The sequence below is a fragment of the Tiliqua scincoides genome, chromosome 5, assembly GCF_035046505.1.
Source record: "Tiliqua scincoides isolate rTilSci1 chromosome 5, rTilSci1.hap2, whole genome shotgun sequence".
NCBI classification, from domain to species: domain Eukaryota; kingdom Metazoa; phylum Chordata; class Lepidosauria; order Squamata; family Scincidae; genus Tiliqua; species Tiliqua scincoides.
In genome coordinates, this window is record NC_089825.1 from 57159427 (window position 1) to 57231515 (window position 72089).

General features: G+C 45.0%; 1 long non-coding RNA gene and 1 pseudogene across 4 annotated transcripts; both read right to left on the reverse strand.

Moving 5' to 3' along the window:
- Positions 1–4323: 4323 nt before the first annotated feature.
- LOC136651704 (uncharacterized) lies at positions 4324–41230 on the reverse strand. Of its 4 annotated transcripts, none has more exons than XR_010794537.1 (4): positions 41062–41230; positions 38717–38786; positions 15614–15758; positions 4324–5627 (listed from the first exon to the last, which is right to left on the reverse strand). It is a non-coding gene; the product is annotated as an uncharacterized lncRNA (long non-coding RNA). The 4 variants fall into 4 exon arrangements; XR_010794539.1 differs by lacking the exon at positions 4324–5627 and adding an exon at positions 12164–12606; XR_010794538.1 differs by lacking the exon at positions 4324–5627 and adding an exon at positions 13945–14201.
- Positions 41231–48377: 7147 nt separating this feature from the next.
- Positions 48378–48497, reverse strand: LOC136654622 (5S ribosomal RNA; annotated as a pseudogene).
- Positions 48498–72089: the final 23592 nt, after the last annotated feature.

The window sequence follows — 72089 nt, forward strand, 5'->3', positions numbered from 1 at the left end:
AAGAGGATTTGATTTTGGTCTCTGTTCCTCACCAAGAAGCACACCAGTTTTACAAGCCTCCCCTGAAGCCACCAGGACAGAATCAAGGATGTGTGTGGCTGAATCACTCTGATCCCTGATGAAAATACAGCTGCTATCGATTCCCTGATTATACTGATTGCCCTGCTCAGGTCAAGATAGAGTCCCCTCCCATTGTTTAGCAAATACAGTATTCTGTTCACTACATCAATTACCCTGACCCCAGGGGCTCTGAGAGCCTCCCCACTCACCCATTTACAGTGACAGCTGTCATGCTAATGAATCCATGTTGACATTATAATTAAACCATTATACAAAGTGAGGCCTCGCCCTTCCCTTTGAGCTAACAGGCCAGTCCAGAGGGGCTCCTTGCTGGTGAGCAGCAGCTTGACAGGAGATGATGTCAGGCTGTTTTCTGAAGGTGCAAAATGCATTGGTGAGTGGAAAGAAGAGAAGTCAGGAGAAAGTGATGACTAGTTCTTGCTTCCTGTTTTCTTTAGATGTTAAGTTAAAAAACAAAACAGAGATTGATTTGGGAGATGGGGGGAGACATGCTACTCCCAAAGGCTCTCCTATCACCTCTCAAGGCACATCTAATTGTGAGGAAGGCACCTGTTGTTCTTTTTGTAATGATGCAAATAAAATGCACCAGAGAAGTCTTGTGACGGGAGACAGTGTGGAGTAGATAGGTTGCTGAATAAGAGCACACAAACCAGGGTTCAAATCTTCACCCAGACATGAAGCCCAGGGTGACCTTGGCTCAGTCACTCTCTCTCAGCCTGACCTGCCTCACATGATTATTGTAAGGATAAAATTGGAGAGAGAACCTTGTATGCCACCTTGAGCTTCTCAGAGGAAGGGAGGAATAGCAAAGTAATACAGTTTGGTCCTTTTCACCTACCATGGGGTAAGACGGACCTGGCCCCCCATATTTCAGAAGGCCTGTCTGAGGCTTCTGAGAGGCACTTTTGGTTTTTTAAAAACCGGAAATGGATTTTAAAGTCCTCTGGCAGGACCTTCAAAACACAAGGAGGCCTCCTCAAAGCCTTAGATGCCTCAAAGCCAAAGGCCTCTAAGACACACTTCCAGTTTTTTAAAAAACCAGAAGTGTCTCTCAGCGGCCTCAGACAGGCCTACTGAGATGTGAGGAGACTGCTCACAGCCTTCCCATGCCTCAGAACACCTCTGGACATGACTGGAGGATACCAGCCCTCCAGAAATGATGGAGGTAGCTGACTTGACACATGATAAAGGAGAAGCAGTCATACTTTGCAGAGAAGCATTGGTGGGTGCATTAGGAAGAATTGTACCTTGGCTCCAAATGTGTGAATATGAGCATTTAAAGGGGGAAAAAGTTAATCAATTGACCTGACTGTAAACAGAGCCCTCTCAAAGCCTGGGAATGAGTAACAGACTTCCAAAATATTCAAATCTAACCCTCATACTGGTCTGGCACTGCCATCGAAAGCCATCCGAGATTTTTAGAGGTCAGCATGACTTCTTGAAGATGCTCAGATTCCAGCTTTGGTGTATTGCAAATCCATACTGAGACCAATTTGGTAATGGATAGTTGTTGGACATGGAAGTTGGGGGTCCAGAAGTGCTAATCTGTTTCCCCTCAGTCATGAAGGTCACAGGATGGCCTTGAGAAAATCACTGTGCCTCACCATAGCTGTTGTGAGGATAAAATTGGATAAATTCATCAACACTCGCACTTGTAGAAAAAGTAGGACAATATTGTTGGTTGTATTTGTATCCCATCCTTGTACTTAGAGCACAGCAACCTTGTAAAGTAGAATCACCTGATAGTTGAAGATCACCCAGTGAGCTCTAGGAGTGAGCAAGAGTTGACTGTGGTTCCTCACACCCTAATTCAACATGCTCAGAGCCCAATCCTATCCATAAGAACATAAGAACATAAGAACAGCCCCACTGGATCAGGCCATAGGCCCATCTAGTCCAGCTTCCTGTATCTCACAGTGGCCCACCAAATGCCCCAGGGAGCACACCAGGTAACAAGAGACCTCATCCTGGTGCTCTCCCCTACATCTGGCATTCTGACTTAACCCATTCCTAAAATCAGGAGGTTGCGCATACACATCATCGCTTGTACCCCATAATGGATTTTTCCTCCAGAAACTCGTCCAATCCCCTTTTAAAGGCGTCTAGGCTAGACGCCAGCACCACATCCTGTGGCAAGGAGTTCCACAGACCGACCACACGCTATCCAACTTTCTAGCACTTATGCAGCCATGCCAATATGGTGTGTACTGCATCATCTGGTGGGGGTGCAGTCATGGAGGCCTCCTCAAGATAAGGGAACATTTGTTCCCTTACCTTGGGGTGGTATTGCAACTGCACTGGGTCTGGAAAGTTGGAGGTGATTGGGCCCTTAGGCTCTATGATACATTGGGTGTTTTCTTTTACAAACATGCAATTCGGCAGCCGCATTCAAAGCAGTGTGAGCAACAGGCTTGGTGAGAGGAGGATGGGTAGGGTTGACTCCAGGAGGTGGGGTCTGCAGAGAAGGGAAGAGGGATATATGAGGCTGAAGGGAGGAACCAGAGGAAGCCAGGTTGCAGGGGAAAGGGTGGTGGAAGTGAAGGACTTCAGCGCATCACTGATGGCAGATGGGGTGGGACCATCAGGGCAGTGTGAATGAGAAATCCAACATGCACCCTGCTCCCAGCAGCACCTCTGTTTTTTCCGTGGAGCTGTGGCTGCCTTGCAGCTTGATTCGCTTTTTGAAAAGACCCCAATTCAAGTCATAGCAACTCTAAAAAGGCACCAGATGAGCTGTGAAGGCTCTGATTTGTTTGCAGTTCAAGTTGGGGGGGACAGTGGAAACTTGGGTCTTGACTTGAGTCCAGGGGGTATAGTTCCAGCACATCCCTGGCACTTGCCAGGGTGACGTGGGATGCCTGCCACCTGGCAGGGAGACCATGCCACTCCAAACAGTGGATGGAGGCTTGGTGCAGTGGGAAAGTTTCACTGTATGGCTTTTGTGCACTGGGAAAGACCTTCCAACCAACCTGGCCCCCTCACCGCTGTTTGAAGCAGCATTTGGGGCCTCCAAACCCAAAAGCAACTGGTGAGAATATCACCAGTCACTTCAGAGAGCTGCGTGCTGCTCTCACAGTGCAGGGGGGAGGGCATCACGGATCCCAACAGTTTGGGAAAAGCTGCAGTACTTAAATGAGAAGCTATGTGTTTCAGAAGTTGATGGTTTTAAAAATCCACTTGCTAGAGTCAAAGGTCCTTGCTTAGTGCCATATGAGAGACCCCCTCTCCAGAGACAGGAGGGGGAAGAACACTGTTTCTTTCTGCTCCAAAGTTAGGATAGTGGTGGCCAGAGATGCCCACAAATTAGGTCATAAAAAGAACCAATGTTTGTGTACCCTGGAATTACTCCATTGTGTACATTCATTTATATGAGCATTCTTCACCCGATGTATTTTTTTTAAAAAACAAGGCAGTTTTTACACATTATTGAACTATTCTAGGAACTGAGCATGAATGACGTACTGGGTGCTAACCAATTGCTCTCCCCCACAGCAGGTTTCTTCCAAATTCAGCCTGAACCATGCTGCAAACTTGCAGAACTGCTGTTATAGCCCTTCCTCCCAGGGTGGGAAAGATACATTTATATCAGCTGGGGGGAGGCCAGGTGCTTCCAAACTAGCTCAGCTGTTTCAGAAGTGTTACATCTGTCCTCACCCTTAAATGAGCGGCAGTGGCCTCTGGGAACGCTTGAGGGATGTTATCATTTTCCTTCTCTCAGTTCCTTCAGAATGGGAAACAGAAAAGTGACAATGTGTGGAAGTGACACCTTCACCTGGCACATGAGTGCAACTGAGTTTTCCTTTTGTTTGCTGTGCTAACAGAGCATGCTCCTGAATTTTTTCTTCTTCTATCAAATAGCAGACAGGGAGAATCCCTTCCATACATGGGGATCTGAACAGACAGTGAAAGAGACATGAGTGCCTTCAAGACATTACACACAATATATATGCTTCTTAGTAGATAGTGTGAAAGCTAGACAAACAGTATCATGATAGCTTCGCTTCCAGCTCCAACCTAGGCATGTCTACTCAGAAATAAGCCCCATTGAGTTCAGTGGTACTTATATTTCCAGGTAAGTGTGTATAGGACTGCAGTCTTGGATACACAGCTCTGTGTGCACGCACACACACACACACACACACACACACACACACACACACACACACACACACACACACACACACACACACCAGAAAGTGGCACCTATAATGAGAACAAAAGAAATGAAATAATTTTAACCCACTGTAAATTTAACAACCTCTAACCACTGAGGTAAAATGCAGAGTTATAACATTGTATTAAAAGACCTACCACAGTTCTACCTCTCTCTTTCTCGCTTTGGTTACACAATTTTCTAACACAAAAATGACAGCAGATGATCTGGTGATTTGACATTAGCCTGAGAAGAAGACTTCCACCAGGATTCAAAATATATTGACCTGGAAATCAGTTTCATCCATTTCTGTGATACATTCACATATACTGAAAATATAAATAGAAGCAAAAGTTCTAACCAGACATTTGGTTCTGGCTGATAAGCCGATTGTATGTTTTTTATTTCCCCTAATTTGACATCTCTCTTTCGAATCTCTTTATTAATGAGAATTAAGAGAAGAAGAGGCCCAGACGGTGGCTTTTTTACTGCACCCCCACCTCTGCTACAGATGGGTCTCCCAGATCCCCTGTGTAATCCCCACAGCCTGAAATGTTACACGATCCCCACAGCTCTTCAATTACCTTCCTTGGCCTGTCAAGACTCCAGCATCTCAAATTCAGTTAGGTGGTGTTTGGAGCTATGCCAAAGGCCAGCCGATGCTCCTAATGACAGCCAGCTGAGGGGACACTGAGAGGGGCCAGATTTGATTTGCCGTCCCTCTAATTTGATTAGGGGAGCAGGGTTTTTATTTTCTTCGAAGTTGGCAGTAGCTGGGATGAATGATGGCCAAAGGATGAGCTGTCAATGTCAACAAAGACTAAGAAACAAAAAATAATAATACTAATAATAGGATGGTTTAAAAAAAAGATTTTTAAAAAAACCAATGGGGAAAGAAACCCTGTCAGCTCCACAGCAGCAAACGTGAGTGGCCAAGTCAATTGTTTTGATGACAACATTCTGTTTGCACTCTCTGCCCGCTGTAAAAATTACCTCCAATTTGGAGGCCAGGAAATATCAACCACAGCAATTCCCCAGTTGTGGTCCTTTCTTAAATTTTAAATGTGTGGTTTGCAAGTCTTGTTCAGTCAAAGGAACACCAGCAATGAATACAGCACTCTGGATTTTTGCAGCAGTGACGACAACAGCATGGATTCCCCTTGTGTCATGCGCTGTTATTACAAAACAGTTGTCTTGTTTTGCTAAAATAAATCCGTATGTATCAGAATCCTGCACCACAGATAAAATGACCTCAGGACTGGACAAATGCTGGAGCCCTCTTCAGACATTCATCACCACATAGAGACAAAAGTGTGAGGATTTTTTATAGAGCGGTGGCCTTCAACTTTTTTGTGTGCCAGACTCCAAAATAAAAAAGTTTGAAACTGGTGTCCTGAAACCAAAAGTAAAAGTAAACACATCTGAACCAGAAGTAAAAAAAAAATTCAGAAAGAAACTGACAGAGAAACATTTCAGAAATAAAACTAACACAATTTTCAAAACTTGAAAATCAAATACAGTGGACCCACCATATCTGCAGGACCGGTATCTGCGGATTCAACCAACCATGGATAAAAAAAATCCACCTAGCTTGCAAAAAATTCCACTGTAGACTCCAGCCATGTCACAGATTCTCCTGCCATTTCAGTGTTGACAATAGTGTAGCATCACTTTACAATGGCTTCACTCTACAATCAAATCACTTTACAATGGACTCACTACAGTAAAACAAGTTTCACGATACAACAATTCAATACAATGTTACTCACTTTACAATGGGTTCACAACTGCTGTCAACAGAACTTCGTGGATAAACCAATCAGTGATGCAAATCAAATGTTTGGTAGCATCTTAGTCAAGACCAGTGTTATTAACATCATGGCTGGGTGTATGGAGGAAAAGCTAGAGACTTGTAATTTGTGTTTTATAATTACAATATTATGCTAACTGATAACCACGGCCCCTAAAGAGCACAATAGGCACCTTTTAAATCACCTTTCAGAGAAGGAAATAACCTACTTCTGTGGCAGAAACATCAAGGTCTTGGAACAAGGTCTTGGAGACTTCCGGGGACGATCAGGCTTCGTCCCAACCTCAGGCGTGCAGCTCCTCGGCTGCCCGGGTGGGAAGTCTCGGGACTGGAGGACGTCATCCTGGAGAGGAGGGAAACAATCCCCTAGGGGGAACCCCTTCTCCAGGGGATGGGCCCGTATCCAAGCGCACTCGGGATACTCCTCGGTGGGAGGGGGGTCGGGGGCTTCTTGTAGTGGGGGATTCGATTATTAGAAACATAGAGAGGGGGGTTTGCGACGGATGTGAGGACCGCATGGTGACTTGCCTGCCTGGTGCGAAGGTTGCGGACATCACTTCTCGTCTAGACAGGCTAGTAGACAGTGCTGGGGGAGAGGTAGCGGCTGTGGTGCATGTCGGCACCAACGACGTGGGCAAGTGTAGCTGGGAGGTCCTGGAGGCCAAATTTAGGCTTTTAGGCAGGAAGCTGAAAGCCAGGACCTCAAAGGTAGCGTTCTCTGAAGTGCTACCTGTTCCACGCGCAGGGCCAGCTAGGCAGGCGGAGATCAGGGGTCTCAATGCGTGGATGAGACGGTGGTGTAGGGAGGAGGAGTTTAGATTCATTAGGCACTGGGGAACTTTTTGGGAAAAGCGGGGCCTGTACAAGAGGGACGGGCTCCATTTGAACCAGAATGGAACCAGACTGCTGGCGCATAACATTAAAAAGGTGACAGAGCAGCTTTTAAACTGATCCCTGGGGGAAGGCCGACAGGAGCCGAGGGGCATCCGGTTCAGGACTCCTCATCCCTATGGGATGAGGATGGGGAGGTTAGAGAACAACAAGACAAAGGCAGGGTAGGAGAAGAAATTGGGAAAGGTAGGGTGATGGGATGTGATAGACGGTTTGGCACAATGAGAGGATGCGGGGACAAAGGAGCGAATAAGCAGCGCATCCTGGGGCATTCCATGTATAAATGCTTTTATGCGAATGCCCGAAGTCTCCGAGCAAAGGTGGGAGAACTGGAATGTCTGGTGACAAGGGAAAATATTGACATAGTGGGCATAACGGAAACCTGGTGGAATGCGGAGAATCAGTGGGATACCGCAATCCTGGGCTATAAACTCTACAGGAGGGACAGGCAGGGGCGTGTTGGAGGTGGGGTGGCCGTTTATGTTAAGGAAGGGATAGAATCCAGCAAAGTAGAGATTGAAGGTGGGTCCGACTCCACCGTAGAATCTCTGTGGGTTAAATTACCAGGCTTGTGCAGCGATGTAATACTGGGGGCGTGCTATCGTCCTCCAGACCAGAAATCGGATGGGGACCTTGAAATGAGGAAACAGATCAGGGAGGTGACAAGGAGGGACAGGGTTGTAATCATGGGGGACTTCAATTATCCTCATATTGACTGGGTCAATTTGTCTTCTGATCACGATAAGGAAACCGGATTTCTTGACGTGCTAAATGACTGTGGCTTAGAGCAGCTAGTCACGGAGCCCACCAGAGGACAGGTGACTCTGGATTTAATATTGTGCGGTACGCAGGACCTGGTTAGAGATGTAAACGTTACTGAGCCATTGGGGAACAGTGATCATGCTGCGATCCATTTTGACGTGCACGTTGGGGGAAGAATACCAGACAAATCTCTAACAAAAACCCTTGACTTCCGACGGGCGGACTTCCCTCAAATGAGGAGGCTGGTTAGAAGGAGGTTGAAAGGGAGGGTAAAAAGAGTCCAATCTCTCCAGAGTGCATGGAGGCTGCTTAAAACAACAGTAATAGAGGCCCAGCAGAGGTGTATACCACAAAGAAAGAAGGGTTCCACTAAATCCAGGAGGGTGCCCGCATGGCTAACCAGCCAAGTTAGAGAGGCTGTGAAGGGCAAGGAAGCTTCCTTCCATAAATGGAAGTCTTGCCCTAATGAGGAGAATAAAAAGGAACATAAACTGTGGCAAAAGAAATGTAAGAAGGTGATACTGGAGGCCAAGCGAGACTATGAGGAACGCATGGCCAGCAACATTAAGGGGAATAATAAAAGCTTCTTCAAATATGTTAGAAGCAGGAAACCCGCCAGAGAAGCGGTTGGCCCTCTGGATGGTGAGGGAGGGAAAGGGGAGATAAAAGGAGACTTAGAGATGGCAGAGAAATTAAATGAGTTCTTTGCATCTGTCTTCACGGCAGAAGACCTCGGGCAGATACCGCTGCCCGAACGGCCCCTCCTGACCGAGGAGTTAAGTCAGATAGAGGTTAAAAGAGAAGATGTTTCAGACCTCATTGATAAATTAAAGATCAATAAGTCACCGGGCCCTGATGGCATCCACCCAAGGGTTATTAAGGAATTGAAGAATGAAGTTGCAGATCTCTTGACTAAGGTATGCAACTTGTCCCTCAAAACGGCCACAGTGCCAGAAGATTGGAGGATAGCAAATGTCACGCCTATTTTTAAAAAGGGAAAGAGGGGGGACCCGGGAAACTATAGGCCGGTCAGCCTAACATCCATACCGGGTAAGATGGTGGAATGCCTCACCAAAGATAGGATCTCAAAACACATAGACGAACAGGCCTTGCTGAGGGAGAGTCAGCATGGCTTCTGTAAGGGTAAGTCTTGCCTCACCAACTTTATAGAATTCTTTGAAAAGGTCAACAGGCATGTGGATGCGGGAGAACCCATGGACATTATATATCTGGACTTTCAGAAGGCGTTTGACACGGTCCCTCACCAAAGGCTACTGAAAAAACTCCACAGTCAGGGAATTAGAGGACAGGTCGTCTCATGGATTGAGAACTGGTTGGAGGCCAGGAAGCAGAGAGTGGGTGTCAATGGGCAATTTTCACAATGGAGAGAGGTGAAAAGTGGTGTGCCCCAAGGATCTGTCCTGGGACCGGTGCTTTTCAACCTCTTCATAAATGACCTGGAGACAGGGTTGAGCAGTGAAGTGGCTAAGTTTGCAGACAACACCAAACTTTTCCGAGTGGTAAAGACCAGAAGTGATTGTGAGGAGGTCCAGAAGGATCTCTCCAGACTGGCAGAATGGGCAGCAAAATGGCAGATGCGCTTCAATGTCAGTAAGTGTAAAGTCATGCACATTGGGGCAAAAAATCAAAACTTTAGATATAGGCTGATGGGTTCTGAGCTGTCTGTGACAGATCAGGAGAGAGATCTTGGGGTGGTGGTGGACAGGTCGATGAAAGTGTCGACCCAATGTGCGGCGGCGGTGAAGAAGGCCAATTCTATGCTTGGGATCATTAGGAAGGGTATTGAGAACAAAACGGCTAATATTATAATGCCGTTGTACAAATCTATGGTAAGGCCACACCTGGAGTATTGTGTCCAGTTCTGGTCACCGCATCTCAAAAAAGACATAGTGGAAATGGAAAAGGTGCAAAAGAGAGCGACTAAGATGATTACAGGGCTGGGGCACCTTCCTTATGAGGAAAGGCTACGGCGTTTGGGCCTCTTCAGCCTAGAAAAGAGACGCTTGAGGGGGGACAGGATTGAGACATACAAAATTATGCAGGGAATGGACAGAGTGGATAGGGAGATGCTCTTTACACTCTCACATAATACCAGAACCAGGGGACATCCACTAAAATTGAGTGTTGGGCGGGTTAGGACAGACAAAAGAAAATATTTCTTTACTCAGCGTGTGGTCGGTCTGTGGAACTCCTTGCCACATGATGTGGTGCTGGCGTCTAACCTAGACGCCTTTAAAAGGGGATTGGACAAGTTTCTGGAGGAAAAATCCATTATGGGGTACAAGCCATGATGTGTATGCGCAACCTCCTGATTTTAGAAATGGGTTATGCCAGATGCAGGGGAGGGCACCAGGATGAGGTCTCTTGTTATCTGGTGTGCTCCCTGGGGCATTTGGTGGGCCGCCGTGAGATACAGGAAGCTGGACTAGATGGGCCTATGGCCTGATCCAGTGGGGCAGTTCTTATGTTCTTAACAAATTATCAAAAATCAATACATTATCAGGCATACTTTACAATATTTTCACAATACAATAGTGTCTCCAAAACAGATTATCATAGTAAAGTGGGGGTCCAGTATTGAGCTGGATCAGAGATTCAGTAAAGGGTAGCTTCACACATTTGCACTGATGCTTTTTATGTATATAGATTGACAAAGAAAGAAAAGCACTGTGAGAATATGAAAAGATGCCTTTCCTTCAAGTTATCCCAGAGGTCCTGGAATGGGGGAGGTGGCAAAAGCTATTTCTCTGGAAGGGTGCATGACTCTCTTGTGCCAATGGTGGGTCAAGAATCAGTTAAAACTGTACAGCAAAATGTGATCACAGTCACAAGGCTTTTAATTGCCTGTCTGTGATCCACAGTGCCAACAATATGGTTGTTTTAGTTCCTTCCAAGAAAATCATCCTCGACTGACTCTGTACCTGGGTGAACAATCAGCTTGACCATACTCATCTACTACCAGTCAGTTTCTATAAACACTTACAGCTCTGTCTAGAAACATATCCCTTGCCTCCCTTCCAGTGCTGTCGGGAACCTTGGTGTCTATGCAGTGTCTATCAAAGACCCCCGGCTCTTACCACACTGTGGAGAGAGGAACCCTGGCTTTTTTCACTTGCGCCACATTATCACAGAAAGGTGGATTAGAAGTTATCTCAGCTCTGCTTTCTTTCAAGGCCCCTTGGCAACACAATGACCAAGATATAAATATGTGCTCAAAATTTAAAACACTAAAAACAGAGTGCCGACTTGTAAGCAACTTCGGCAGTAGATCCATGGAAGAGAAAGAAAAAAATCTGGAGGTAGAAGAAATCTATTGCAAACCTCAACATTTTCAAGGTCAATAGAGAACAGTGTGAAACTAACATATTCAAGGTTCTCTCACATTTTATGATCACTGATGGAACAACTCAATGACAGGAGTGTAAATGCCCTCTTATTTACAAAGGTGCATTGCTTGAGATTGAATTCAAATGAACAAAAATGTATTTTGATTTTTTTTAAAGGAGTTGAACCACTTGGTATGATCAGGTGATCCAGAAACACAATTCATAAAGGGAACATTCCCCCAAGGAATTTCTCCTGACCAGACCCATTGAAAGTAATGAAAGTTGCACAAAGAGTACTTCATTGTAGGTGAAGGATCTCTGTTAGGAAAAATGGTGATGATATTTATACAACTCTGCAGAACTGTCATGACCAACAAATCCTGGGCAAATCCTAAACTAATCCTAAGCCAAACTTTTTGTTTTCCCTCCCAGGTCATTTTTTTTCAAGCAAACCTTTCAAGTCTGCTAATGGATACTGACTCTCAGGAGATTCACTGGCAGCCCAATACCAAGCTGCCAGTGCCCAGAGGAGCCCCTGCATCCTCTGAAGGAGCTGCATTCTATGGGCGAAGCGAAGGTCTCCTTGGGGGAAGGTCTCCTTACTCGTTCCCTTCGCTGAGTAAGGACGCAAGCCCCGCAATGGGTCTCTTCCAGTCTGTGCCAGCTATTTTGCCAGTGCAGACTAGAGGAGCTCCTTGTCAACATGGAGCATAGGATCGAGTGGAGGCCTCCACTGCTGGTCTCACCCCCTCCTGGGCTCGATCCTCCCCTCCCCCCACCCAGTGCCGCCCTCCCCACCTTCCCCATGCCCTCTCCATGCCCCTAGAAACAATACCGCTGCCCAGCGGTGTAACTTTCACCTGGAGGTGGTGTGTTGTCCTCTTCCCAGTGCTGGGCCCAGTGCCAACACTCCCTTCTCACAGGGTGCCATAAACATGCTCTATGGTACATTTATGACACCTGGTGCTGGTGCTGGAGACCCATAGGAACAGGCCATGAATCATTAAGTATTGTCCTATGTCCCACATCAGGACATTCTTGCCTAAGCAGTCATCCCATGGATGACTGAAGAATCACATTGGTTCTGCCCTCCCTCAAACTCCCCCAATGACCCTACTAATAAATGACCCTCCCCCAGATTCCTGCGGACCATTTGCGGTGCATCAATATGCCACGGCACAGCGGTTATCTGCTCCCAGACAGTGTTCTCAGTCCAAAGTAGTGTTAAGCTGGGCTTGAGCCAACTGAAATCAATAAGCTCAATCATGCCTAACTCTGTGCCAAATTGTAGCCATCATGTCTTATCTTCCTTCTTGTAATTTGTCCAGCACCGCAGGCGTTTATCTCACTTTATCATATTATATATCCCCAATTTCCAAACAGCCTGGTAGCATTCCACAGAAAAGAACAGGAAGCACCACAGTGCCCTAGGGTTGCACGCATATTGGCCCATCTTCTGTTTTTGGTTTGACATCATGAAGAAGTTCCACAGCTTGTCACCAATGATGGTCTTCTGGGTGTTTACTTGGCTTTGTTTTTTATTGTGATTGTTATCTTTGCTTCTGTATATTTGTCAGGTAAAGGGAAACAAAGGGGGGAAAAAGCCCATTACTCTAAGTATTGGCAGGTTCGGTCAGGCAAACAGTAATATAGAGTTTCTCAAAAGGCTCTTGGAAGAAAGCTCTTTAGTGATGAAATTTTTTACTTAAGAAAAGCTCCTCAATCAATTTTGGTCTCAGTCGCATTTTCTCCACTCAGCAGTTCCATCTTATAGTCTCTCTCCCCACTCCACCCCCCTCCCTGTCCTGCTCAGTGGGTTGTAGTGTCTACAGACTTTAGATCAGGCTAGTCTGAAAGTGAAGCTTGCCCAGATTCCTGACAGTGCCTTCAATGCTCCTTTATGACCCAGTTGAGGTTTCACAATTCTTGACTGAGCTCTCAGATTGAGAGCAGAACTGGAAAAAGTGGGCCGTAGAAGGCAAGGTCTTAAAATCCTGGATAACAAATGCATGCCGTTTTCCTTCAGCTGTACAGTTTTTGTCTTTCTAGTGCTGCAACATTTGAGCTCCAATATCAGTTTAACATACCAGGGACTTAAAGGGGCTTTGCAGAGCTGCTCTGTTTTTAAGGGGTAAAAAATGGGCCTTCAGCAGGAATGAACGCAGCACTTGTGTTCTGTCATTTGAAGTCTCACTAGGCCAGATGTTTCTTGGTGTTTTGGCATTCATATCAATGCATTGATTGCAAGGAACTAATCCTGGTTTACAGCAGTGTTAAGAGCCAGGAGGATCAGGCATTCTAGAGGATCAGGTCTTCTAAAATCACTGGTATCAACCAGAGTTGACAGCACTGAGCTTGGCAACTTGGAAGTTCAGCAATGACATGTGATGTCATTGCCGAGCGTCCAAAAATGGCACAATGACAAAGTCGTGACACTCCGCAGCTACAGAATACTTTTCTACATGTTCCCTATGTTTGTATGTATGCACTATCAAAATGCAAGCATGGCTTCATTATTATACTGGTAGTGCTCAATTTACGCTGTCTTAATTTGCACTTTTTTGAAACAGTGCAATTTAAAAATTAATACTGGAAGTCTAATTTACACTGGCAATTTTTGAAATAATGCAGTCAGTTAGCTGCTAATGAGCAACCCCATAAGATGCTGGCAGCTTCGTATACGGAGGTGTGTCCCCTAAAGCCAGGAAATAAAAAGAGACAAAGAAAATGCATTCACAGAACTGTCGCTTACAACTTTCTCAGTTTCCTTAAGAGCATCTTTGTTTTCACTGCTTTCTCAGCCAGCAACATCAATAGCTACTCCCACTCCCAGTAACCTCCCTCTTCCACCCTCCCCCTATGCCATCTTGGGCAAGCTGAAGTCACCAGTCATCAGCATGAGTGTTAAATGACTTTTTCCCTGACAACAAATTATCTCTGCTTTTTCCCTTGAATGAATTATCTGAGCCATCGACAGCCTCGCTGTTCCACTTCCAGTAGCCTCCCTCTGTAATCACCAGTTGTCAACATGAGTGCTCCATCACTTTTCCCCTAACCCATTCAAATCCCACTGTTTCCTATGGGAAAGTCAGTTTTTATTTACGTGTTTTTGAGATACACATAATTTTCCAAGAATGTAACATAAGTTGAGAGCTGCCTGTAACAAAGAAGAAGAAAAAAATCACTATAGATTGAAGCCATAGAGTTGCCACCTGGTAAGAAGGTGATCAGCTCTTTGTAGATGTCATCCTCTAGACTGGGGGCCAGTCTCAAAGGGTAAAAAATTGTTAAAACATCTAGCCCTCTGTGATCCTCTTCCACAACTCTGAGCCCTCTGTGAACCTGTGAACCCTCTGTGAGACGTCTGTGATCCTCTTGCACAACTGCTGTCAGGAGAGCCACTTCAACTCTTTTTAGAATTAAACACAGTACAGAGCTGGTGTAGTGCAGTAGCTAAAAGACTGAATGGCAAATCAAAACATTTCCACTTCAAAATCTCACATATACTAAGAACTGTCCAGGGAGCCTTAGGCAAACCATTCCCCAGCACCCCTCTCAGTTGCAATATGAGGATGATAATCCTCTCTTACCTTGCAGACTTCTAAGCATTACACCCAAGTAAGACATGCAAAGCACTCTGACAATGTGAGAGCGCAATTCAAATGCTAAGTGTTATTGTAGCACCACTCTGGGATGCTTTGCCACCAGCTCAGTATAACCCTGGAGGTACAGTACATATTGTTCCCGAAGCCAGTTTTTCAGCCAAACAGTCCCATGTTCTTCCTTCCACTCAAGACAAAATCTGCTTGCCAGGAACCATTTACTTCTAGCAGAGAGCAGCTTCTTTAGCACTGCTGGTGTTTTTAAAAGTGCAATCAAATATAGCAGATGCTGTGTTGCACGGCAATGGCCCAAAACATGATCCTGAGACCGGAAGAGTGTCTTCTGAGGCATTCTTGTCTTTCAGTCCAGTTCTTTAACCCATTTTTGCCTGGCCCACAGGTGTACACATTTGATCCCTGTTGCATATATGCAACAGTGGCCAGAAACAACTTAAAGCAGATGTTGATTCCCTTCAGAAGACAAAGCCATACTGCATATGCTCATGTGTGAGGGCCCCTCCCCGGCGAACAAATTTTAATAAAGGAATGGTGGACGGATCCTCCACTTTCCACAAAATGTCCAGATTAAACACCATCAAGGCAACCCTCTTGGAGGATTCTTGGGAGCTCCCTAAACTGGATTCAGGACAGACACAAGAAAGTACTTTTGCACACAATATTCCTGCCACAAGACAGGTGTATCAGCAGCTAGGAGCCATGATAGCAAAATGCAATTTCTGGGGCAAAGGACAAAGTGCCTCTTGGATACTAGTTGCTGCTGAAACAATACCCTACTTGGGGGCTTCCCAAGACCACCTGGTTGGCCACTGTTGGGAACAGAAGACTGGGCTCAATTTGTGTCTTTGTGACCACTGGTAGTCCAAAGTAAAAGACCCTAAGGCCTTTTGAAGTTTATTTGGTAACATATCAATACAGTGAACTTCCACCCGCCTGGGTCAGACATTACCTAATTGATAACGTAGCTGCTATGGATCTTTGGAGTGAAATTTCCAGTATGTGCAGCAAACAATCAGGTTCTGTTCCCTTTCACGGTGACATCATTCTGACAGATCCCTTCCATGCACCACGCTGGCTACAAGCTTCCTTTCCAGCTGCGATAAACCAGAGTGAAAGAAAAATACATTTTCATTAATAAAGATGGACCTTTCTGCAACTTTTCTCCCCTGCCCCCTTCCTGGAGTATGATTCCTCTCCAGGCATCAGCCTTTGCAATGGGCCATCAAGAGCAGCTGCAGCTTTTCCATAGCTGCTGCGTGTTGGTGCGTCTTCAGAGCTCAGACTTGTGGCACCAGAGCTTCAGCATCACCAAACTGATGACGGAGCCATTTGTGTCTTGAGCCATCAGGCTGAATTTCCACATTCTCCTGCTTGCTGTATGTGTAAATCTAAAAACAAGGAAAATGATCCCTGCCCTTTGTCGTAAAGAGGCCCCTTTCTCACATTGTCTTCCATAAGCCATTCCTGTGTCTGAAAAAAGACATGCAAATGCCACATCAGAAGAAATGCAAGCAACGAACTTGGAGACTAGGGCTGAAACCTGAAAAATACCCATGTTTCATTACTAGCAGTGCAGGAAGTTGCAGCAGTGGATTCTCTGCCAAGCCTTCCATCCTATCTTCTACTCTAGAGAGGGCAAAAGTTCTACAAAATGTGGTTCCTAGAAGTCGGTGGGTGAGATGACTAGTGAGTAGCAGAGCAAGAATAGCTGGAACTGCCGCTGCATTGTCTTTTGTTGCTACAAAGTTGTTACTCATATGTTCCATCTTGCAATCTGGCAGTCCTAGTCAAGGTAGATTCCAGCAGAACTGGGAGCCAGAGTAGCCACATATCACTTTCTCACTTCAGTATTTATTGACTACGTTTTGATCTGGATCCTCATTCACTTGTATGTGGCTGGCTTCTAAAAACCTTTTGGATTTAATGGGCCATAAGTAGTTTCAGAATGAGACAGGCTGTACATACTTTCACCATGACCAGACACCACCTATGGCATGAATGGCGGGAGTGCACGAGAGGATTTTCTCCTTGACTTCACCCTACATCATCCCTATTGATGTTCCACCACAAACGGCTGGTTTGGACAATACATCGTCAAGCCAATTGCATGAAAAAAGTATGCCTGCACATGTCTCCACCCAGTATGCCTTTTCATCCCTGCATGGTATCATGGGGAAGCCAAAATCTCTGAGTCACCCTTAAAGGTTGAACATGGAGCCTGCTTCAATTTGTAGAGCCTCTTAGAACCCCAAGAGCAGAACTTCAGCAAGAAAGAAGTTCCCATCAGAAAGTCTCTCTGAAGACCCCTAAACTGGAAAGGGAATTTTTGTGCGCTTACACTTTAAATCAATCAAAGTTTATTTCGTCCACACCAGGAACATGGGGAAGAAGAAACACAAACAGGATTTTATTTTGATATCTCACTGACTTGACGGGAACATGGCTATAATTCCACAGAGAATAAACATACACATGGGCTAATCTTCCCACTCCAGAGGACAGTTTGTTGAAATTAGTGAAGGGATGCAGACATTGCAGAGACTGCCTGATAAGAGTTATAAGCATTGCGTTTGTTAGTATTAAAGAGAGCGAGCATAACTTCGCTGTCTCCAATGACTTTTAAAACACAGCATTCCCTCTTATAGCTATCTCCCTACCTACTATATTTATGCTGGCGGGGTGGGGTGGGGGACAGGAGAAGGAACTCAAGTTTGCTATAGGGCAGCTTTGCTGGATGTCTGCATTGTTGTGATGAGAATACACACTGTAAAGTTAAATGTTAACCCACCATGGAAGCTTTCATTTAATGCCAATACTCTGCAGGAAGAAAAGTGAAATGATTGTCAAGTCAACAGACTCTGTCCCAAGCTAGCACAAATTCTGTGCGGAGAAAAGCCAAATTGTGCAAATGAGTTAACATCTGCAAATATATGGTTATTTTGCAAAACACACACACGCATGCAGACAAACTGCAAGGCAAGAAGGGCAAGGAACCTATTCAAGAAATCAAAGCCTCACCCACCCAGACCACTTAACCTCTCAGCCTTCCTCTGGCTTTTTTAAAGATTTTGCCAAGCACTGTCCATTTATTTAGCAGGGGAGAGTGACTTAATTTATTCACACCAGCATAACAAGCCCCCCCCCCATAGTTATTGCTGGTATCTTCCTTCTTTAGAATGTGAGGTCAGAGATCACATGACAGACTCCATTTAAAGAATGAGAGTCTATTTATCGTACGGCACATTCACATCACACTTCAATAAAAAGATACAGATTAAAATGTAAAGTACAAAATGTAAAATCTAAATATTAATAAGAATCTTACAAACTTATATCTAAATTACAAATATAATTTTTGACTTCATTTGTCACAGCCAGAAAGTCAGCGAATCTCCATTATAAGCTCTATTTTGGCCCTCTGTCGCTGTATGTTGGATGGCTTGTTTTTCAGCCCTACAGCTTGGCCCAGTAATTAGGATTTGTCAAATAAATATAGAATGAGAGTCTATTTTAACTTCAGGAACAAGAATAAAATCTCTCGCATTTAAATCACTGCTAGAAATGTGATTGCCCCACCTAGCAAGGAAGGATAGTTATGACCCTGTGTAAGGTCCTTGGAACATGGAACCAGTGGTATAGGAAGGTCATTTCACATCTGACCCATAAATTCTTGGCACCCCCATGACAAAATTAGTTTCAGTAACACAAGTGTGCTCCACTTAGCGATGGGGATACTTCTCTGATACCCATTGTTATGCAATTAGGTTGTTAAGCGAACATTCAGCCTAATCTAGTGACTTTGTTGTGTAAACAGGCACTCCCTGCCACTCACTGGCTGCGCAGGCTATTAGAGACTGATTGCCTCTTCTTTGCATGAAGAGCCTCTGTGGGCAAAATCCTAACCCCTTATGTTAATGCTTTCCAGCACCCACATAAGGGCAGTGCAGCACAAAGTTAAGGGAACAAACATTCCCTTACTTTGAGGAGGCCTCCGTGAGTGACACCTAACTGCAGGATGCAGCACATGTCCCACTGGCACCGCTATGCCAGTGCTGGAAAGCAATGACATAAGGGCTTAGGATTGCACCCTTTGTTGTGTAAACAGACACTCTGCTGCAGGTTATGGGAAACCTGACTGCCTCATTAAGTATATATATATACTTTGTAACGTCATATATATAATTATACCAATAAACCACTGAAAAATAAAAAATTGGAGCAGATACAGATACCCATCATGGGTTGGCATGGTCTCTTGGGTGAGCACCCCCTCACCCCTCCTCTTCACCTCAGTAGCTGGCTCAGACTGGTGGATTGACTCTCCTCTCACTTCTCTTGCAGCAGCAGCTAGTTCTAGTCAAATTGCGGCTACAGCCAGGGTCATGCCCACCTCCGCCACCATCTTGGTGTCATCTCTCTGACACCCTTAGAGGCCTGGCACCCATGCCCTCTCTGGCCACCTTCTTTGTATGCCACGGCAAGTCACTCATTCCTTGTGATGTGAGCTGCATCAAGACCTTGTGTTGTAAATGGTTATATAAATTGTCTTCATCAGAATTTCTGTAGCCATGAGGGACAGAAACTTGCTTGAAAATTGAGGTTCTTACAGTGGAGTACTTATGGTAGGAATCAACTTCTGCTGCTTGTAAAATTTGGGCGGCTAACAGAGTGTACAGCTGGACAAGCTGAGACTGCCTGAGGCACTGCACCCATGTTACATCTTAGCTGGAAAAGAAAGAGGGAAGGGCAGGGTCAGGCCTGCCACTTTGTAGAAATGACCTCATTCCTCAGCTGGTCAGGCAGCAAAGGGTAATGCCATGCCATGCCACTCAAGCCACTTTGGGGCTGCAGCTGGTCTCTATCCTTTACCCCTGGGCTCCACACCAGTACCAGATGTTTTCCCATGCGGTAATCTTGTGACATCACCAAGCCCTGCCTCAGATATCTCAGAGTTTTGGATGCATCCAACCCCAAAACCCTAGGCAGGACAAAAATTGTGGAAGAATCTAATCAACTCTGTATGCATTCAATCAGTTTTGGATAAGAACTCTCATGGAGTTGACTTTAGACATTTTGGTGCCTGGGTGGCGGAGGAATCTAAATGGAACCCACACTCAAAATATTTAATTCATCACATAAATGACCATTAAAAGCATTAATTGTAAAATGCCATCTTTTCACAGCACTCCGAATCTGCCACCTGAGATGGCCATGTCAATCTGCTAGTGCAGGGGTGCTCACACTTTTTTTGGCTTGAGAGCTACTTTGAAACCCAGCAAGGCCCGGAGATCTACCAGAGTTTTTTTTTACAATGTTCGCGCCATCATAACATATAACATTTATGTGTACAATGTATGTTGGTGTACCTTGAGCCCCACTGAGTATAACAGGACTTACTCCTGAGTAGACATGCCTAGGATTAGGCTGTGAGGCTGCAATCCTAGCCACACTTACCTGGGAGTAAGCCCCATTGAGTACAATGGGCCTTACTCCCGGTGTTTCCTCCCAGAGGCACCTGAAGGGGGGGGGGGTCGGCACTCCGTGATCTACTCATTTTGCCTTGTGATCTACCGGTAGATCGTGATCCATCTATTGAGCACCCCTGTGCTAGTGCCACAATGAGCAGAGAGTGCTGAGGGCATATCTACCCCACAGGCTGTGTTTGTTTTTCAGCTTCTAGTACTAGAAGCACTAGAGCAGTGTTTCTCAAACTATGGGTCGGGACCCACTAGGTGAGTCGCGAGCCAATTTCAGGTGGGTCCCCATTCATTTCAATATATATTTTTTTTAATATATGAGACTTAATGCTACCATGGTATATGACTGCACTTGGGGAAGTACAGGCCTGTTAAAAGGGCTGTACTTTTAAAAAGCTACTATGCATATTCTTTTAACAATAATAGTCAATGGGACTTACTCCTGGGTAAGTATGGGTAGGATTGCAGCCTGGGATTGTAAAAAATTTTCCTGCTTGATGATGTCACTTCTGTTCATGACATCGAGTCCGGTGGGCCTTGACAGATTCTCATTCTAAAAAGTGGGTCCCGGTGCTAAATGTATGAGAACCACTGCACTAGAGAGCTGTTCTTTTTTTTTCTCCTTCCAACTTGGAACGGGTCTTGATTGTTTTTCACATTCTAGCACGCTCGCCACACTAGCAATTTGAAATGGGAGCTTGCAGCTGTTAAAGATGTCCGCCTCCATGCATTTGATTTCTACTGGCAGCAACATGACTGCCTTCATACATTATAGTAACAACATGGTGGTCTTCATGCATTTAATTTCAGTGACTCTTCTATTATTGGACACCATTTTATCATTTTTTAAAATGAGCTGCACTAGACGAACACTAGAAGTATTCTAGAAACGTAACTTCCTCCTATTTATTATTAGAAAAATGAACACAGCCATATAGTGGTTTAATGGTCCTACCTTTCACCAAAGAAACCTGGGAATTGTTGTTTATCAAGGCACTAAATATTCCCTAATGGAGACCCCTGCCACTCTTTGGACCATCTGCTACCTAAACAGAGAAGTGAGTGACAGCAGCTATAAGAAGGCACAGCGGGCTGAACTTTCTGAATTAGCCAAAAGCAAGTCACTTGCTTCCAACTTCCCTTCTCTTTCATTTTAAGTGCCTTCTTGTTTTTCAATACTGAGAGGCCAACACCATTCACTGGGGATGTTGCCATGTTAATGGGGATTAGAAGGATGAATCCCCTTGTGCCACACTTTTGAAATGTACTCCGAGCACTGCTCATTGGAAGAATACCATCCCTACAGATAAGAAGTGAACTTCTGACTCTTCTCCCATGCCACCATCCAGGCCCTTTTACAGTTCTCATTAGGTTAAAAGCCATTTTTCAGTGGCAAAATTATTTTTTAAAAATCAAAACAGATCACAAAATGCAACTAGGAAGTACTTTTTGATCGTAATTTAACCTTTAATAAACCTCTGGAAGGCTCCATTAAACTATAACCCAGCACCATTGTGTGCTATTAAGCTCCAATAAATGGAATTTCACTAAATGGAATTCTAGATCAGGGCTCATTTACCTGGGACTGGAGCCTGAACTCTGTAAAACTACAGCAGTCTGTCTGGACAGTGAATCAGGTGTGGTTTTTGATTCCCAAATTGAGGCCCAAATTAACAGAACAAAGGAAGAATCTGAGAGTTTCTCAGCCTACGGGCAAATATGGTGTGGTGTAGGGGGTCCAGAGAGGTCACTGTCCGGAGGGGTCACTGTGTTAGTCAAGTGCAACAAAAGCAACAAAGGATCTTGCAGCACCTGAAAGACCAACAGATTTCAGCATCAACTTTTGTGGCCTATAGTCTGCTTCATCAGATACACTGGCTAGGAATGTAATGCGGCTATTGAGAAGTCCCTGGTTCAACTCTTGTCTCACCCTACGAACTCACAGATTTAGATAAGCCACAATCTCTCAGCCTCAGCACCCCCCCCCCCGCGCCCCGCAATAGGAGGCTAATAATATCACCCTATTGTGCAGGCTCATTGTAAGGTTGGCTGAGATCATACATAGCAAACACAGAGCTTTCCCTAACTGCAGTTCATATTGATCAGTGCCAAGAGAAACAACTAAGAGATATTTAATGAAACACACATACATACCCCCATCATGATTGCCATACACAATGAGAGATTTTTGCATGCATTCATTTACATTTTCTTGTAGGAGCTTATTAACACTGTGTGGCCGGATTCATTTTTTCCCCCTTTTCTTTTTGCTCTTCAAGCCTCTTTAGAAGTGACAGGGCAGTTGATACAGGTGGATCAAATGTAAGTACTTGAGGATTACTCTGCTCCTTCCAGTCAACAGAAAATGGATGGTGACTCTGTAGAAGCAAATGGAGCTGGATAAATTAGCAAAGAATTTGGGGAGTAGCACAATAGGATTACCTCCCCATTTGTGCCCTCAAATCAGACTTTGTCTCGTAGTCAAGTCAAATCAGATAACAGCATTCAATTTGAAAAATGGATTGAAAGAGCAAGAAAAAAAGGTCCCTAGAATAAACAAGTTTGTCTACAGACTGTGATTTTCAACCTTTTTCCTCTCACAGCACACTCACATGGTAAGTTGACAAGGCACACTATAGTGCCAGTAGGGGGCTCACATCCCCCAATTGCCCTGCTAATATATGACCCTCCCCCCAAATTCTGCGCACACCTGCAGACCATTGGTGGCACACCAGTGTGCCATGGCACAGTGGTTGAAAATGGCTGCCTACAGGAAAGCACTAATCATTGGATAATCTGCAAAAATAAACTCTCAGGGGACAGCAAGCTGAGAAATTAATATTAAAAATAACTATTATTAACATTTAAAGAACACTTTCCCTAAGTCAGTTGTTCTCAAACTTTGAGGGAGCATTACTCCCTCAGTAAGTTCTTGCAGAGGAGGGGCGTAGGCAGCGACGCGATCCCCAGGATCGTGTTGCTAAGGGGGGCGAGGGGGGTACTTTGCACTTACTTTTTACAATGTAGGGCTGCAGCAAGCTGCAGGAAGTGCGGGGAGCCCTGCACAGCCCTCCCCGAAGCTTGGAACCTGCTATCAAAGTGGGTGCAAAGCACCTCCTACCAAACAGAAGTGCTTTGCGCCTGCTTTGATTGCAGGTTCCGAGCATCGGGGAGTGCTGCGGAGGGCTGCGCAGGGCTCCCCGCACCTCCTGCAGCCTGCTGCAGCCCTACATTGTAAAAAGTAAGTGCAAAGCACCCCCCCTCGCCCCCCTTAAAGGGACGGGGGAAGTGTTACACGAACTGGTAGGTCGCGACCCACCAGTTTGAGAACCACTGCCCTAAGTGATTAAAGTGTTTCACATACTACAGCATCTCACAACAGCCCTGTAAGGTAGGCTAAGGTGATTTTCAGAGTGTGAATGCTGTGGTTTGAAGATACAATGGCTTGCCTCAGGCTCTTTAGTGAGATCAGGGATTGTTTTATTTACTTACTTGAATACAATTTTACTCCGCTTTCCTTGCCAGTACAGGGTGGTTGACAACAACAACAACAAAAATAACAAATCACCTGAGTACTCTGTAGCACACCCTCCAAAATATGCATGGGAATTTCCTTACAAGGGTGTTGCCCTGTGCGCTGGGGAATGGGCTTTCAGCAGGGTTTAGATGCCTTTTTCTTAGAGGCCAGAAGGATACAAATATATGTGTAACGTGCTATTAAAAGGTCATTCTGACTCCTACCCAGATTTGGCTTCAACTTGATGGGAGGCCCTCAACTGGAGGTCTGTGATGGCTTCCCTTATAACTGATGATGCACAGGGCCCCTGCCCCTCCATGGTTGGGTGCTAAAAGCAGCAGTGATGCAGAGCACATTGTGGTGACTGTACTGGTACCACTATGTTGTTGGACCACACAATTCACCCACCTTGTCATTGCACCACAGTCATGCAGTAATGAAATGAACAGATGACGTTGTTTTTTGTTTTTAAAGATGGACCAGTAGCACCACCACAAAGTAGTGCTGTCCCTGCCCAGGTTCTCAACCAAGTCAAGCATTTAGGACTATGCTTTGGGTCTCCTGATTGTCCTGGGCCCCCAACCAGTGCCCAACCTGGCTGACCCAACCTCAGAGTTCTCATCCATGACAGATTATCAAGACTGCCTACTTGTGATGCTAGCTCCACCTCTACATCAAGAAGTGGGAGACCAACCTACCTCTAGGGTGATATGGCTGTAATGGCATGGCATGCATGTATGTGAGAGGAAGAATGGCTGCATTATGCAGAGCCCTGATTTCCACCATGGACATGGCCAGCCAAAGAGGCAATGGACCACCAAACCATCCTCTTCTCACCACACTCCTTCTGTTTACTCCTGTCATTCCTTCACAGCAGGCCTATCCAAATGACCAGATAATTGTAAAGGGGAAAAAAAGCTGCCTTCTGGACTTCTTATCATATAAGTGGGCCTTCCATAAAGATCTGGGCATCATCACTTCATCTGTTAGTCAAAAAAAAAAAGTCTGCACCCAAGTTACTCCAGATTAATCTTGTTGCATTTTCATATGGATCCTGACCTCCTTGGTTTTCACCTCTTGTGATGTCGCTTCCGGCAGCTGGCAGAGGAAGAAGGACAGACAATTAGTTACTGCAGACAATTTCCCTAAAAACTAAGCTGCAGAACCCAGAAGAGTTTTTTCAGAGATTTTCAACTGCTGTGCTCCTGCAGATCTTTCATGGCAAGTGCCATGACACGTCAGTTGAAAATCACTGATATATAGGGATCTAAGGGCAGAATCACACAGGGTTTAAGGTTATATCAGGAATCACCAGAGCTTGGTCTGTTGTGAATGCTAAGGCTGAACCCAGGACTATCCCTGATCAGGTGGAGAGAGCATTTCCATCACTACTGCATTACTGCACAATGTCAGAGGAGACGGTGCTGTTTCCATAATAGGCTACCACCTAAATCAGTGGTTCTCAAATTTTTTAGTGCTGGGACTCACTTTTTAGAATGTTAATCTGTCTGAAACCACCAGAACTGATGTCATTAAACTGGAAGTGATGTCATGGCTGCAAGTGACATCATCGAGCAGGAAAAATTTTAACACCCTAATACAACAAAATCAAATCAAGTAAGTAAAAAGTAAATTTAAAGTTTACAATAAGTATAAGTTTAAAAAAATTAAAATAAAGAACCCTCCTAACCATCCCAAGCAGTTGCTGATCTGTTTAAAAAAAATTCCCCAAACATCCCAAAGGCTGCAATCCTAGCCACACTTACCCAGGAGTAAGTCTCATTGACTATCATTGTTAAAAGTATATACCGAGTAGCATGTTCAAAGTACAGGTCTGTAACATTTCCCCAAATGCAATCACATACCATGGTAGCATCAAGTCTAATATATTCAAAATAAAATATTAATGAATAGGAATCCACCTGAAATTGGCTCACAACCCATCTTGTGGGTCCAGACCCACAGTTTGAGAAACACCGTCCTAAACTATGATCATTAGCAAAGACTGTATAAACTGAATTGCAGTCTTTTACGTGAGAATGAGGCTATGATTTCACTTTCCCAGACTGCACAGTTAATTGATAATTGGTCTAATAGTGTTTTTTTTTAAGTTAGACAACTTTTCTTAACTTAAGGGAAACACAAGAGGGACCAGCAAAACTAATTAGAGATAAGGAAGATAAGATGTCAAAACAGAAGACCACCAAAGAACTGAGGCTTCCTGAAGCAAGCTGGGCAGGAGCCAACAGGTAACAAAAGTGCCACTGATGATCACCACCTAATTCCCTTTGCTTGCACAAATTCTGTTGACACCTGTGGGAAACTTGCTCCAGGAAAAGCAAAGCAGCAAGTTTGGTCAGCTAATGTAAATGCTGCTGGTACACAAAGAAAATTATGTTGTCATCTTGCAATAGAGAAAAATGCGGTTGCAGCAGAAAATTCATTGGGAAGCATTGCTTGCTTAGTGCACTGGGGGCTCTCCAGCACATTAGAGACTGCATGTTGGGCAAGTTCAGCTTTAGTGCTCTGGTAAGGGATATTGAGAGAGGTACTTGCATTAAACTGATGGTCTTCAGTTACAGATGTGAATGCAGCCGGGTTCACCCACAATTGCCAGTTTTAAAAGTCTGCAGGGAAGCCACTCTGGCTTGTACCAAACATCCAGTGCTTCCAAATCCAAAGGAAACCTGTTCTTATAAAAGTTACCCTGACTTGGCCATGATTCTCAGGAAACTGAAGACCCAGACTTAACAGCAAGAGCAATATCATCTTCTTGTTGCAACGGTAATGAAATAGCATAGTGAGGGATGTGACAGAGTTCTCCAGATGTCCTCAGTCTGCTGGCACAAATGCCCATAAGAACCAGGCAGGGTAAAATGGAAGCAAACCATTATCAGATGATTTCAGCCCATAAATGAAATTAAGAACTACTCATACAGTTGGGTCACATGCAGCAAGCAATTGTAGGCCCATTAGTGCCCTTTCTCACTGTTCCCAAGCATGGTAGGGTTTGTTGTCTTCAAATCCCTGCTTATAAACATGTAACTTGATTAAAGTCAATAGTTAAGAAAAGCCAGGAATGCGAAGCCAGTGTGAGACATTCCGCATTCTGATGGCTCCATGTCTCGGGTTCTTATCTGTGCTCTTGAAGTTTTACCACAGCAGCCGGCAAGGCCAGTCTCCACAGTGCTGATGTCTCAGTGCTGTTGCGGTCAGGGAAATCACATCACATCTGTTTTCTTGGGGAAAGTGTTTGCAAAGCACTGACTGATGCAGCCAGTTTTCCGGTCACTTTACACCCAGCAATGATCTCATCTCTGCCGACTTTCCAAATTTTTGGTCTCTCATTTGTAGGACAGGCAACGAGGGAAAAGATGGGAAGTGACGAGGAATGAATGAAAGAAGGAGACCATTGTTTAAATGTTCTGATTTGTGTGGACAGTAAGCCAAAGATCAGCTGGATGACATGGACCAGACAAGAAGACTATTTGGATGGAGTTGGCTCATCATCCTAAGGAGTAATCTCATGACGCTTGATTTTGATATAGTCTAGTTTTCACTGAGATTAGTTCACCATGTATGTTGATCACTCAATGATCAACTGCAAGTGATAACTATCATGTGTGAATATGCCATCACCGATCTTTAACATCAGAATTAGACCTTTTCACTCACCCAATGCAACCTCAAGTACAAGGCTTTTTCAGTTCAATAAGTTCACACATTTATTACTATCACTTCATCTATGTACTTGGTGTTTTGCATACAGGCCCCTGTCCCAAATGCTCACAATCTGAAATCATTTCGCATCCAGCCATGAAGTGCCCAACGTGATGGCGTCACCGGTTGTGTTAAGCTAGACCAGGGATGTCCAACTTGTTTCATGCAGAGGGCCGAAGCTAGCATTCATGGTGTCTGCTGAGGGCCAAAAGTGAAAACCTAAAGTAGGAAGTAATGTCATTAAAATGACATCATTATAAATGTCATTATAATGACATCTGTCATTAAACAGATGAGGGCCAGAAATAAGCATTTTGTTCTCACATAGAAACTCATTAGCTGCAAATGGCAGAAGAGAAAATGTGCAAATCTTGTTCCTATTTTCAAGATATGAGAGAGCCCAATAATCATACTGGGAGAGCCCAGTTATAACGGTGGCTCGATTAATTGCTTCTGGGGCCGCATCCAAACCAGCCTTATGTTTGACACCCCTGAGCTAGATATTACAAGGAAGACCAGGAAGTGATGCAACCAGGGCTGGCCCATGAAGCCTATGGAAACTGTTGCCTCGGGTAGCACATTGGAAGAGGGAAACAGAGAGGAAGAGGAAATGTTGAGGAGAGAAGAGTGCTGAGTTCTATTGACTATAATGGGACTTACTTCTGAGTAGACATGCATAGGATTGAGCTCTAAGGGCCCAATCCTATCCAATTTTCCAGTACCAGTGCAACCATGCCAATTGGGTGTGCACTGCATCCTTTGGTGGGGAAGCAGTCACAGAGGCCTTCTCAAGGTATGGGAACATTTGTTCCCTTATCTCGGGGCTGCATTATGGCTGCACCAGTACTGGAAAGTTGGATAGGATTGGACCTTAAGTCCTCAGCAAATTCATGGTGCCATAGCACACTGTGTAACCTACAGCATGAATGAGCCTGCTTGACAATTCACCTGCCTACCCATTCACCTGCCTACCCTACAACTGCTCCACTCAGATAATTTCTCTCCTATCCAGGTTGATATCCAGTCTCAGAGCTAACGAGAGGGGAAAAAGTGGGTGTGCCTGCACACAATGGACAGGGAGCAGGGACTGCATCAGAGAATTAGTGGGAGGAAGAGTTAAGCGCCCTCCCTTACTTGCTGCAAATGTTCCTCCTGGCCTTGCACTGGCATTGCAGAGCAAACACAGGTCTGGGGCTCCCATGTTTGCCACCTAACAAGTCATTTCAGCTTCAATGACCAGAAAGTGTGCTGGAGACACTCACTAATTTGTTGTGAGATTGGCAGCCCTGCAGTCAGTGTGTCTGTTTGCCAGTGTTTGTGGAGCCAAACTGAAGATTAAACTGAAGCCTTGGTCCGCCTCTCTCCCCTGGAACTTTTCAGAGTTTGTCTTTTGCTGAAACACCATCGACTCACCCCTCTTCCTCAACACACACACACACACAATCATCTACGGTTTTCTCCCCCTACTAAATCGACCAGGTCTTTGTTGTCCTAATTAGATTATCTCTGCCTCAGGGACCTAAACAGCAGACCCAAGACCCACAGCCTGGAAACCTAGGACACATAATCCCTGTTATCAAGGGGCTTGTCATTTGGCATGTAGATCAACTAATTCTTTTAATACCATGGTAGCAGTTGTACATCTTAATATTATTGATTTTTTTTTTGTAGATAACATCTCTTACATTCCTGATTCAAACTAGCTTAGCTGGACTAAATGTTTCCATTTGCCTGAAGGTGAAGTTCATGAAAGCTCTCTCTCTCTCTCTCTCTCTCTCTCTCTCTGTGTGTGTGTGTGTGTGTGTGTGTGTGTGTGTGTGTGTGTGTGTGTGTGTGTGTGTGTTTAACTTGCAAGGTGGACTAAAGACCATGCTGTTTGCTCACGCAAGGTTGTTTTGTGCAATATCCTCAAATGGACTGAGGGCTTAGCAAAACCTGTTGCATTTCAGGGCTTCAGTGCTGCAGAGAGAGCAATTAATTCAGTGGTGTCAGTTTGATCAATCTCATTATACTAGCAACAGAGGTCCCGTCATGTGACAGGGTGTAACCGATACATCATATGCTAGTATTACTTATGCTGCATGTCAACTCACATTTCTCACAGTCTGCAGCTAAAGTGAAATCCACTGTTCACTGCTGTTTGTGCACCATCCCAGTCAACCCAATGAGCTTGTGCTCAATAAAAAATGCACAAAAGTAGGGGAAAATTTAACATAATAGCATTAATTTTATTACAGTTACAACCCAGTCCTAACGAACTTTCCAGTGCCAATGCAGCCATGCCAATAGGGCATGCACTGCATTCTGCAGTGGAGGGAGGCAGTCACAGAGGCCTCCTCAAGGCAAGGGAACATTTGTTGCCCTTGGGGCTGCATTGTCTCATTAGCATCGGCTCTCCTGATGTTTGCTCAAGTTCACAGCCTTTCCCACAAGCACTAGTACATTGGCATATAGAACTGTGGCAGAGTTTCTCTTCTGATTGCAGCCCTTTGAATCCCAGCTGTTCAATCCAGGCTTCCATCCTGCACAGTGAAAAAGTCCAGTGTGGCATGAACCAGAAACCTATCCTGACAGCTTGTCCAAGGATAAAAGTGCCCCTTAGTCTGAATCATTACAGCCTGCAGACTGTCACTCATGCTTTATTAACACAGTTCTGATCCAGTTTGAAACAAAAGAGTAACAGTCCCTAAGGCAAGGGTAGTAGTTGTTTCCTTTTGGTCTGCTTCTACTATTTGCAAAAGAGAAATAGTCTGGATAGCATTCTATATTCATGGTGTAGTGGTTCTAGGACCCAGACTTGGAAGATCCCGGTTCAAATCCCCACTCAGCTATGAAGCTTCCTGGGTGACCCCAATTGGGCCAGTCACTTTCCAGCTCACTTCCTGGAAAGGGTTTGTCACACAAAATCTTGTGTTGCACTGAAGAAGTACAAGTTTTTGCAGGACTGGTCTGGAACAAAGTTGCAAGCTATTGTCCTTCCTGATGATTGTCCCACTTTTTGCCCACTATCAGAGCATTTTCCTCTATCTTTGATGCATCTTCATAACTGTACTTGTGTACCCATTCATCAAGACCCTTTGCTGACTTAAGCACAAACCCATATATGGTTAGCCAAAAAATAGATCACACTGTGTCCAATGGGGCCGATGCCCAGGTAAGTGTGTAAGACTGCAGCCTCACTGTCCCAGAAGAAGCTAAAAGTCTGACCACCCAAACAGCAGCTACTTCACAAACCTCTCTTAATGCCCTACCCACTTCAATTTGGCACACCACATTGATTTCTGGGACAGGAATGACAGATAGAACTGAACAAATTCAATGCCATTTGAGGGGGGGGGGGGTGAAAATTAAACCTTCTGGACCTGCAGCTCCAAGAAGAGAAAGCATGAAATGGAATGCAACAAGAGTGCTGATGTGGCTGCAACATCCACAAAGTTACTTTTGTTAGTTAATACTAAGAACATTATGGCCTAATCCTATGCCAGACTGGGGTGCCGGCCACAGTGCTTTGTGACAGCAGAACAGTTATGCTGTCACAAAATGGCTGCCCAGGGAGTCACTCTGTTCATGGCCACTTTGTGAGCACTGATGTTAGAGGCAGCAACACTTCCCAGATATTGCCGAACTTCATTGCACTTGCCGGAGAATGTAAGGCAGTGGCAGGGAGGGAATGAAACAGGGTGGGGACAACGGTTCCGTGTGACATATGAACTTGGCCGTTGTATAGAGCCTGGTCAAGTCACAGACAACACATGCTGCTTTCAAGTTGGGTAGCACTCAATCACGGCTGTGGTTTTGATAGCACCCTGAAAGACTGGCTAAGAGCTTGGCCATGGCTAACACTAGCACCAGCCATGCTCCTATGCAACTTGTCCATGCAGAATTCTGTATGGTTTCTGCCATATGCCAACTCATTTCTACCAAGAGAGTAAGAGAAAGGCAAACCCACAGACTAATGAGACATTAATCAATGGAGCAAGAGGAACAGAGTCATTTCTCCTTCTTCAGACCCCTCTGTGGATCTCCAGAACATGAGAGAGAGAGAGAGAGAGAGAGAGAGAGAGAGAGAGAGAGAGAGAGACTGCTGTCTTTAAGTCAGCATCATTTCTCAGAGTTTGAATGGAGGAGTCTTTTTGCATACACTTTGCAGGGTTGACTTAAGTAAGTCTTGACAACTGTCTTTCCCCAGGGACCAGACTAAAAGTATTGTTTAGAAATCTAATATATGGTTTATTTACTCAATTTGTGCTGAGCACTACAGTTCCTTCAGGCCGGCTTTGCCAGCCCATTACTCTATTAATGCTCCATTACTGAAATTAGTGTTGTAATTGGAGGGGTGGGGGAGGGAAAGGAGGAAGGGGACACACTTTTTTTAAAGGAGCAGTTCCACTTTAATCCTATCACAGATTAAACCATCAGGAAACTAACTGCCCTCCCACACACATGCGCTTGCGCTTAAAGGGGGGGAAGGCTCCTCCTTGAGCCAGTGCATTAGCATGGAATGAACAACTGGTTAATCACCGTGCCAAGCAAATCAGTGTACATTTAAATTAGAACTCCATGTTTGTGAGCCAAAGATGACAAAAGGAGTACAAAGCAGAATGTCATCTCAAAATGCAGGCAGAGAGTTGCGGGGACCTAAACTGATGTTGGCATTTGCCTTCTTTGCCTCAGACCCATGAGCAGTTCAACAGGCATTTTAGTTGACCAAATCACTAGTATTCTACATCAAAATGCTTGAGCTTTTTGGGGGGGAAACTTTGATTGCAACACGAGTTAGCCCATTACAGGCTAGCATTACAACGACAGTAAAAAGGCCACTTTCTTAACTATTTTTTTCCCCATTGAAAATATTGTGACAGTGACAGAGATGTCACAGTGACATGTTTAGAACATTTTTGATCCAGCTGCCCAAACTCCTGGCAACATCAGATGCAACATTCTTCAGAATTCTTTCATACCCTGCCTTTGATGCATACCTAAGTCAAATTTATTTTTGCCATTCCAATTCTAAGCGATATATATGAGACCACTTTGCTAACAGCCCAGTCCTAACCTGCCCTGAAGCAGGCAGGCTAGCGGACGTGCCCTGTATCCAAGGCAGGGTTGGGGCTGAAATTGCCACAGCCCAGGGCAAGGGGAATTGCTTCCCCTTGCCTCCTGTCACACTGCAGAAGCCCCAATGGGGCTACTTGGATCTCCGCCAACTAAAGAGGTGGCACAGATCTGAAGAGCCCAGAGCTGCCCCGGGTTGCCTGGGAATGGGGTTAGAATTCGGCATAAGTGCCAGATCCTGGCCCCGCCCCCTGCCCACCTCCCCCCTGCCCATGGACCCATCCACTGCCCACCCTCCCCCACCACAAAATCCTCCCACCCTCCCCACCCCAAAATCCGCATGCTGGACAAGCTCAGCCAGCGCAGGCTCACCCTTTAGGTCAACTGAGCAGGGCTCAGTTGGCCTCCCTCCTCCAGAGATGGTGCAAAAGTGCTTTACAGCACTTTCACAACTGTCTTGGGCCAGCGCAAGGGACTTACATTGGTCCAGGGCGCTTTCAGGATTGCGCCCTAAGTGAACTAAGTGATGCATTGGACCTGCAAAAGAAGGCACACAGACACAGGGCCAGCCCATCCATGAGGTCAACTGATGCTGTCGCCTCAGGCAGCAGATTGGCAGGCTGGTGCATCATGTGGTCAGGGCAGAGGCAGAATTTAGCACACGACCTCAGGCACCAGGAGGTCATGGGCTGGCCCTTTACAGACACAGCAAGTTTGTAGACAAGCACGCTGCAGTGTTCTGTTGAAGCCACTCAAGAAAAGTTCTTCTCATCCACTGCCTTGGTATCAAGGATACTTCCACTTGTACCATGTGAACTCATGGGACAATGCAAATATTAGCCCTTGCACAATGCAAATATTAAGTTTTAAGATGCTATCTTAAGATGCAAGTATAGAGGTGGATGATAGTATAGAGATATATCAACACAATTTCATATTACATTTTTATCCCACATAAAAGAGACCGCAAAGCAATTTACATGGTTCACCTGCCACATCCTTACAACAGCCTTACAAGGCAGACAGAGAGACCAGGGGAAACCAGGACTCTCTCCACTACACTACGCCAGTTCTCAGCTTGTTTGGAAGAACCTTGAGGATTATACCTTAAGCCAGCCTATCTGCTAACAGAGTGACCACCTGTTTACAATGGTTAGAGATTGCTCATATTTTGACACCTGAGCCCATCATAAGTTGCAAATGTTAGATGCGTCCTTCCCTTTATTGTTACAGCAGAATTGTGTGCCCAATTCAACTTCGGCTAGCCTTGTTCTTAACTGCAACAATGGATGGGGAGGATGACTGCTGGGAGCAGCAAATATGTCTTGTTAAAAAATTATCAAATATATCAGGGCATGCTGTTTCCCAGACTACAGATATCCAGCACAGCCAAAAGGATACGTGTCCAAAACAGATAGGAAGCAACAGACTAAGACAAAAAGACCCAGCACTGGAGCGCACTGCATGAAGGAGACAGATACACAGAGCCACTTTAACCTCCTTTGACAACTACCATTCTGAGCTGGCTCTAGTTCAATGACACCTCTCAGGTGCCCCTTTGCGCATTTAATTTTTGAAAACTTCCTTGGTATCACATTTGTATCCTTTTTTGTGACTTGGATGTGTGCAATCTGCAAGCATGGCTTATCTCTCGAATGTTATTAGACAAGTTTGCACTTATGGACATGTAAATCTGCATTTATTCCTTCCATATATAGACAAATAATTAAAATTCACACATTAACTCACACATTAATTAACATAATTAAAGCAATGCTTTTAGAAGCAGATATCAAGTGTCTTGATGGCCTACTTGTTTTGTTATACTGGCTCAGTGAAGGGCTCTCTGACAATCCTACACCTGCTGAAAAAATGCATGAGATTCATTGGAAAGTAGATGTTAATATGTTCCTTTCATCAACAGACTATAGATGGAAGGCTCATTACATATATATTAATATTCACAATAAATGTAAAGAGCATAGTAACAGAGCCTTCATTAATCAGTGAGCTCTGCAGCTTAAATCTAATATTACCACTTTTATTATATTTGTTGGAAAGTATATACGTTGCTACCTGCAGGACACTAGGGGGCAGTATTTGTCCAGGAGGCAGATGACTCAAAGTCTACCTAACATCGCCAGAGTCAGTCCCCCCAGCACCAACCAGCAAGCAAACACACACACACACACACACACACACACACAGAGTTACTGGCAATGCTTTTTCAAGTACATGTAACGTGTACACATGTGGGGGGGGGGCAGTCATGCACAGGGAACCTGTATAGTGGTTAATGGCACAGCAGTCTATTCTGGTGAAGAAAGGAAAATGGAGATGAAGGTAACAGGGTCATCAAACAATTTATTTTAGCGAGCTAAAATTGGGGGAGATGTTGGCTTGGGACTTGTGGATTTTATTAAGGCCCCCCACCACCATCCCCCCTATACTTCAAGCACTGATGAGACAGTACCATGAAGCAGAGCAATATGTGAATGCAGCCTTGCTTCCATTAAACTCAGCTGCATTAAACTCTGTGAGCTGAAGTGCATGGAACTGGGTACAGAACCTTAGCCTGAACAGCATCATACATGGAAGCAACCAGCTATACCAAGTGGAGTCGTGATTTAAACCAAACCAGAGCAAGTGGCAGTAATTTCACAGACACCAGCAATTCATTAGCAGGAAGAGGAAGCAGCTCTTCTAATAGAAAGTGACTTGAAGACTATTTGGTGCAAAGAGCCACTCACAGCTGCCACCCCCCGAGGAGGTCACTTCAAGGCAAGGCACCATCTGATGGAAAATCAAACTGCATATTAATCTGATAGTCACTGATAGTGCAGGAGCTTTGCTAGACCGTATTTCTTGCTGCGCCACGTGCACCGTGGTCTGCTGCAACTGCGTCCAACCGTACGTGATAACAAGAGGAGCACACGCATTCAATTAACTCAACTGTCAATGGTATTACAGCAGCAGCTGTTCAGGACCTGCGTCAAGACACCAGCGCGTCCTGTCTCTAAAAGGCGTAGGTGAGAAGGATGTCCCAAAACTCAGAAATGGATCAACAATAAACTGAGCAACAGGATTAAACATTGCAACACATCACTTTTCATAACCTGGTTGGCAACCTTCAGTCTTGAAAGACTATGATATAAGCCTACAGCACCCGGTATTCCCAGGCAGTCTCCCATCCAAGTACTAACCAGGCCTGACACTGCTTAGCTTCCACGATCAGACAAGATCAGGAAAGTGCAAGGTACAGTGTCTACCATGGCTCCTGCAGCATAATTGACTCATCAGATCCTCTGAATGCATTTTTATCCAGTGAAGACCAATTATCTGATTTGGGGCCCACTCCTATCCAACTTCTCAGTGTCAATGCAGAGACAGTGCAGCCCCAAAGTAAGGAAACAAACACTTTCTTGCTTGAGGGGGCCTCCTTGACTGCTCCCCCATGGCAGGAGGCAGTGCACATCCTATGGGCACAGCTGCATCACCACTGGAAATTTGGATAGGACTGAGTCCTTGGCTTAGCTAGTTCATGGATTGATTTTATATGTTCTTTTAGTTTTGGGGTAGGTAAGAAGGGAGAGAAAAAAAGACCATTAGTCCACGCATTTCAGTGTTTGTAATAACTCCTGTTATTTCATTCCACATGATTTATTTGTTTGTTTGTTTGTTTGTTTGTTTGTTTGTTTGTTTGTTTGTTTGTTTGTTTGTTTGTTTGTTTGCTAGATTTATATTCCACCTTTCTCCCCGGAGGGCACCCAGGATGGCTATAATTTTTCATTATATGTTGGAAGTGCAGCTTATTTGACTCTTCCTGAGATTTAACCTTCGTTTAATCCCACTTATTTTCCCAAAGGAAGGGTCCACCTTGCCTTGATTGGACCACAGGTCCTTTTAATTCAGCACTCTCTGTTTCCAAGGGTAGGCAGTCAGTTGTCCCCAGGAAGCTTCCAAAGAGATTGTGATGGAGTAGCAAGTTCTTCTTTGTTCCCAGCTTCTCGTAATCAGAAGCATGTGTGTCTACTGGGTGTCATTCTTGGCTGAGATCAGAAAAGTGGAAAGAATGAGGACCTAGGAGACTTGACTGCAAGATGGTGGGATGAGCAGGAGAGCATTGCAGTCATACCCTCTTTGAGGCATCTACTGGTAAACAGCATGCTGATCTGATCCAACTCAGTATGGCCATTTTTATGCCCAGATGGCTAGAACCAATAAGGCCAATGTGACACAGTGAAAAAGCAAGGGGTTTGGATCTGGATTTGGAAACCACTCTTTAGCTGCCATGATGTTCACCATGTGACCCTGGACAGATCTTTACCACTAACCCACTACACATCACAAGTCCAGAGAGCTGGCGACTGAACTACAAATCAGAATGTCCCTAGTTCAAATCTCACCTCTATCATGAGCTCACTGAGGGCCAAATCCTATCTAATTTTCCAGCACCGGTGTAGCCTCAATGCAATCCTAACGTAAGGGAACAAATGTTCCCATACCTTAAGGTGGCCTCTGTGACTGTGTTCCCACCGCAGGATGCAGTACATGCCCCAACAGCACGTCTGCACCAGCTTTGTAAAATTGGATAGGATTGGGCCCTAAGGGACAAATCCTATCCAATTTTCCAGTGCTGGTGTAGCTGTGCCAATGGGGTATGCACTGCATCTTGCGATGGTGGGGCAGACACTAAGACCTCGTCAAGATATGGGTGCATGTGTTCCCTTACCTTGGAGCTGCACTGTGGCTGCACCGGTGCTGGAAAGTTGGATATGTTTGGGCTCTAAGTCCCTCCCTTTCAACCTCAGCTCCCCTGTTGAAACATGGGGATCTCCGCTAAAGGAGGGTTTTTGTAAGGACAACATCAACATGATGCACAGGAAGTGCTTTGCATACTCCAGAGCGAGAATACAAATGGTACGTGTTATTGGATTATATGAAAGGACTTGTGAAATAAGTTGTACATTCAGCGCACCTGTCTCTTGAGAGGGGGAGAGAGGAGGTTCTGCTTGGCTCCTCCCATTGGAACTTGAGCCCTCCACATGCTCTTGAAGTATCTCGCTCATCCCGCATTTTGTGGGTCCCCAGTTTGAGAGCCCCGTCTGTCGCTTGTAAGCCAAGCCTGTCGTGCCATCAAATAGCGTTAAGAAACTTCCTAAAGGGAAGAGTAGGGCGAGTCCTTACAGAAAATGGTAAATCTTGATATTACATGACATTAATTACACTTTTACTGCTTGCTAACTCCGTTAGGGTTTTTGTTCAGCTACGGAATACAGTACTTACGAGGTGCCCTCTTCAATCAAGAAGCATCTTGCTGAAGGCCCAAGGTCCAACATTAGTTTTATTGCACTTTCTGTCACAGCTCATAAAGAATATTTAATAGAGCCACTCCTGAGTACATTTGTGATATCCGAACAGGACTGCAGCAAAGGCACTCTTGGGTGTTTTCAGTGGGCGCATTTAAAACAAACATTTTGAATGGATATTCATTTCTAACATCAGCATAAGAAACAAGCAGCTTTATTTTGAGCCTGTCAGGGCGCAATGCTAACCAACTTTCCAGCACCGAGGTAAGGACAATGCAACTCCAAGGTAACAAGCGTTGCCTTACCTTGAGGAGACCTCTGTGATTGCCCCCCAACTGCAGGATACAGGACACAACCCACTGGCACAGCTATGCCAGTGCTGGAAAGTTGGTTGGGATTGCACCCTCAGTGGCATCACTGGGGGTGTGTGTGGGCTGCACCAGGTGATGCGCACAGGGGGAGGGGCAAAATTGTTAAAATCTTGGTATTTTCAAATAATACCATCATGTTATATATCATTTGATGTGGAATTTCATGCAGAATGCAATGAAACAAACCACGTTGAAATATCTCTATTCTGTGAAAAGTTATAGCCAAAAAAGCAGTGGGGAGGGCAATGGCACATCATCATGCACAGCATCATGCGCATTGTACATCATCATTGCACCTAATTATGTCTTCTCAAAGAAGCGATTACTACTGTAAATAATTGATATTACCTCTTGTTAATAACAGTTGATAATGGAACTTTTATTTTTAATATTGGAACTTGTGGGACCCACTGGAAATGTCTAATTAGTGTAGAATTTCTATAATCATCCATTTGTCATTTACCAAGAAGGAAAAGTATAGTACCATCTGAGAGGTAATAAATGTCATGGCTTCATCATTTTTTATCTTATTGTTGTAATAACAGAGTGAGGCAATCAGCATTCATCTGCAAAAAGGTAAGTTTCTAGCCGTCATGGTCATACCTGCAAATTGTGAATGTTCAAACAAAAATGACTGAGTCTCCACTCCTGAACCATGAAGTTCTCCCCGTAACTGTGGATGAACCAAGAAAAGAATATAAGTCAAGAAGACTAAATATTTGCATTGATTCATTCATATTCCTCAATGAGTCAGTTTGGTGCTACTTGACTGGCCCACTGAATGGCATGAGGAGTATTGTTGCACATGTATCCCTCTCTCCCCTCCACTTGGCACACCGATAGTATATGACGTGATGAGAAGAAACGTGCACGTATGTGTTCCTCCACACATGACAGAGGAGCTGGTCAGATGTGTTGTCCAAACTGGCACAATATATACTAAAATAAAATATTTTAAGAAGCTTCACACTGTATCCTGTATTAAAAACACACTGAGTTTTAAAGTTCCAACTGTATCCTAAGTAAACCTAAGTCACCTGTTCCAACTGTATCCTAAGGTGCAATCCTATGCACACTTATGAATAGAAGTAAATTCCCTTCAACCCAATGGGACTTACTAAGATTGCTCTGCTGGACATCCCTTCTCTAGTTTCCTTGCAAAAATATAAATCTGAACTATCCAGCAGGTAACTAAGGGCCCAATCCTATCCAACTTTCGATAACCAATGCAGCTACAATGCAGCCCCAAAGTAAGAGAACAAATGTTCCCCTACTTAGTGGAGGCCTCTGTGAATGCTCGCCCACCTCAGGTTATAGTGCATGCCCCCTTGGTGCAGCTGCATCAGCACTGGAAAGTTGGTTAGATTTGGGCCCTAATTCAGCAGTTTATCATCATTAATTTGCAACACACCTGAGATCTTGCAAAGAGTTCTGAGAAATTCAGGCAACAAAAGTCTTATTTGGGCTGATGGTTGAAATTGTTATATCAAAGCAAAGCATAACTGGGTCAGCCATTTTGCAAGATAATTCACTTGCAAAAGAAAAGAGATGCTTCCTGTGTTAAGGATTTAATGGATCTCAACTGCATTGCTGGGGCGTTTTAGGCCCAAATGAGATTTTGTAAGAGCAACAGAGCTGCTGTCATGCCATGTTCGTAGCATCTAACACAAACAGCATGTGGCATCCATCTCCTTGTCCCAGCTCACATCCGTGGCTGGCTAAGCACATTTCGGAAGAAGCACAGCGTGATGACACCACACCAGGTATTGTTTGTATTGCAAGGACGAGAGGTTAAAGAGACATAGCATGGTGGCTGCTCTGTGTCTGGCCCATGTATAGTGCATGTTTGGGAAGAAGCACATAGAATTAAGGTTCCAGAAGTTAGCTCACACAAAATCCTCTTTTACTTCGGTCCAGTGGTTTTCTATAGGACAGTTCACACATACTTGTCCACTGCTCATTGACTGAACCATCAAGTGTCAATGGGCCAACACAAATAAATCACCACAGGTTGAATTTCATGTCACCTGATCTCACAAACACTAATGTTTTCAATGGAGTCAGTTCACAGCTGAGAACTACAAAGTAGGGAGCAAAGTGATGTAATATCAAATGCATGTTACAAACACAGCTCTTTATTATCTAGATTGCACAATAACTTTCTCTAAGGGAAAAGCACAACTGAGTGATTAAATTCATTGCACTCCAGTTTCTAAACTTAGTTTACTCAAAAGAGTAAAAGGAGAACACTGAGTCAAGGAACAACAAAAAGTCAATTTGGACTTTTGAAACTAAAAACCCATGAGAGGAAAGCTCTTGCTCTTCCTGTACATGTCTTCGTAGGCCCTATTCAGCCTATCACTTCTAAAAAAAAAAATCTGTGCGACAGTAAATCTATACTCTGAAGTAATTTGGAAGCAACTTGTACTGAAAACTCTTGGATTTGCTTCTGAGTAAACATGGATTCAATTGGAGACAGAAAATAGATCACACTAAAAACAGCAAGTCCACATAGAAGTGTAGCCAGCGAGGGAGTAGTGTGGGAAGTACGGAAGGCGTCACAACCCACCATGTAAGAAGAGCATGAAGTTCATACACTTAATGGGGACAACTGGAAACAGACTGGCAATCATGTCATCTGGATTCTTTTGAAGTAAAGTGAGTGAATGAAGAATGGTAATTCCAGACTAGATGACTAGTGTCTAGTCATCAACAACAAGAATGCTGAGAGAGTCCTTCTCTCAGGACTAAGTAGGCTACAGCCAATTTGTCAGTCTGGAATTGAGGGGATGCAAGATCAGATTTTCATATTTTCTAGAAAGAATGAATCGATAGGTTTTTGCACTACCTTAAAGCATCACTAAACCACTGAGCAGCCATTTTCATTCTGCAAAACTACTTGGGGCAATACAAAATCGAAAGATTGGGAGATGACAGTGAAAATATACCTGAATCTATATGCTGTTGAAACGATGTTTTCTGCCCTCCCTATGCATGTCGCCTTTGCACCATCTTTGACAGGATTACCAAGGATCTCTTCTTGTCACTTGGAGGTACTTTTAAGAGTGCTGTGGGAATGGGAAGGTGAAAGGAAAGTGGGGAGGGGGGAGAGAGAGGTGTGTGTGTGTGTGGGGGGGGAGAATTATACTCACAGCTTTTCACAGTCAAAAACCAGAACCCACCGCTGGTAATGTGAGAGTGCTGCATCAGGCGCCAAATGGATAAGACTGTAGACAGCAGGGCCAAAGCACTGATCCTTGCCAGCACCTGCAGATAGGAGAGAAATAATTGGCACATGTTAAAAGAGAGAGAGAGAGAGAGAGAGAGAGAGAGAGAGAGAGAGAGAGAGAGAGAGAGACTTGTTAGATGTCCGTATTTTCTAACAGTGTCTGGCAAGGGTCCCTGCGAGGAATTTAATCAGCCAGAGTTGTTTAAAATGGGCTTTGAACAACAAGCCCTGCACTGCCAGTAATGAACTTCATATCATGTGCAACTCCTGTTTGCTGACGACATTCAATTTGTTAATTCTGCAGCTGGTGATAGGGGTCAGATAGGAAAGTGACGATTGTTTTTGGACGTCCCAACCCCTGCTCACATCTTCCTAATTAATCCTTTTAGAAGCAACGAGCCGACGGGAGAGGTGTGGAGCGGAGGGAGGAGAACGCGAGGGCAAAAGAGGGAAGGAGACGGAGTGGCAACTGCTGTCCTCTGCGCTCTTATCAGACGGTCTGAAATACTGGGTGGAAGGAAAATGGTGGATAAGACAACAGCATGACCTGGAATGTGTTTAGGGGTGCAACAAAGCTTCTTTGGCTGAAAAAATAAAAATAAAAGCAGAGTGTGAGACAGATACAAGGGAGTTGGCCATGCTAACACTAGCACTCTTTGGGTAATGCAAGAACTCTTGGTGGTGGTGAAAAAAATGGCCATATATCACCATCACTGGTATCCTTCAGTCTGCGGAGACTATGGTATCATGCTCTGAAAAGTGGTTCTGAAACAGCGTCTAGTGTGGCTGAAGAGGCCAATTCAGGAGTGACAATCCCTTCCACACTGGGAGCAAGTGCGGTCTGTCCCTGGTGTGTCTCCCTGGCTGTGGGCCTTCCTTCTTTGCCTCTTTGCCTCAGTCTGTTGGGCAAGTGCCTCTTCAAACTGGGAGATGCCATGCTGCACAGCCTGCCTCCAAGCAGGATGCTCAGAGGCCAAGGTTTCCCATCTGTTGAGGTCCATTCCTAAGGCCTTCAGATCCCTCTTGCAGATGTCCTTGTATCGCAGCTGTGGTCTACCTGTAGGGTGTTTTCCCTGCATGAGTTCTCCATAGAGGAGATCCTTTGGGATCTGACCATTGCCCATTCTCACGACATGACCAAGCCAACGCAGGCGTCTCTGTTTCAGCAGTGCATACATGCTAGGGATTCCAGCTCGTTCCAGGACTGTGTTGTTTGGAACTTTGTCCTGCCAGGTGATGCCGAGGATGCATCGGAAGCAGCGCATGTGGAAAGCGTTCAGCTTCCTCTCCTGTTGTGAGCAAAGAATCCATGACTTGCTGCAGTACAGAAGTGTACTTAGGACGCAAGCTCTGTAGAGCTGGATGTTCCGTCAGCTTCTTGTTGGACCAGAATCTCTTTGTGAGTCTGGAAAAGGTGGTGGCTGCTTTACCGATGTGTTTGTTTAGCTCGGTATCGAGAGAAAGAGTGTTGGAGATCATTGAGCCAAGGTACACAAAGTCATGGACAACCTCCAGTTCATGCACAGAGATTGTAATGCAGGGAGGTGAGTCCATATCCTGAACCATGACCTGTGTTTTCTTCAGGCTGATCGTCAGTCCAAAGTCTTGGCAGGCCTTGCTAAAAAGATCCATGAGCTGCTGGAGATCTTCGGCAGAGTGGGTAGTGTGACAGCTGCATCATCCGCAAAGAGGAAGTCACACAGACATTTCAGCTGGACTTTGGACTTTGCTCTCAGTCTGGAGAGGTTGAAGAGCTTTTTGTGTGATCTGGTCCAGAGAAAGATGCCTTCTGTTGCAGTTCCAAAGGCATGCTTCAGCAGGACAGTGAAGAAAATCCCAAACAAGTTTGGAGCAAGTACACAGCCCTGCTTCACTCTGCTTCGAATATCAAAGGGGTCTGATGTGGAGCCATCAAAGACTACAGTGCCCTTCATGTCCTCATGGAAAGACCTGATGATGGTGAGGAGCCTGGGTAGACATCCGATCTTGGGGAGAATCTTGAAGAGGCTGTCCCTGCTGACCAGGTCGAAAGTCTTAGTGAGATGTATGAAGGCTATAAAGAGTGGCTGTCATTGTTCCCTGCATTTCTCCTGCAGCTGTCCAAGGGAGAATACCTTATCAGTGGTGGACCTGTTGGCTCAGAATCCGCACTGCGATTCTGGATAGACGCTCTCTGCAAGTACCTGGAGCCTCTTTAGTGCAACTTGGGCAAACAGCTTTCCTACAACGCTAAGGAGAGAGATGCTGCAGTAGTTATTGCAGTCACCCCTGTTGCCTTTGTTCTTGTACAGCGTGACGATGTTTGCATCCCTCATGTCCTGTGGTACCCCACCTTCTCTCCAGAAGTGACAGAGGATTTCATGCAGCTCAGTAGCAGTGATCTCTTTGCAGCACTTTAGGACCTCAGCAGGGATGCTGTCTTTCCCAGGTGCCTTGCCAGAGGCAAGGGAGTCCAGGGCCACATGAAGTCCTTCTAGGGTTGGTTCACTGTCAAGGTCCTGCAACTCAGGCAGGCACTCAATGTTATTCAGCGCTTCTTCGGTTACTATGTTTTCTCTGGAATACAGCTCAGAGTAGTGCTGCACCCAGTGTTCCATCTGCTACGTGGATGACCTCGCCTGTGGTAGACTTCAGAGGCGCAATTCTCTTCTGTGTTGGACCTAGGGCCTGCTTGATACCATCATACATCCCCTTGATGTTGCCTGTGTCAGCTGCTGTCTGTATCTGGGAACAGAGTTGGAGCCAGTAGTCGTTAGCACATCTCCTGGCAGTCTGCTGGACTTTGCTGCAAGCAGCTCAGAGGACCTGCAGGTTGCGCTCACTAGGACAGGCTTTGTATGCTGCTAGAGCTCTCCTCTTTTCCTCAATGACTGGTGTCAACTCCTCAGAGTGGGCTTCAAACCAGTCTGCCGTCTTGTTGGTCTTCTTGCCGAATATGGACAAGGCGGTGTTGTAAACGGTATTCTTGAAATGTTCCTATCTGTTGGATGCGTTTGCGTCGGCCGGGCCTGGAAGAGATTCCTCAAGCGCTTGTGCAAATTCCTCCACTTTTCTCTGATCCCGGGTCTTGCTGGTGTCAATGCAAGGTCTTCCTTCCTTTTTCTTATGATACAGTCACTTTGTTCGCAGTTTCACTCGCATACCAGGGAGTGGTCAGTGTCGCAGGCAGCACCCTGATAACTGCGTGTGATCTTGATGCTGGGAAGGCTGGAGTGTCTGGTGAGAATCAGGTCAAACTGGTGCCAGTGCTTTGATTGTGGGTGTCTCCAAGAGACTCTGTGTTGGGGCTTCGTGTTGAAGAATGTGTTGCTGACACAGAGACCATGATGGCAGCAAAACTCTAGCAGGCATTGGCCATTTCCGTTCATCTTCCCAGTGCCGATCCGACCTAAGCAAGTGGACCACAAACTGTGATCAGCACCAACTCTAGCATTGAAGTCGCCGAGGATGAACCATGACTCTTTCTTGGGGACTTTCTTGATAGTGGTGGCCAGGTCGTCATAGACTTTGTCTTTATCTTCTGCTGGAGATGGCAGAGTCGGTGCATAAGCACTGATGAGAGTGACAAGTCCTGCTGATGAGTGGAGCTGCAGGGACAAAATTCTTTCACTTCCCACAGTAGGTGAAATGATGGATTCCAGCAGGGTATTTCTGACTGCAAAGCCAACGCCGTGTTCCCTGGTCTCGTTTGATGGTTTTCCCTGCCAGAAAAATGAGAAATTTCTCTCCTTGACACATCCTGAATCTGGCAACCTCATCTCTTGGAGGGCGACAATGTCCATCTGCAATCTGTTCAGCTCCTTGTTGATGACAGCTGCTTTGTGTGCATCGTCTATTTCTTGCAGGTAGTCAGAAAAGCCAGGTGTCATTATCCTAACGTTCCAGGTGCCCAGCTTTAGGGCAGGGGTTTTCTGTTGCCTGGTGCAGAGTTGTCGATCCGCTTGTCGGTTTTCACCCTAAACCCCATGTACCCTATGAGGTTAACGGACCGTGGCGAGACAGCACTTTACTGGCTGGGGACTTCCCAGCTTAAGGCGGGTAGAAGCTGCCCAATGAGATGCAATGATCTCTCCCACCATCGGAAGCAGCCCCTGGTGTCACGCTCTACCCCAATTGAGCAAAGACTTATAACCGGTAAACTGCTGCTTCCCATGTTGTGCCAACACCATATGGCGAAGTTGGAGTGTCCTCTCCAGTACGCAAAGCCTGGGTAAAGAAGGTATGGAGGATAGGCTGTTACCCATGCAGCAAATCCCCCTCTCCACGTCACTGAAATGGCCCAATGGAAAGGCAGAAGCCAATATGGTTGGTTCCAGCGGTGTCGCAGGAGTTGCCAAAATGTGACTGTATACAGCCGCGAACTGCCTCAGGGACTCTGGCTCCTGATTTTGCCTCGAGGTTGACTCCTGAAGTTTTTTCCATAACTGGATATAGCCACAAGGCAGTGGAGGTTTAGGATCAGAGTTTTCCTTCTCTTAGATAAGCTGCCTTCCCAGGCTAACAAGTCCCACCTACCCGGTGTCCCCTGGGGGCTGGGCGATAAGAATAGGCCCTCAGTCTGACTGTACTTGTCGTAAGAGGCGACTGAACAGCCATATATTATATAGCTAAATCAGTATAGGAGTCAAGTTGATCAATGTTAAAAATACTGGACCCTACAGGAGCAGGGTGGAGCCAAGTGGGGCAAGATAAAACCTGGAGGTGAAACCTGGAGGGTAGTCAGGGCTGGTCTTAGGAACTGTGGGGCCCAACTGGAAACATTTTTTGTGGGACCCCAGGTTCACAGCCAAGGTCTGAGAGCTGTAAATAAAATTTATTTTAGACTTCATATCTCTCTGATAGAATGGAAAGCAATCAAAATGTGTGCTTAAAAGTGCATGTGAGTTGATTGGCCAAATGGATCTAGAATAGATTATCTTAGCATGGGGCCCCCTTAGGTGTGGCGGCCAATTAGAAGCAATTTGTCCAATAGCCTTAACTCTGACCCAGAGGACAGTGATAGGGGCTTGGTTGGATTTGATGGTGCAAACAGGTGGTTCTCACTGATATCAATAGTTATTTGGCAGGCCAGTTCTGTAGACTTTGAGACTCCAGTGGTGCTGACCTGCTCTACTGGTCAGCCAAACAAAATCATGGCCAGCTGGTGGCTCTTTATAAAAGCCATAGCCTTCCCTTCCAAAGAACCCTTGGAATTTGAGTTCTATAATGCCATCTCGGGTTCCTTCAGAGAGAAAGATGGGGTATAAATGTAGTAAATAAATAAATAAAATAAATAATGGGACAAAGACCTCTAGTCAGAACTTTCACAAAATTACAATTATCTGGGCTCTATGGAGGAAGACATATTCAAGGACCCCCTTATCTTATATTTTGGAAACTGTGGCAGAGCAGCTCTTTCTATACGACTTGGGCAATATGAGAAGCACCAGGACAAGTGGGAGGAGTCCATCCAGCACCTTCTCTCCAAGCCAACATTGCTTTTTTCTAGAAATGGAAACTACAGTGCTGTAGGGAGGGGCCTATGAAAGATTGCTCCATTGCCTCAGCTGGGGTCAACTGCCATTGGGCTCTACTCTTTGCAAAACCGCCTTCACTAGAACCACTATAGTAAATGCATAACTGTATGCAACTTTGGCCCCAATCCTATCCCTACCACCAGCACTGATGCAGCTGAGCCAAAAAGACTCGTGCTGCATCCTATGGCGGTGGTGGGGACAAACCAAACAGGAGGTAAGTAAAAATACTTTGTAAGTCCTGGGGCCACCTATGGGTCTCCTCAAACACATGCCACCTATTTTGGTGGTGTATGTCTGAGGAGGAAAAAGGGACAGGGAAGTTTTTGAAAGAAGGGATAAGATTCAGTGTGTGCCATTCCCACCAGATCCTCCCCCTCCTGCCCCATCCCTGCCACTGGTTGCTCCCCTGAAATGGGGAGTTCCACCCCCTCCCCACCCATGATCCACTGCACCCCATGCTGGCTTACCTGCTTTGGAGCAGGTTGCTGGCTATGGCAGTGGGCTGCCACCGCTACTGTTTGCAGTGGTGGCTCCAAAATGGTAAGCAGCAGAGTATTGCGCATTCTGCCATATGGCCTGTTACAACAGCAGAACTCTGTTCCATTATTGGGCTGCTTAAGAACTAGCACCTGAATTTGCTTGTTCTGTTCTCACCTCTCCAGCCCACTGTTCCTTTTTGTATAAGGTCTATTAGATTATAAGCCTGTGGGTAGGACCTCTGTTGTTCTTTCGTCTTTGCACAGTGCCTAGTCAGAGAGGTTAGTCTGTCTCAGCAAAAACAGCAAAGTTTTGTAGCACCTTAAAAGCTAACCAATTTATTTTAGCATAAGCTTCGAAAGACTACAGTCCACTTCATCAGCTGCATAAAGCAAAATCCTGATTAGACAGGCATGTGCATTCATACATAGGGACAGAGAAAAACATTGTAAAGGAGTCAAAAGATTTTGGAGATGGAGGCAGTAAAGACAGTGACCATTCTTATGTAAAGGACAGTGACAATTCAATGAGAGTACAGGTAAAGCAGTCACCCTGGCTCTGTTGAATATCGAGGAGGAGGAACAGCTATTGAAAAGATTGTGAAAGGGGGCAGAACCACTGAAAAACAATGGAAACTTTATTAGTATGCAGGGGGGGAAGGTGATCAGGATTGGAACTGTGGGGGGGCAAGATCCTAAAGTCTTCCTGCCCCCCATGGGTTTACCCCATTTCACAGCCCCCCAGCCATTATTTAAACAAAACAAAAAACCACTTCCTGGTTATGCATTCCATATTCCATTTAATTTGAAAGGGCCCTATCAGGTCCTAAAAAAGGTGGGTTCAGTACTGATTCAGGTTCTGGAAAAGCATCACCAAACCCAAGTTTTAAATCACCCCCAAATGATAATTTGTGCAACACACTACAATGCCTGTAGCTGGAACAGTAACTTTACAATTTCTGGTCGCAAGAACCCTAAGAGACCAATCTTGTCCCATGGCTCCAGATGGTTGGCAACCTTCAGTCTCAAAAGACTATGGTATAAGCCTACAGCACCCGGTATTCCCAAGCTGTCTCCCATCCAAGTACTAACCAGACCTGACCCTGCTTAGCTTCCGAGATCAGATGAGATTGGGCACGTGCAGGGTAACAGTGGCTCTAGAGTGACTGCAATGGAGAATCAATATTTTAGCAGCCCAGAGTGGGCACAGTGGAGAAGAATTTAACTTAGAAAGATTAAAAGGAATGTAGAGCAAAAAAAACCTTTGAAGTGGGAGAGTTCATAGGGGAATCGTACAATTGCTGGCTTAATTTGAAACAGTGTCCTTCACAGTTCAAAGGTCTTCCCTTTTCCTTAGGGAAAAAACTCCTGGGGCTACCGGGAGTTAGATGACCAGTGGCGGACCTCCCCTCGAGGTGCCCTGGGGCAAAGCTCCATGAAGCTGCTCCCCCTACATGAAGCCACACCCTGCACTCACATGAACCAACATGGAGCCTTGCACAACTCCAGGACCAATGGGAGAAGCCATCTGAGACTTCCCTGTGGTCTTAAACTGTGCTTCCGGGAAAACCAGAAGCATAGTTTCTTCCTGCATCAGGAGCCTCGTTAAGGCTTCCTGCGCAGTCCTGGAGTCACACGAGTTCCACATCCGGGTCATCTGCCCTGTTCATTGAATGGGAGGTCTGCTGCTGTAGATGACAAGAGTGTCTATGGTGTGAGAATGAATCTCAGGAGTTCCATTTCAGGACAAGTATTTAGCCACAGTACCAAATGTATTTGTGACCTTGGATTCACCACTTTGAGGAGCAGAGTATGGGACACTATGCTGGAGTACTATAGGGGCTCAGTGGCTGAATTACAAATCAGGAAGACGATAGTTTGAGTTCCAGCTCTGCAACAAACTTATAGAATGGAGGTAGACAACTCTCCCCACCCCCTTTGTCAGTTGGTCAGTCCAATCCTATTCAGTCATGGCACAGCATAAGGGTTCATATGGCCTATGCCATATCCATTGCTGAAACTGAGCAACCAGGATGTCTCCTCAGGATAAAGGAACAGTTGTTCTCTTACCCCATGTCAAACCCTAGTCTGCCCAATGAGGCTGCTTGGATCTGCACCTGCAAAATAGCTGGTGCAAGCTCAAGAAATCCCATGTAGGGCTTTCAGGTCCAAGACAAGGGTTAGGATACAGTGGAGGCCTCCTCTGCTGATCCTGCCCCCTCCCAGGCCTGAACCATCCCTATCCCCACCTCATCCATTCCACCCTCGGGTTCCGCCCTGAAACATGCCCTCCCTCCCTCTGTTCCACCTTTCCCCTGCCCCTGCACTACTCTCCCGCCCTGAAACATGCCCTCCCCACCTCTGTTCCACCTTTCCCCTGCCCCTGCACTACTCACCGCTGAACTTACCAGCACCAGTGGCCATCAGTGTGGATTTGTCGCAAGTGGGACAGTGCAGGCCTTTCAGCCGGTGCTGCCTACTTGCATCACCCAGTGCAGCCTGCATCCCCTGCACCCCTTAACGATGCCACTGTGATGTCTACAGTCTGCAGTCCATATAATGGACCCACCAGTACTGAAGGACACTGGACTGGGGCAAAAACATTCCAAGTACTTCATGTCCTCTCAAATTTTTGCCTAATTTGTTCCGTTATTATTGAGCACAAATACAATATACTGTACTCTTAAAACAGGAAGTAAATGGGTTGGCCAGTGTCCCGCAATAGTGGAGGAATGGATATGAGAGAGAGTTCATGAAACCAAACCCAGACAGGGCTGACTTGAAGATGGTCAGTTGGCTCTGTGACCTCAAAGGATTAGAAAACTTGTCTCTGCTGGTATTTTGCTTCTCCTAGTCATGCAAGTTCATAGTGTCGAGAGCCACTTGGTTTGGACACTGTTCCTTCCTGTTCAAATTATGGTGGTGTCCAGAAAAGTCCCAGTTTTCCAGTGGTGCAAGACTTTTTTCCCCCTCTGGGAACATTGAACTAGAATGTCACAGGCTAGATTTTATTTTAAAAGATGAAAGAAAAACCAGGTTACCCATCCCCACCGCCCCTGTGCTACCTCCACCTTGTTTTCCATTTTATCTTTTAAAAGAAATTGCATTGCATCCACACACCAGGGATAAAAATACTGTATCTTCCCCTCTTTGCTCAAAACCTTGTTGTAATCATATTAATAGGAGACCTTTATTACTGGTTAATGGAATTCTTTTAAAATGGAACCAAGTTTGAAGTAAACTGTTTTTCATTGATCGTATGATGTATAGAGCTCCACCAGTCTATCTATGGTGTAAGCAAATTAAAAGCCTTAAGCCTATATAGCTAGGCCACATAATCTCATGCAGAAAAATCAATCGCTTGGTATCCTCACGGGATATGGATCACTTCTTTCTCCTTTTTTTTCTGAGAAAGGAACACTTTCAATTTCTTTTGAAGAAAAAGTTAATTATTGCTAGAGTTAGGGGTATTTTAATCATATTTTGGCCTTAATTACTTCTCGTTCAGCCCCTAGGAAAACACAACCCATCTCTTTGTAATAGAAAGCTATTTTTTAAGATTGCTTCTTGGTGTTTGCTATATAACCAATACGGGGCAATGGATTCTTTGTTACCTCCGCGTTTCAAAAGTGGAGGGTTGGGGAACTGATCTGAAATCCAATTTTGAACTGGGTTGTGTTTGACAACTGGTATCCTATTTCTAGTTGTACAGAGCTCCAATGGAGAGGAGCCATTTTGGAGAAGCAGAGGAGAAGACACTCCACAGCCAACCCAACCATGAAGCCAACTAAAGCTGTCATCTTGGGCATCAGTTTGGTGGGGGGCACTTATGTCTGCCTACTTGCCTCCACTGCCCTCCTTCTCCTTCTACTCTCTGGAATGGAAAAGGAAGAGGGGGCAGAGAAGTAGAGAAAATGTGGAGGGGGAGGTGAGTGCTGAGCTAGAACTTTGGAGAGTGGGAGGAGCAGAGACCAGTACCCTATTAGGTAGGGGGGGCAGCACTTGACATGCTGCCTCAGGGGTCAAGAGGTCATGCACCAGCCCTAAGACAGCTACCCAATCTTTCATATGGCATATGATTATTTCTTACCATATAGCTCTGGTTATTATGAGTTATGGAAAGTACCTACAAGAAGCACTATTAAAACTTGCTGGTCTGGCGTTAAAGAGCTTTAATGGTTTGGGCATGCCCAGTGGGATGATTTTTTTTTTTTTAATCATAGCATAATGCTATTGGAGAAACACAAATGGCAAAGCTCTATTGGGCACATGGAAGTACTTGGGCAGTTCTTTGGATTCTGACTACAGCTTTTTGGTAATTTAAATGTGCATATATCCAAGAGTGGGCTTCTTGCACATCTGTGATCCTAGTGCTATGGTGAGATGTCAAACTGATTCGCACATTCACGAACATCACTCAGTACCTTATCCCATTCAATGACTCTTGTGAACTGCCTTCAAGGAAAGGGACTGTTGTTGGGGGAACGCCCGATGATATGAAAGCTCTGATTGTGATTGGTGATGGCTGTTTCACATGTGCAAGTCTTTCCTCGATGCTTCACAGAGCAATGAACATGCATGTGTGAACTCGGGGTCAGTGTTGAGTTGACATAATGGAAATGGAAATGTGGAAACATCACAATGCTAAACATTTGTGCCCCAGAGTATTTGCCAACAAGGGAGAAGGCCAGATCAGATGAAAACGCAAGCCTGTAGCCCAGAAAGAAGCAAGTCTCATCCTGGCATGTTGCCCCTGGCCCCAGCTGACCCTGAATGTACATGTGGGGACAGAACATCCAAATCCTGCCTAAGTGCATAATAATAAATGTAGGATGGGAAGGACCTATGAACACTTGCTCCTCCCTATACAATGGGCAGCATATCATCCAAGCCAGCCCTCACATTCCAGCAACAGCAACACAATCACTCAGTCACATACATGCACATGCTTTGCACATACCTGAATGAATGTATGTACGTACGTATGTATGTATGGGTGAACTAACGCAAAAGCTAGTTTACAGCACCTTAAGCACCTGTGGGCCAAGACACAAGTATTATGACTGAGAGCCCAATCCTATCGAACTTTGTAGCACTGATGCAGCTGCACCAAAGGGGTGTGTACTGTATCTTGAAGTGGAGGGGGGAGTTATGGAGGCTTCTTCAAGGTGAGGGAATGTTTGTTCCCACATCTCAGGGCTTCACTGTAGCCACATAGGAGCTGGAAAGTTGGATAGGATTGCTGAGTCAGCAAAGTTTCAACATGAGTATACAACAGGTCCAGAGTTGATAGTCCAGTGATATGGTGACAGTACAAGTGACCTCAGCTCAGCATATTCAAGGCACTCTTCGGATCATATTTGGTGATAAATGTCACTGACAACTGGTTCAGACATGAAAGTTCAACCCTTGATAATCTGCATGCATGAATGAGCTACCACGAATCTAACAGTACAAACAGCACTTTCAAATCACAAATGGGATCTTCGGTACAATACCTTTTGCGGGAGCCAGCTGGCACCTTTAAGTGTCCCTTCATGCTCAACACTTTCTGAGCAGCAAAACACTACATGTGCCCTATCTAGATGCTGATCAGATGCTAAACTCTGTGCCGGGCCAGAAGGCCCAACAGGGAGGCTCTCACATCTGCGCCAGCAAAATAGCCGACAGCTTCCTGGCATCCACTGGATACAGTGATAGCCACTGGGCTATAGAACTGGGCTGCCCAGCTTCAATCCTATAACATTTACCTAGGCGTAAGACCCATTAAGCTCAAAGGGTAGACATGCCGAGGATTGCACTATTACAGCCCAATCCTAGATATGAGAAGTAAGTTCCATTGTGTTCACGGAGGCGTACCCCCAGAAAAGTGTTTATAGGATTGCACTGTTAGCCGTTTTGCTACTTGTACACCTGTGAGCATGAATTGTCTTCTATTTTAATTTTGTACAGTGAATAGTAGCTTTTAGGTACTTCAGAAATGCATAAATAACAGTAATAATGATTATAGCTGCCAATAATCAAGTACTGCATAAACAAGGGGAAAAAATTATGCAGTAGGTATATGGTATATGCTTGGGTAAACTTACCAGTGAGCTTTTCCACCATAGTATCCTTCCAGGACAGCACACACTTCTTAAGCTATGTGTCTTGAAGGAAACAAATAGAGATTGCATTAAGTGCAGGACATTTATCAGCAGCCTAGAAGTTTGTACTATATTATGAAAACTTACATTTTTTACATTAAGACACTTTACATTTATATTATGAAAACTTACATTTTTTACATTAAGACAGCAAAATCTTGTTAATACCCCATTTCACTCCTCCATTTTACAGTAAAATAGAGCCATCTACAGGAAAGACTGAGCTTGGAGATCTGGGCAAAGTGTATTCTGATATGCCGTGGATAAGTGCATGCAGAAGACAGCCAAGTTAAGTCAATGGATCATGTTACAAATCTGAAGAGAATAAAAAAAATGTATACATTTAATTCCCTAAACGCTTTTCCTTCATTTAACTGGTACTCCCAAATTAAACTCATCTTAGAATAGAGATTAATCTTAATTGCATACGGCAAGGTTTTATTGATGGTCCTAGAGTCTCACAAAGGTCTCATATTCATGAGCTGCAGTTCTGCATCAGAGGAATAGATGATTGTATGTTGCATTGATGATAGAACTATACTCATGGACAGGGTCAGCCTAAGTCCACCTGACACCTGAGGCAGCATGCCAAATGCTGCCCTCCATGCTAGATGATGTGCAAGGCTCAGCTCCGTCCACTTTCCAATGTTCTAGCTCAGCACTCTCTTCCCCTCTACATATCCTCTTTGTCCCCATCTTCCTCTTCCAATTCAAGGAGTGGAAGGAGAAAGGGGAGCAATGGAGGCAAGTATGTAGATAGAGATGGCTGCCTCACCAATCTACTATCTCAGGAGACTTCAATTGGCTTCATAGATGGGTCAGCCTGCTCACAAATATAAGGCCTCATGGCTCTTGTTCAGTTTGTCTATTTTGGTTGTAGGCACATTTACCATTGCACAGAGAAGGTGGACCCACCCTCTGGGGGGGAGGGGAGTGGAATGCACTGAGATCTAGGTTCCTCTATACAATGCACATCATATTTCCCAGGGAAGGGGCCATACCTCAGCAGGGGTGAATCCAAGGAGGGGGCACATGATCTTTCCCAAGGAAGTGGCCATAGCTCAGCAGGGGTAGAACTAAGGAGGGTCCATGGGTGCATGCCCCTCCAAACTGTTGTGCCAGCGGGAAAGGGCACCTGCTGGGATGGAGAGTGAAGTTGGGCACCAGGGGAACACCTAGTGAGCGGGGCGTTGGTGGTGAGATTGCACCTGGCCAATGCTCTGGCTGGCTGAGGTTCCAGAGCCTCATGCACGCACAACCCAAGCATGACCAGGAGCCCAGGTCTACCTGCCTGGAATGGGCAGCTCCACAGGGCAGAGTAGGAATAGGAGCCCAGGTCTACCTGGCAGCCCACACAGCTCAGGCCATGTGGCTGGAAGGGTCAGGGCTCATGATTCTATGAATTATTGTTTGGGATTATATTTATATTTTTATGTAACTTCCAATTCCAAATTTAGTTTAAATCATGATTAATCTTTTTTCTTGTTTTAGTTACAAGTCATTTCAGTTAAGGTAGTGCTCATGCCCCCCCCAACACAAACACTGAACATCCCATCCCAAACCCTCAACATCAATGGTAGTGATAATGCCCAGTGTGCCATCAATGAGTAGGCAGGGAAGGTGGAAAGTCCAGGGCAGAGCTTTATCCCAGGACCCTCTGCAACACCGCACCAGCACTGAGCAGAACTTCAGCAAAGGGTGCCCATGTGCACAGAGCATGTGTGCAGCTTTAAACCCCTCACTGATGTGCTGCTCAATGCATGGAAGTTCGGGATGGAGTCAGAAAATGTATGAACACTGGGGTGGAAGTCTCCTTCTTTTATTCCTTAGGCAAATGCATGGGAGGGTCCTCTGAATACATTTTATGCAATCAAAGATCAGAGCAACTGCAGCAATGGGACAGATGCTTTGCACCATAATAGCCTAGGACACTATGAAAAGACACCTCCCAGACAACTCTGCAACTCTGCCCTCCCATCTTCAATGTCAAGTCTCCTCCTATTCAAAGATTTCAGGGTGTGTGTGTGTGTGTGTGTGTGTGTGTGTGTGTGTGTGTGTGTACATATATGTGTATAAATGTGTGTGAGTATACATACTTACAGGTATATATTTTTCATTTAGCTGTGTAGTCCATCCTGTCTCAGAGGATCAAGACAGTCTTCACTTAAAAAAAAACAACCCACTCATTTGAAATGAAATTAATCACATCTAATGTGAACACGTCTATACCAGCACATCTGATATGCCAAGTCAGATGAGAGAACAAGGCTTTGGAAAGGAATTGCACCATTGTCAATTATTCTCCATTTATATTGTGGACCTCTCCAGAATGCATCAGGGGCTTGCTGCTAACCATGTTCCTAACACGCAGGCTACTTCCCCAGTATGTGGAGGCCCGAGAAGCAGACAACCAGTAAATGCAAGTGCTGCAAGTGAGACATGGGAGGCCATCAGCTTACAGTGGCTGGGCACACGGTAACATGCCTGACTTTGTAACCATAGTGTACCCTCAAGAGGCTGGCATGAGAGGGAAAAAGTAAAGGTACCATATCTGTATGGAGTCTTGCTGCCTTTATGCTCAAAGATGGCATAAATCCCCTTTATGGCACTGAGGCGACATTCACTTGGATGAGCTGAAGATTGGCTAGGATTCAGTTGCTCCCATCGTGTTGACTAGACAGATGATTTATGGCAACTCAAAAGGCTCTTGGCTCAGTTGACCTGTTCACTCTCCCCTGCAGGACACAAGATTATTTAATGGTGGCTCAGACACAGTATTTATGTTTTTATTTGTGGAGTTCTTTTAGAAATTCATTATTTCTATTCACTTATTTAGAAATAGCTCTCCAACTGTAATTCTTCTGGCATTGAAGGTATTTAATATGCCTTCCTCCATTTTTTTTTCTTTCATTGCAAACGTTTTGGATCTCTGGCGCACAACGAGGTTGAGCCTGCACCCCGCTTGATTCTGACAGGTGCTACCCATAACCTGCTAACTCCAGGATTTGGAGGTCCCAGTGCTTGAATTATGAGGAGAAAGACATCACATGACATGTGATGATGTCATCCTGTCACCACCAACTGCTTCTGGGCCCCCTGATTTCAAGCCAATCTGATACGGGGCAGGCAGGAGGGCCCTCCAAGGGTGAAGCTCCACCAGCCTTACAATGCCTCTGCATGGAGGATTCCATGCCAGAGCATGAGCAATGTGCCAGCCTCACCATCCGCTCACCATCCCTAGCCTGGAGCCTACTCAGATGTGGGGCCAATAGGGCCAAATAGCACTAAAGCCAGCCCAGCCCTCAGAGGTCCCTACATCATCACAGGGGTCTTTATGGAAGCCCAAATGCAGATGGGAATAGCAGGAGCAGACAGCAGTGGTGCAACTTGCTCAGCTGATTGACTCATGCCACCACTGTCTGCTGCATTTGGGAGTCATGGGTTGTCCATAAGAACATAAGAAGAACTCTGCTGGATCAGGCCAAAGGCCTATTAATTTCAGTTTCCTGTACCTCACAGTAGTCCACCAGATGCCTCAGGGAGCCAGTCAGGCTCCTAAAGGCCCAGGAGCCCTGTCCAGTATCTGACCTGGCCAAACTCTGACACCAGCCCTAGAAGTCCTGAAGGACAGGTGTGGGCAGGCTTCTGATAGGTGATGGTGAATGGACAATATGGTGTCAGTTCACCTTACAGGCAAGTGCTGATGCCATTTTTCTTATGGCGCAAAGTATCATAGATGGACAACTCTGTTGGTGGTCCAATAGATCAGCATCCCTGATGATCAGCAAGTTCACTTCCACTGCTTATCATGTCCAAATTGCATCTGTCACGAGGCCCTTTTACTGGAGCATGACTGTCATTAAGATGGCTTTTAAATCTCCTCTGTACCCCTGTCTTGTTTTGTTTGTACCTCACTACTTTCATCTACAGCAGCCATTTTCAACCACTGTACCGTGGCACAGTAGTGTGCCGCGAGTGGTCCACAGGTGTGCCACAGGAATTTGGAGGAAGATCATGAACTAGTAGGGCTAATGGGAATGTGAGCCCCGCACTGGCAGCATGGTGTGCCTTGTCAAGTGTCAAAAACCTAATGGTATTTCTTGACAATTGTAGTGCCATGTCAGTGTGCCACGAAATGAAAAAGGTTGAAAACCACTGATCTACAGTGTTACTTAATCGTTCCTCTTGTGAATACTTAGAAATATACTATTCTATCTTCTAGGCTTTCCAAATGTTATAGCAGAAGAAATGGATTTTAAAGAATAATCCAACAAAAAGTTGGATTACATGTAGAAGTCTGAATTCCCAAGGACTGAATGGCTTCTAAAATGCCCCTAAATGCTCTTCTCTTAATTGATAATGAAATTTGTTTACTTAAGTCATCAATCAAAATGCTAGGCAATTAAAAACATTGGCACTCAATCAATTTTAATTGTGTTCTGCCACTGCACTTGCCTTTGCAAATCAGATACTTTTCAGTCTTTGCCGTGAGATAAGTCAGGTGAGAGCAGTTTTTTAAAGACTTTCATTTATGCAGCCTTGATCTGAGCAGACAACATACTGTTTGTTCCTTTAAACTTGGTTCCACAAGTCCTTTCATCTCACTTATCATTCCATTACAAATGTTCCCATCAAACAGAAGTCACCAAGCAATGCTGTCTAGACCACTTTCTGAGGCAGGGTATACAAGAAGAGTACAGAATTTTGAAAGACTTTGAGTTTAACTTTACCCTGTTTCATAAGCTGTGTAACTGTGTATTAGCACCACCTAGTGGTCCCAAAAGAAAAAAACAACCCTTAAAATAGCATCTCGTATACCCAACATTATTCATTAAAAGTTCACGTTTAAACTGTGAAAAAACCCAAAATTTTGCATTTTAAGGAAGATTTTCCATACATGAGGAGTTAGAACCACTCTCAGGAAAGCCAGTGTAGTACAGTGCATAAAGTACTGAATGGACCAGACATTACCGTTCAATGTCGTTGCAAACCTTGTAGTCAAGGCTCCATCCAGGTTTGATTCTCCAATATTTAACGGAGCACACCAAATTCCATGGCTCCCCTTATCCAGTGGTTTACCAGCCTCCGCTGCTCTTCCCGCTCACTTGATGCAAAAAGGAAGTGGGAAAGAAGTGCAGGGGGAACAGAGTGGTGGGCTTGATCATCAGAGGCACTCTAGCCCAGGGGTGTCAAATTCTTTTCATACAGTGGACCAAACAGCACCTGAGGACCAGAAATGACATCATGAAGCAGGAACTGACATCATTAAACAGAAGGTGGCCAGAAATAAACACTTCGTTTTCCTACAGAACTCTTCTGCAAAAGACGGAAAATATTCAAATACTGAGCATATTTTCAAGAAATGACAGAGCCCAGTTGTCATGCTGGGAGAGCTCAGTTATGACACAAGCCACCCTTTCAGCAGTGTGGCTTCTCTTCTCAGTGTGGCTGAGACGTGCTCTGTGAAGTGACACCTTGGCAGAAACAGTGCTACTGAAATGGCCCGCATGATAATTGGGCTCTCCCAGTGCCTCAGCAGCATCTCCTCCTCTTGGTCTACCCCTTCCCCTATAGCATTCCTTGCCTTCTGAGGCCTCCTTCTGTCTCTCCCTCCCAGAGCCTCAACAGAAGAGTGCTGCTGAAAGGGCAGCACAGGGAGAGCTCATTTATCATGTGGGCTGGATAAAGAGCTTTCTATCTAGCCTGTGGGCCTTCTACTTGACACCCCTGCTCTAGCCCATTTCCTTTCTTTCATGGGCTTCCATTCCCTATTCCTTTCTCAGTTCAAAGGGGGAGAAGAAGGAGGAATGGAGATGCCCAACTGCCAATCTATTGGTTGAGGTGGCTGCCTCAGTCAGCCTTAAGGACATGTCCTGGCTCTACCACACATCTTGTAACCTACCAAGCAAAAGGCAGCATTACTGTCTTTGCTTGCAACCCTCTTATCAAGCTGGTGAAGCTGTGCACACGGCTTCTTTGTTCTTTCCCCCAATGGCGTCCCTAAGCAATTTCAACATGCAACATTAAATGCAGCTTTGTCTAGTTGACCATTTATTTTTACTTTCAAATAGCAGCTACACAGGGGCTCCACCCAGACTGGGATCATGGCACTGAGGCAGGGTGTGTTGGAACACTTTACCTCCAGCTGTTTTTCTGCTAAAATTTCCTCACCACATTGCTGTGGGCCCCCCAAAGCAGTGTTGTATGGTAGTTCTGATGCACACTAATCACACAGTTGCATTGCCAGGCCTTGGTGGCACCTGGGGCCAGGTGACATCATGGCAGAGGGTGACACCCCAATGCATGCGCTTTCACCCCCTCCCCTGCACACGCACAGCCCTCATCTCCAAAAACAGCTCCATTTGGAACTACACAGAGCCAATGGTGGGTGGGAGGGCTGATTTTCCGACGTTTGCCATATGCCTGAAGTGAACCTTGTCACCCCCTTTAATGGAGAGTTAAAATCTCCATTAAGAGTTAAATGTTCAGCATTTTATACCTATCTGATGGCTTGACTGCACCTTTTGGGTGTGACCCAAGCATGCTTGGTCGAAAGACTGGACACCCCATAACTGTTGTTGATGAACAATCACCTCAAGGGGAAGAGGAAAGTGGTTTTTTTATGAAGCGCCAACTAAACTGTTTTATTATCTTTCATTCTCAAGCAAAACTAATCACGGGAAACCACAAAAGGAGAGGTTCTGCACAGCCTCGTCCTTCTCCTCTCTAAAACTGCTACCCAAAGTGATGGAACACAAAACTAAATAGAGATGTTTACTGACAGACTAATAAACAAATGGGCCCATTTCAATGTAACCTTGATGAATGGAGCATCCAGGTGTTTTCAATAATGGCAATAAGCACTACAACTCAAAGTATTTCTGATTCAAGTATAATGCATTATTAGGCCATTAGAGGCTGAGTATAGAGGGCCATTTGTGCTCAGGCCTATCAATAATGCTGCTTCCCAGCTTACATTTAGACCAGGGGAATTAGTCATACTGATATTCTATTTAATAAAAACCTAAAGAAGACGCATCAAGAATCGCATTACATTTTAACAGGGTTACAGCAGCCCAGGAGGACCACAAGTTTAATTTTCATAAGAGCATTCATTCCTCAATTATGTCAAACATGAAAATGTAAATGGCAAATTTAATGCTAACAATATCCCTCAAAGCACATTGGCAGGTAGCAACCATTATGCTGAGTGAATGCCGGCTGCATAACAAGCAGGGCCCAAAGTAGACAGCGGGGAATGGATTAAATTGAGAAGTGGAGCTCTGTTCATTATGGGTACAGGCTGCAGAGGCAGGGTGGAGGAGGAGGGGCAGGCGGAAATCATACAATATGCATGTAGACGAGGGCTGGTCTCTCTCTCTCTCTCTCTCTCTCTCTCTCTCTCTCAAGTATTTGCTGACGGTGCAAGCAGCATAATTAACTTTGGCTGACGACAACAGCTGGAGACACTGAACAAACTCCTCTAAACCTCTTAAAATAAATGAAATGCTTCTTTATCAGCCACAGGTCCTATTTGTTTGAGGCCACTCACATGGCTTTGTGCAGTCTCCCTTATTTCCTTTAAATCTCTCTTTTAACCCACCCATTTTCACTGAGCCTTTAGCCCAGCTCTCTGCCCCCTCTATTAGGCCTTGATTAAACATACATGATTAGTCATTGCCTATTTTTTCCTCTCTTTCCCTACTTCCACTCTCTCCTCTTTCAATGTTTTCCCCAGGTTCAGCACCAGGTCAAAGCCTAACATTCCCCCCAACCCTGCCATGGAGCCTCTTCACCCATGCAAAATACACATGTTGGGTGTTACCACTGCCACCAGTGAAGAGAGTTCAGGGGGGGTCAGAGCCCAGTCTGCTGGACCATGTGATGATGTTGGTTCCTTCATCAGTGCCATATCTGTGTAAAGGATCAAGCACAAAGCTGGTACGAGAGAGAGAAAGAGAGAGAGAGAGAGAGAGAGAGAGTCATATCCATATGCACACTTTTGGCTTTGGGGCCATGCCTTTTCGCTAGCTCACTGAAAAGGGCACATGTCAGTTATCAAAACCAATTTATATTGACAAGAATCTTTTCCTCTATGGCAGTGGTTCTCACACATTTTGCACTGGGACCCACTTTTTTAGAATAAGAATCTGTCAGGACCACTGGAAGTGATGGCATGAACCAGAAATGACATCATCAAGCAGGAAAATTTTGACAATCCTAGGCTGCAATCCTACCCACACTTACTCAGGAGTAAGTCCCATTTATTACAATTGTTAAAAGAATATAGATAGTAGCTTGTTAAAAGTATAGGTCTGTAACATTTTCCCAAATGCAGTCACATACCATGTTGGCATCAAGTCTAATATATTAAAAATAAAATGTTGAAATGAATGGGAACCCACCTGAAATTGGTTCGCAACACAACTAGTGGGTCCCGACTCACAGTTTGAGAAACACTGCATGGAATTAGATCACACAAATGGCTCTGATCTAGATTCACAGGCCTATTTGAAGAATCAACTTCGGTTTGGAAATACACAGAAGCCAGGCTAGCGTAACCTTTTGTTCTACATCTAAAACAAACGCTTCAATCCAATTTACTGGGTTTTATGGTGCTTCTAATGTTTTGACACAGAGAATGAACTACACATTGGTGGTTCTAAAAAAAAACCCCACAAAGAATAATTTCAGCAGATTTCTGTAACCACTTGGGGACCCCTCACTGGCATGGTTGCTTTTTGCTTTAACAAGGAAAAATAGCAGGCTCGCAAGGCGGTCAAGCTCCATCTGTTCAACAGCTTTGATAGTCTGTGGGCCCAAAAAAAAATTTATAACTGCTAGTAGAGCTACTACTCCTGTAAAGGGATATTATGCACCACAGCATCCTGGACACCATCCAACATCTAATGAATGCTTGTGCAAACTCCTCGATTTACCAACAGATTTGGTGCCAAAGTTAGATACTTTCTGGCAACAGGCTACTAATTTCCAGCGTGTGTGTCATGAGTAACTGCTAGTATGCCATGCCAAGATCAATAAGGGAGCTCACAGGGCCTTTAATTCCCACCCATACAGAAGAGTGCCTGCTACATTTTCAGCAAGAAGGATGAATGGATAATTCAGTTGCTCCCATTGCAGTAGAATTACCTGTCCTCCGAAGAGTCTTTCCAATTAGAAGGCCCACCTGAATCAGTGACTCATGTGGAAACACAAGGAGGGAAGCACCAGATCCAGGTTTCTGGGAACCCTGGACAAACCAGTGTTGTTGGGTCTTGTACAACTTGGGGGCCCTGAGGGAGTCATTCTGCTGTAACCACCAACACACCAAAACTCTGTGTGCTTTTTCCTGCCAAAAACTCCCCCAAAGCGGCTATTGAAACTAATGTCACATTGGGTATACAGCCACTTTAGGGGCAATTTGGTTATAAAGTGGTATACAGACACTTTAGGGACAATCTGGAAAAATGGCAACAGCAAAGTGTTAAGCCCCCTTCCTGCACCATTGTCCTGATCTTCGCTACCCACCCACCCCTGCCCCACCCTGGCTGTTCTTTTAAAGAGATATACATACACATAGAGGAGATGATGGCTTGCTTGACATCTAGTTTGGCTATAAGTATACTTCCAATCTGAATTCAGAAAATAATTAGCCATTAATTAATTTTGGTCAAAGAGCAACCTGGTGGTGTTTCGTTTTTTTTGGCACGACCTGATCCTGCAGCATGACATCAAAGCAAGGCTTTAGCCAATATACAGGAAGGATTGCATAAGATCATTAAACATTCAACTACTCACTATGAATATACCATGTTCCAGTCAGACAGAATGAGTAGAACAGCCCTTTTTAAGCAAAGGAAGCATGGCAAATTAGTTAATTTTATTATTTTCATTACATTCCTTATCTCCTGCTGAATGAGTTGCCCAAGGGAGAAGGACAGAAAACCCCTTTCTGCTGAGAGATGCCAATTATTTGATGTGCGCTAAAACTCTGATTGGAAAAATACTCAGACACCATGACTAGCTGGTTGCCAACAGAGGAAAAATAGTAACAGAATGAAATTAATAGATACTGGAAACAGCCCCGCCCAAACCACTCTCAAGGCGACTGTCCCAACAAAGGGACAGAGTCTGATAGGACTTGCCTGTGGTTTTCCTGGTCCTCTTTTTCAGGTATAATCAGGATGCTTATCACATTGAGGCTGCAATCCTAACCACAGTTTCCTGAGAGTAAGCCCCATTGAACAAAATAGAACTTCTGAGTAGACCTGGTTAGACTTGTGCCCTAAATCCAATTCAAATAACCGCACAAACAATTTTCATAGGCCCAAGGGGGCTTTGGGCTTTTCATGCTCAAATCACAGTGCCAACGCACCCCTTAATAACACATAGCAAGTCACTTTTGAAACACAAACACATTGTGTGATGATATGAAACACAACCCAGAATGCCACCCAATGCCACCTCAGGCCTGCCACCTCTGCACAGTAAAAGCAGTGGTTGACCGTATTTCTTGCATGGTCTCTTCCATTGCAGAAGTGCAGAACTTTTGGTTTGATGTAAAGAAACTGCATGAGCTCCTTCATTTGCACAGGGCCTGTAAATCAAATGGGAAGTCTTATACTTCTGTGTTTGAAGAAACTTCACTTGGAGCAAGGCAATGAGGTGAGTGATCTACCTTCTACTTTCTTTTAGTGCAGGAGTGCCCAAACCCCGGCCCTGGGGCCACTTGTGGCCCTCAAGGACTCCCAATCCGGCCCTCAGGGAGCCCCCAGACTCCAATGAACTTCTGGCCCTCCGGAGACTTGCTGGAGCCTGCACTGGCCCTACACAACTGCTCTCAGCATGAGGGTGACTGTTCGACCTCTCGCGTGAGCTGTGGGAAGAGGACTGCCTCCACTGCTTGCTGTTTCACATCTGTGATGCAGCAGCGGCAGTGAAGGAAAGGCTGGCCTTGCTTTGTGTAAGGCCTTTTATAGGCCTTGCGCTATTGCGAGACCTTCATTCATTCATATAAGTTCCATCTCTAATATATTCATTTATATAAATTTATTCAAATTTGAAATGTAAGTTAATTTTTTCCCCGGCCCCCAACACAGTGTCAGTGAGATGATGTGGCCCTCCTGCCAAAAAGTTTGGACACCCCTGTTTTAGTGGGTAGAAAGCAGATCAGTGCAGGTTGCATCCACAGCAGGCTGGAGGGAGTTGGTGGCAGACTACAGGTGGCAGACTTGGGGTGAAGAGCACTTTGAATCCACCACCCTCTCACCCACACACCCACCCCCTTGCAACCTGCTTCTGATGCAACCTTCATCACCTTGCCTAATGAATGGACTGCCCCCTGGCTGGCCTCCCATTTTTTTAAATATAAAATCTAACCTTTACTCAGTTCTGTATTAAGCACTAATCAAAGTGCATATGCCCCTTGGAAGGCAGAGAGCAAAAGAGTCAACACTAATCATAGCGCATATACCTTTGGCATCTTCTGCTCTGCCCCCCTTATCCAATTCAGGAAGTGAGAAGATGAAAAGGTGGTTGCATATCACCAACTAAGAGGGGGCAGCATATGGCACATTGCCTCAAGTGCCAGTAGGGCTGATCCTGAACTAGAAAAATACCAGCAAACACATCTGCTCAAAGTCCACAGGAAAGTCCAATTCAATCTTAATCGGTCCTCACAGCAAGTAGGTTCATTGGATTTTTTTTTTTTTTGAAGCGATCTGAAGTTCAGGCCCAAGTGAAGACACTCAGCATTAAATACACACTGCACATGCTTCAGTGGGTTGTGTTAGTATGAAGGCATAATTACTGTGGATGAATCACTCTCTGTTAATATTCACATATGATGTATGCGAATTAAAATTAAAATAAGGATCCCACGTGCAGAGAAGAACTGGTGCATATGCCTTTGGCAAAGCAAAGATAGATTTTAGGTGATTCACTAGCTAGAAAGTCAACAGAAGCCAAATTGAGTAGCATTTTTAAGTGGTTGGGGGTATTTAACCCATGAACAGCCAGGTTTCATCTTCAGCAGACCTCCTATCTCAACTCTGCGGGGGAATACAAGGAGTGATTGCACATGATCTGTGACTACCTGGTGGTTTAGAAAAATGCATGTGCATTCATATGGCAAGCCACTTTTCTGGAACATGCTGCCATGGATTGGGGATCATTTTCCCATTCTCCTACTCACCTGGATTTCTGATAAGGCACAAAAGTGTGGTCAAATTCTCCTGACACAATAGACATAAGAACATAAGAAGAGCTCTGCTGGATTAAGCCAGAAGCCCACCTAACCCAGCTTCCTGTATCTCACAGTGGCCCACCTAATGCTTCAGGGAGCACACAAGACAAGACACAACCTGCATCCTGGTGTCCTCCCCAAGCAAAGACAGTTGCTTACCAAGCAAAGAATCACTTGGTATCCACATTCATCAGGACTTACTTTTGGAGATACCGGTATAGAGGTTCCTGCTGGTGAACATCCAAACACTAATAAAAACAACTAAACTCCTGCTCAAGACCCTCTTAACCCTCTTTGAACTTTGAGGCTGACGTAATGAACTTTGAGGCTTAACCCAGTTTGTAACAAACAGTTTGTCACTGGACATGGTATCTTCAGAGCACTTCCAGTAGCATCACAATGACATTACACCGCCTGTGCCTCCATTCAGCTATCTTCGGCCTGTTTTGGGCCCAACCACCGCACTTGCCAATGATCATGTTTTTGCTGGTGAGAACACGAAGCAACTGGACTTGGAGTGGACCAAAGATTGCTGAATGGAGGCAGGCTTTTCACATTTAAAGTAATGTGTTAGCCTGGAAGGTCACAGGCAACATGATTATGTCATTACGTCAGCCTCAAAGTTCTAGAATGCTGAGCTTCTCTAGATAAGCACTGCATTGGTTGGCACTTATCCCAGGGATGCCTCTGAATTCTTCCATGTTTGCAGTTTCCATATAGAAGACAGAATCATAACAAACTGTCACGGCACCCAGGCCAGTGACGTCACGATGTCATGTGACATCATGACATTACTTTCGGGTTCTCCCTGGAGAAGGGAGAGTTTGCTGTGATGGCTTCATGCCCCCTCTTCCTTCTCATGTGGAGCGTCCCCTTAGTGTAGCGCCCAGAGCAGGTGCCCCTCAGGCTCCTCGCTAGTTATACCTCTGATAGAAGATGCCTCTACGAAGATCATGATTGTGATGATGAAGAACTCCTCATGAAGAACTCCTCATGAATTGGTTGCATTTCATGTAGGAACAGATTCATAATGAGGTGAACTGAGGCTATTGTGGAAAGTGCTAACACTCCATATATGTTGCTACTTTTCTCGTGAAGGAAACAGAAAAAAGAGGCATCAGAACTGGCTGTCTCCCTCCCTCCCAGAAGTAGCCAAGTGAAATTCTTCCAGCGGGCGTTGTGAAGTGTGGCCTTTGCACAATCGACTGTGACAGTTTCCTCAGAGGTAATCACACTTTCACCTTGGCCTATAAACCCAGCCAAGAGGTTGATCACCCCAAGATTGCTCAAAGAGCTCAGCTGGGATGGCTGGGGAATTCTCAACCTTCCAGGCAACTGTATGTTCCTCCCAGGGAAGGTTGTTTTAAGCTGTTATGAAATGTTGTCCGTCACCAACATAAGAGACCTGTTTTGGACCCCTGTTTGTGTTGGCAGTGTCCCGCGAGGAACTTCACACAGAGTCCCAAGCAGTATTGGCATGTGGTTATCACCACTCACCTCCAAGACATCTTAGAATAATAAACCCGTAATTGAAAGGCGAGTTCAGTGCTGCTACTCGCAGTGAGCCATGGCCGTTGAATGATTGCCACAGCAGGCGGTGCGATGGAGGTGCTGAAAGAGTCTATTAGTTTGCTTAGTCTCAGTCAGCATGGAGTATTAATACAAGCCCTCTGCAAACAAATAGACACAGCAGAAGGCATGTGGGGAGCAAGCAGGGGTGGGCAGCTCCATCAGAGCTTGCGCATAGTCCTCCTCTAGAGAAAATATAGTCAGCATGGAGGTTTGAAATCAGAATTGTGTACCAACATAGCTGAAAGTCATAATCCACTAATTCAAAATGACAGAAAACAATAATCAATGAATTCAAAAAGATGGAAAAAATAACATTCAACACAGTCAAAATGAGGAGGGTTTTCTTTTTAAATAAACATCGTTCCATCGCTTCAAAAGAACTAAGGGTGCAATCCTAAAACACACTTACCTGTGAGTCAGCCCCATTGAATTCTGTGGGACTTATTTCTGAGTAGACATGGATAAGATTGCACTATAAGATCCATCCATTAAAAACTGCAGCAAATGTCGCTGGTAAACCTTGACAGTTTTTTTTTAGCATGCACAAAGCTTTCGTTTCTAGCTCTGTGAATTCTTTGCAAAGTGGAATATATTTTTATAAAGACAGAAAAGGCTACAGCCAAGGTATTTAGGTATCAGTGCTCAAGAGACATCTCCGGTTTAGGACCAAAGGGATGTATCCCAGTGAAAGGCTGCTGGTTATAAAATAGACAAAAAGCAGTTTCCAGCCCCAAGAGGCAGAAAAATTGAGCCAGAAGCCAAGTTGTCACAAGTTGGTATCTTGAGTGTAAAGGCTCTCAGGACAGGGTTCTCTCTTTTCCACTCGGTGTAATGGACCCCACATCCCGATGGCACAACATCAAAACAAATAATAGTCTCAGCTGGATATGCACTCATGGGACGAACCTTTCTGAATCCCAACATTGGATATGGATGGATCTAAAGGGAGTCCTCAGCAATCAGTCCTGGTCAACTTTGTCAATTGTAGAGACAACGTGGTAAATGGTCGTGTCAATATCTAGCATGTGTTTTACAACTAGAGTTTTAAAAATGTCACTTTTAATTAACTAATAACAGAGATGAGTAGAATGTAGTTCTGAATTTACTGGTAAATCTCTGTAGAGTAGATTAGACAAGTAGCAGTAGATTAGACAAGAGGTTCTGACTCAAAATTGCAATAGTAACAACAAAAAGGGTTCTTCCCTTCCCCCCCCCCCCCAATTAAGCTGCTGAAATAAAGGAAACTTGGGCGAAAACCAGAGTGGATTTTTGCATGAAAGGAACTCTCTTCTGGTACTGAAAACAAATTCCTGGACTGAGCATGTGCTCAGAGGTGGATGCCCATTCTGTAATTTCAAGTATCTCCCCCACCAGCCACTAGGTTGCCCCTGGTAGACCCTGGGACTCTAATAGAAGCTTGTAACCTGCCCATTTAATGAGTTAAGTGTGATTTAAATCACTTGGGTTGCACTGATACAAACTGATCATTAGTATTGTCTCCTCAGGGGCAAAAGCGTGTATCAATTCTCTTAAAACAAAAGAAAATGAAACAACAGTGGGAAATTGGATCACCCTGATTCACCTTCCTAATTAACTGGGAAGGAGAAAGAAGAAAGTGTTTACAGAAAACTCCAGCCATAACGCTGAAATATGACCCATCCTCTCTGAGTCCTTTTAGCAGCTGGCATTTCTCCCCACAGGGATGGATGCAAAAGTTCCATTTTTGGGTAGGATGGAAAAATGTGGAAACAAAAATTGTGAGAGCCAAGCTAAACAGTACATTAAGCCCCTCATGGCAGCTGACAGGCTTGATCTTTGCAACTAAAATGGCAGCTGAAGTGGGGAAGGCATCCAGATCAGGACAAAGGTGTGGGGGAAGAGGATATAACCCTTTCAATGGACCTAATCTGGATTGGGTCTCTCTATGGCTGTTCTTTTCCCTGGGAGAAGAATTCTCACCGGGACCATGTTCTTGATTGAGTTTTCCTGCTGCTGCTGTTTAAACTGTACAGATCACATATACCTGCTCCAGTCAAGGGGTTAAGGCAGGGGTGCCCAAACCCTGGCCCTGGGGCCACTTGTGGCCCTCAAGGCCTCTCAATGCAGCCCTCAGGGAGCCCCCAGTCTCCAATGAGCTTCTGGCCCTCCGGAGATTTGTTGGAGCCCTCACTAGTCCGATGCAACTGCTCTCAGCGTGAGGGCAACTGTTTGACCTCTTGCGTGAACTGTGGGATGAGAGCTTCCTCCACTGCTTGCTGTTTCATGTCTCTGATGCAGTAGCAGCAGCAAAGGAAAGACCAGCCTTGCTTTGTGCAAGGCCTTTTATAGGCCTTGAACTATTTCAAGACCTTCATTCATTCATATAAGTTCATCTTTAATATATTCATTTATGTAAACTTATGTAAATTTATTAAAATTTTAAATGTAAATTAATTCTTTTTCCCCCGTCCCCCGACACAGTGTCAGAGAGATGATGTGGCCCCCCCTGCCAAAAACTTTGGACACCCCTGGCTTAAGGTAACATGTAGTTTGGTTGAGAGGTGGCACTTCCTACTGCCCCCTCCCCACTGCTTTAACACATCAAAAAGCTACTGAGAGACCAACTGGTTAATTATTATGCATGGTGATTTCTCATCAAGCTACAGTTCTTCAGATCCTTTGGGGGGAACCCAAACCATTAAAGTGGCACAAAACAGATGCAAGATTTTCCAGTTCATCTGCTTTCTGTTGATAGTGTATCTGCCCTGAGATAGTTTGCTCTGAATATTTGTCTCTATGAAGCTTAGAAAAATCTTTGTGACTTAAACCAGTTTATTTCTATGTGAAATGGGTGTGCAAAGTATACTGGCTTTGCTTTCTGTCCCTATGAGCAAGCTGCCTATAAAGAAATATTCCAAATTTTTATTTTTAAGAAAATGCGTAATATACACCAACCAAAAAAACCCCTACTGTTTATAATCAGAATCTTTTTGATAATTGGAACCACTTGCTTCCTTTCCAAACATGATAATCCTTTTTTTTTCCTTGCCAGAGTTTCAGCTAATTTTTACACACCCTTTAGGTTTTACTTGTCTGCAGTGAGCCTCCTACACCAGCTGCCAAGCCATGTTAAAATCGGGCTGTTCCAAAACACAGGGTTTTAAGCCCTGCCATGTGATTACAGCGGCTGAGGCTGTCCAGTGGCATAAGCACATCATATGCCTGCATGCTCTGCACATTGGTGTAATCATGTGGAAGAGACAATTACAAGGCAGGAAATTAGAACACAGGTTTGAAGGAAACAATCTTTCAGCAAGGGGCAAAGCCAATCACCTGCTCTTTCGTAATCGCTGCCTGACCAGCAAAATGGCAGAAGAATATATGGCTTTTAATAGGCTCCCTCTTCCTTTCACTCTTAATTTATGTGAGTAGATTCCTGGGAAACTACAAAGTAAAAACGATGTTTCCTAAAGAGAGGGAGGCTGTAGGATTCTAATTTCACATCACGGCCTTCTTTGAAACCTAAAATGCATGGGTAAGCAGCAGCCCACAGGCAGGGAGGCATAGTACTCCTGGACAGGAGTTGGGGGTGGGGGGGCTGTTGGCTTAGCTGTGATGTAGAGGTAGTCCTGCCTCTTCCATCCCACAGTGATGGCTGCCTGCCCATTTCACAACTAGAGGCAAAAACACAACAGCCCTGGAGGTTGCATATAGAACAGGCAACCGCCATCTGCCAGCGGTTGCACCTGGCTCCTCCCCTCTGTCTTTGGACAGCAGAAAGACCTGCATTCTTAGAGGAAGGAAGGCAACATAATCCAGGCCACTGGAGAGGCAAGTGTCATCACTCAGCAGCTCACCCAAGACCCAGGCAATGCAACTGGCTTCCTCCCTCCCTGCCTACAAACTGTAAAAGATCAGCAGTCCTGGGGAGGATCTGCTCCTGTAAAGCCATGACAAGTGCCAGACAGGACACAAGTAAAAGCCATTTTGTCTATATTATTTTATGTAAGCTCCCTTGGAGATCCTTTCGGAGTGGAAGCCAGGATGGAAGTCAAGTGAATTTACACTATTTTACATACTGGAGTAGCACCCATTTTATTGTATCTTGTGGCACTCTTCCCCCCCCCCCCCGCCCCCGAAGTTAGCAATCAATAACACAGGCCTACAAAATTGAGGGTCAGAAAAGTTTTTCCCAAACTTTATGGTGGTTTGATATGAATTTGGGGTGTAGGCTTCCTCATGAGGAAGCTGATTGAACCATTCACTAAAGAGGCTATGCTGTGCCTCCAAAACTAGAGATAGGGCAAAACAGATGCCATTTATGGAATCAGCACCCCAAATATACCTAAGAATTGGTGTAGCGTTTAAGGAAGCAAAATGTGTGTTGGCCTGTGTAATTAGCCTACCGTAATGCCACATACATACTGGTAATCCTTTTAATAGAAGAGAGATATGGATATGGAGACAGCTGCTAAATAAATGAATGAATGACGACTGCTGTTAAATAAAGAAGAGGTGCTCTGGGGGAGGATTGATACCCAGTGCTGATGATACCAGGTTGCTAGGGGCCCTGAAGCAAAGCTTGGGCACCCATGTATCACACACCCCATCTCTGATGGCTAGGGTTACCAGATGCATGATGCCTATACCTTTAATATTGTATAGAAGAGGGAATTTTGGCAGGTGCAATTCAACACAGAAGCGTTTAAAAAGCTGCCAAAATTCCCTCTTTTATACAATATTAAAGGTATAGGCATCATGTCCCACTTTGCATCTGGTGACCCTACTGATGAAAACATTGAATAGTCTCCACC